This window comes from Thamnophis elegans, chromosome 7 (genome assembly GCF_009769535.1).
Source record: "Thamnophis elegans isolate rThaEle1 chromosome 7, rThaEle1.pri, whole genome shotgun sequence".
NCBI classification, from domain to species: domain Eukaryota; kingdom Metazoa; phylum Chordata; class Lepidosauria; order Squamata; family Colubridae; genus Thamnophis; species Thamnophis elegans.
Genome location: NC_045547.1, coordinates 38,336,467 through 38,408,555, shown reverse-complemented (window position 1 = coordinate 38,408,555; position 72,089 = coordinate 38,336,467). Strand labels below are relative to the sequence as shown.

The 72,089-nt window shown below is 36.4% G+C and overlaps 4 protein-coding genes across 8 annotated transcripts in view; 3 read left to right on the top strand and 1 right to left on the bottom strand.

The window, feature by feature from the left end:
- NUDT4 (nudix hydrolase 4) overlaps positions 1-16,746 on the top strand; it is a 24,972-nt gene extending 8,226 nt beyond the window's left edge. For 2 of the 3 annotated variants that reach the window (XM_032220822.1, XM_032220825.1), the window contains 4 exons: positions 3,555-3,665; positions 4,256-4,300; positions 7,689-7,776; positions 13,946-16,746. In XM_032220822.1, coding sequence (XP_032076713.1) covers positions 3,555-3,665; positions 4,256-4,300; positions 7,689-7,776; positions 13,946-14,148 — 447 coding nt within the window. In that variant the 3' untranslated portion in view covers positions 14,149-16,746. The remainder of the gene's footprint in view (positions 1-3,554; positions 3,666-4,255; positions 4,301-7,688; positions 7,777-13,945) is intronic. The other variant, XM_032220823.1, reaches the window with a different exon arrangement.
- A 6,609-nt stretch (positions 16,747-23,355) lies between these two features.
- On the bottom strand, positions 23,356-38,009 carry UBE2N (ubiquitin conjugating enzyme E2 N). The gene is made up of 4 exons (XM_032221480.1): positions 37,903-38,009; positions 25,747-25,993; positions 25,449-25,589; positions 23,356-24,568 (listed from the first exon to the last, which is right to left on the bottom strand). The coding sequence occupies exons 1-4, from the start codon at positions 37,930-37,932 to the stop codon at positions 24,528-24,530; spliced, it is 459 nt and encodes a 152-aa protein (XP_032077371.1). The 5' UTR covers positions 37,933-38,009; the 3' UTR covers positions 23,356-24,527.
- Positions 38,010-44,685: 6,676 nt separating this feature from the next.
- MRPL42 (mitochondrial ribosomal protein L42) lies at positions 44,686-52,508 on the top strand. Of its 3 annotated transcripts, none has more exons than XM_032222010.1 (6): positions 44,686-44,781; positions 47,047-47,163; positions 48,774-48,837; positions 49,271-49,355; positions 50,878-51,038; positions 52,278-52,508. In XM_032222010.1, the coding sequence occupies exons 2-6, from the start codon at positions 47,097-47,099 to the stop codon at positions 52,321-52,323; spliced, it is 423 nt and encodes a 140-aa protein (XP_032077901.1). In that variant the 5' UTR covers positions 44,686-44,781; positions 47,047-47,096; the 3' UTR covers positions 52,324-52,508. The 3 variants fall into 3 exon arrangements, with proteins under 3 accessions (XP_032077901.1, XP_032077900.1, XP_032077902.1); XM_032222009.1 differs by having other exon boundaries at positions 44,687-44,781; positions 48,759-48,837; XM_032222011.1 differs by having other exon boundaries at positions 44,688-44,781; positions 47,092-47,163.
- Positions 52,509-62,531: 10,023 nt separating this feature from the next.
- Positions 62,532-69,799, top strand: SOCS2 (suppressor of cytokine signaling 2). Its single transcript, XM_032221604.1, has 2 exons — positions 62,532-66,107; positions 67,833-69,799. The coding sequence occupies exons 1-2, from the start codon at positions 65,975-65,977 to the stop codon at positions 68,288-68,290; spliced, it is 591 nt and encodes a 196-aa protein (XP_032077495.1). The 5' UTR covers positions 62,532-65,974; the 3' UTR covers positions 68,291-69,799.
- Positions 69,800-72,089: the final 2,290 nt, after the last annotated feature.

The following is a 72,089-nucleotide window of genomic DNA, read 5'->3' as shown; positions in this document are numbered from 1 at the left end:
AATCTTAATACAAATAATTAATTTCACTCTTTACATTTTTTCCATTAAGCTAGGGGCAGTTACTGAAAGTGCCATGTTTTGATAGTTCATGGATTTGAATCTTATATAATAGTACAAACTTGTATTTTCAAGCTTCAGGCAAGCCAAACAATGAATCCTTCCTTGTATTAGTAATTGGGATCTCTGATCACAAGCTAAACAATATAAATGCTGAATGAAACATTTTCATTAAACTGGATTATTTCATCCGGAAAAATAATCAGATTCGTTATTGTTGGTGGTCACTCATATGAATACAAAACATGTTTTCCTTCATTTGGGAAAAAAAAAGTTGCATCTGATGAAAATGTTTTGGATACAACTATAAAAATTATGTTCGATGGGAGAAAAATAAACTTATGTGTGTAAAATGGAAGAAATAAGGCACTAAAAGTCTATGAACTATAAAGTGCCTGACTCTGATCACAGTATCTAAATGTGAGGAGTGCCCTTCATAAGCACTAAAATTTATAAACATGAAGAAAATATACTGTGAACAAAGTTTTTTCAACACATTAACCAATTTATTCTAAAAATCCTGCTCAGCTATCTTTCTAAAAGCTACTTCATTTTACTAAGAAGAATGTTTAATTTGTGCTGCTATTTGAGAAGAAATAGAAAATAAATCATACATTATTTTTAAAAAAATCCAGTACAAACCATGTACAGTACATGGCTGAATTCACTTACATTAGTTGATATTTGATATCTTTATATCCCATTTGTCTTATGCAAGATGTATCCAACAATAGTTTAAACATTTTGCATGGATATAATTTGTTGTTAAGGTGGTTAAATAATAGATGTGTAAGAGAATATAATGTAAGAATAGTAACTTGTGAGAAGAAGAAACTTACTATTTGGCAGAAAAGACAATATTAATGGTGCAAACCAATTTTCTACAGCCTAGTATCATGAAATTGTTGAAATTGCAATTCCTAGAATTCCCTGTAAATGTGGCTAGAGAATTTTGACATAGGTCCTGGTACATTAGGAAAGAGCCAAATTGACATAGGCAAGAGAGTACATTTGGAACAATAAATTTTCTGTGGTTTGATAGCCTATGTAAACGTAAATAATTGAATTCTTAGAGTTTATATTTCATCTTTATAGCTCTGTTAATTTTAAATTATGTGTTCTTTTGTCTAGATAAATGTTATTTTATGCTGCTTTGATCTTATAAATACAATCAGATTTTAAATTTAAAACATCAAGTTTAAAAACATTTTCTTGATTTAATAAATTGTTATCTATCATCTGCAAGTACAGTGAAGAAAATTTACTCTCTACCCTTCTTACAGCCGTGTGGATAGATTGCTAATACTTTCCTATACTGTGTAGCAGCCCCATGACCCTAATGTTAAAGAGAAGCTGGAACAGTTGATCTTGCTTTAATTGTATATAAAATACAAAATTAGAATCATGGAATTACAAGGAACATTCTAATCCAGCTTTCTGACCAAGGCAGAAATCTTCAACACATACACCCTTTTTTAAAAAAAATCTCCAATGATGGAGAACCCATTGCTCAGGAGGATTTCCTCTGATATTTGAAATTAACACATCTGGTTCCCTTAGTTCTTGAGAATTGGATGAGTGGGACTATCAGCTTTTGATTAACTAGTTTTGATGTCCCTGCACATTATACAATGTATGCTTGGAATGCTGTATTAACAATAGTTTTACTTCTTATGTTCTTAAGTGGAGTAAGGGGACAAGTGACACTGGTCAATGGTGCTCCATAGATTTTTCTCTGTAAGAACTGATCACTTCTTTGCTTTTCAGATAAGACAAAGTAGTGTGAATAATGAAAATATTGAAAAGCAGAAGTATAGAGTGAAGTAGCTCCCAAATACTAAGATATATCATTGTAACTCTTGCTTGAGTATAGGACTTCGTTTTGGAGAACATTATAGACAAAACAAAACATTTAAACATTTAGACTTTTAAAAAATCTGAATTCATAGTTTAGGAACTATGATACTGTTCCCTAATTTTTTAAGTGGGAATAATACCAAGAAATGTATCTGCGTAGTTATATTTAACGGATTAGGGTTGGAAACAAATATACAAGCTTATAGTGTGCCTATTGCAGTGCATTTATATGAAGTGCTACTTTTAAACATCCAAAGTTTACATAATTGCATAATCTCACAGTTAAGTCTAACATTGAGTAGTATCAAAATTTTATCTAGTAGTGAAAATAGGAATATGCTCTTCTTTATATTAAAAGCAAGAAAGGCATTCCATATTATACCTGTCAATTATGGTATCTCTTTAAAGAAACTACCCTTTTTTCTTGGCTCACACAGTGTAGCTACTTAAGCTTATAAAAATATGAATATGAGTTAAGGAGTGTTAACAGCATATTTCCGCCTATTCCAAGGCACTTCATCATACCCTGTTGGCACTTGCTTAACTCAAATTGTATCGGAGGGAAATGCTCTACCATGCAAGCCCAAGAAAAATGCATGTTATTTTTAAAGAAGTCTTCATTAGGTTGTACAGACCCATGTCCAAATTGAAGTATGTTTTAAAGCTTCATTACAAAACACAGCATATCCCTAATTGAATATTTGTACTGATTTTCTGTCTAGTTCCATAGGTTCAGAATGAACCAAAGAATTTTTTTAGGTGGTCAGTGACAAGAATGTTCATGACCATGATGATATTCAGTCCAAGAGGAATAGTCAAGTCCAGCCCATAGATTGAAGACCTGAGTCTAACAAGGTCATATGAAATATGAGATCAGAGTGTATAGTAAAGGAGTCTAGGCAAACTGGTTCAAAATATCATGTACTAAATTATAATCTGGTGTAATTTTAAATAACTTGGCTAATTTCCAGCATGATTGCTTTTGCTCTAGACAGCTGAGCTCTAATGTTCCTTCAAATTTCTAGCTCTCAAGGAAAAAACTATTTAAGAAACCTGGATTTATAATCAGACGTGTCTTTTTTTTTCCTACATATTTGTGGGCTTGCTTTAGGATCAGAAATAGGAATGGAAGAGCTGCAAGAGATTAAAAACTATCCAAGCTCCATTCTAGCATTTAAGTCTCAAAGCAGCAGAAGTTCATAGGTTGTCTCATTTTCTAATATCTTCTCAGAAAAATCTTCTAATTTGACTGTGAGAATGTTAGGCTTAATTCAAGTTGTTGGTCGTAACCATTAAAGCCTTCAGTTGTTGAAAATTATACCTGGCTACCAAAGGGACTGCCTATCTCATTATTAAAATACACTGTACTCTGTTTGAGGAGGCTATCATTGCAAGACCTACTTATTGCCAAGTGGGGAATTTCTTCATCATTGTTTCTAAAATTGCAATATAAAGAGTTATAATTAGTTTTTGCTAGGGTTTTTTTCCCCAAGAAGTATCGAAACATGTCTCTTTAGCTTGCCTTTTAAATTACTTTCTTTGTTTTATCATTTTCTGATAGTATTATTTGTTGCATGCTACCTTGGTCTCTTAATGAAAAGGTGACATAAATATATTAATTACAGTGATTTTATTCATAGGTGCTATTAGTAAGCAGTAGCCGGTACCCAGATCAGTGGATTGTTCCAGGTGGAGGAATGGAACCTGAAGAAGAACCAGGTGGTGCTGCTGTCAGAGAAGTCTATGAAGAGGTAAAATGATTTAGAGTTCCCAATTTGAAATAATTTGTGGCTCTTTTTTTCAGGATCTTTACTACTAATTCATTCCTTCTAGTATATAAGGTAGACAGGATTCATGCTTCACACACATAATGATCTAGAATCATTCTTACATTCCTTTTACAGCCCATAAGTGAGCTAAAATGAGTTACATGCTAGACTCATCTGAATGAAAATACTATACTGCTACTAGATGTATAATATCCCTTTATGATAGTGCCACTGGATTTTGCAAGATGTGGAAATCAAAATGTTCTTCTTAAGAATATGATTCTTATCAAGTATTTTCTTGATGAACAAAACTGGTTGCTATTTAAGTGTGCTACATTTCTCAAAGTTTCATCTGCCTTATTAGTTACATTTTCCTGCATGTAAGTCCTATGAAAATAATTAAATAGGAACCTTTGTTGGAAAGTTCTGTGTCTAAATTAAACCTAATTGCTAGAATTGCAAAATGGAGGTGGTTTTCCTCCCCACAATTATATCTAAAAATTATATTGTAAGAATATAAGGATTGACTATGAATATTTTTCTTTTTAAAAATGCTGTCTTATTTCTTGCAGGCTGGAGTAAAAGGAAAACTTGGCAGATTGTTGGGAATATTTGAGGTGAGCCTTTTAAAATTTTCTTGGGAATATATTCTAGAAAATTGGTGTGTAGTTGTACTTAGGGGCAAGAGAAAACACATCTAAAATTGGGTGAAGAATTGATAATGTAAGTTGTTGGACTTCTTAATTAGATTTGGCAATGGAACAATATTATAATACAAAAATGAGAATATATTTATTCTATGGGATATTACTTTTTCCCGTTTTCAATGGTGTTATTTTTGAAATTCATTCAGGCTGAAATCATTACTACCACCACTGAAAAGCAATGAGGATATTTAAAGGAAGCACTTCTCTAAACATTTGGATGAAGTACAGCAGTCCAAGGTTGTCTGTGCTTGTATGCATCCATGGCTACTTTGCTTTGCTGGCAGTCTCAGTGGCTATGTCTGATATCAATATACATGTCCACAAAAGAGACATCCATGGCTACTTTGCTTTGCTGGCAGTCTCAGTGGCTATGTCTGATATAGATATACATGTTCACAAAAGAGACAGCTTTCAAAGCAGAATAAAGTTGCTTTAAATCTTAATGAAAGGGATTTTCGCATTTGTGAAGAGCTTTGCTGTGAAAAGCTTATACAACAGAGATAATTAACTTTTGTCCAATTCTTGGACACAGCATGTGTTAAATCCCATAGACCACTGGCAAATTCAATAAAAGCCAGTAGACAAAGCAGAACCATATTTGTAGCATTTATATTTCTGTTACCAAGCATACAAGGAAAACTAATATTACTTCTAATATTGCAGATTCTAGACTTTTATAATATTTTATAAATTTTGCTTTTTTTCTAATTTGTTACCTTGTTTCTATAATGATTAACTATTAATTTCAATTTTATTGACTATATTTTGTTGTACATACCTTATGTACATTCTCATCACTATTTCCTTTGGGATTGGAGTGAGCGGTATTATGCAAAGGGGCAGAAATGGAGGAAGAAATAGTAAGCCAATTAAATTGAAGATCGGATATAAAAGAAAAGAACACAAAATAGTTAAATCCAGATTGCACTTATATCATTTACCTCTCTAGATGTTTTTATCTGTACAAATTATCTTTGTTTCTATTATATCCCTACAGTGTTTCATACACTTATTTTTTTGTTCTTTAAACATCTCAGTTCTCTTTCTGAAGATCTCATTAACTCCATACAACCATGACTTTCTTGGTCCCCTTCTTCTCAATTCCTTCACCCTTGGTTATAGATTTCTCTGGCCTTCTCAATCATTCCATCTGTATGATCAAACTACAGATAGTCCTCAACTTACAACAATCACTTTAGTGACCATTCAAATTTACAATGGCACTGAAAAATGTAACATGATGATTTTCAAATTACAACCTTTGCAGCGTCCCTATGGGGTGGATTTTGGGCTCAATTATGGTTGTAAGTCATACTTTTTCATTCTGGTCTCACACACTTTATATTCAGAGCATTGATTTTGCATCTTTTCATTTTTGACCCTATATTTTGCTTGTTACATTGTATACATGTTGCTTAAGTATTTCATTTCCACAATTTTCAACTTTTATGGTTTTTTTAGCTACACTCAAATTTTCACTTCCAGATTAGAAAGTGGACAAAGACATCCTGCTATATACACCAGTTTTGCTACTCCTTCTTTTGACAAATATTCATTCCTTGTTTCCAATCACTACATATCCATTACCTTTCCACCAGCATTTATGTTAAATGCTGTATTTATGTCCTCAGTCAATATACTTATAACATCACAAGCATTTTATTGATGTATAAAGTGTCAAGTTATCATCACACATCCATGTCTTACTCCCTGCTATGCCTATTTATTTTATTATATCCTCATATTCATATAGTTCTTGTTAACCTTTTCAAGAACAAATATATGAATGTACATCATACTCCCAATATAAAGTTTCAGTACTCTGGTCCAATTTTATTTATTCCCCCCTCTTTTACCCTTTCAGCCAGAATTCTTTGAGGCACACTTGACAAACTAATTTTACTTAGTTTTTTTATTCAGATTTGTTACTTTTCTTTTTGGAGGAATGCTATTCTTTCTTCATTATACAATTATCAGGCATAAGTGTATTTTTCACAACATAATAAACAAGTAACATAGTTATTCTATAAGCAAAAAGCAAACATATTTTATTTTTTATGTTACACTATATTTGCAACTTTACAATATTTAGACATTCTCATAGTGTTCAACATATTTTTCATAATCATTTTCTGAACATTAACATTTCTAGCATTTATTTCCATTCCATTATCACTACCGTGTGTGTGTTTATAATATTCATATTCATTTCAATATTTATTACTTTTTATCTTAACATTTCATCCCTCTTATTTTATCAATTTGTTTTCTCTATACAGGACACACATTTTCTCTTTCAATAGTTATTCTTTCACTTCAGCTTTTTTTTCATTTCTTTCCATATCTATTTTTTTCTTCAAATAAGTATATCACATTCAGACTTTTCCCTGAGCAAACATTGACTCCAAAAATCCTCATTCTCTTTCATTGTTGGACTTCTAAATGGCCCATTTACTTTTGTCTTCTTATCCACTCACTTAAGCCATCTAATTAAACTGCCCGCCACCCTATTATATTCACTTTATACATTATATAATTTCCTCAGAATGATACACAGAACTAATCATTGTTCTTCCATTATGACTGTTCACTGGGCCTTAACTTGTAATTATCACAAACCTGTGAATTTCTGCTTTTGTATACACATCAGATAATCTATGTAACATCTCATAATGACCTCATTCATGACAGCTATGCCATCACTTTCCAACATACACTCATCAATTATTTTCCATACAGACGGATCAGTATAATTCAGGCTTATTCTTCCTATTTCTTGTAGCCTCATAAAAATTCAACCTACCTATTTTTTTTTATTTGTTAATTCATGCTGTTTAACATTTTTTATGCTTGCAGTCACAATCTTCTATGGCTTTCATCAAAGGGGCCCATAAATACTGTAGTACATATAGATTAGGCCTGTCTTTAATCATACTGGTGCAACATGTAGCACTCATTACTAAAATTAAAAACATCACATAGTTTTGGCACATTTTGGTAATATACAACAAGTTCAATCCCACTTTGGTTGTACTCCAAGCATGCTCATACTGTTCTATGAAGGCTTCAATTCCTAATCATATCAAAACCTGCATCTACCAGCTAAAAGCTCCATATTGTACCTATCCTGATACAAATTCAGAATAATGTTGCTTTTTGAAATTAAGCTAATTCATGAATGTCAGTCACATTGAGTATTCTTTTACCATGGAGAAATAGGATGTAAGTAATGTTAATATGGCTCTGATATTGCAAATGTAAATTAAACATATTTCTGTTATCTTTTTTCATACTAAAGCAGAATCAAGACCGGAAGCATAGGACTTATGTTTATGTTCTCACAGTGACTGAAATCCTGGAAGACTGGGAAGATTCAGTAAATATAGGCAAGGCTTTTTCTACCTTATATATGCTAACTTTTTAAAATAAAAGGAGTGTTTGTAGAATGTTATATTTAGGAATGTTTTTTAAGAAATGCTCATTGAAGTTATGATATCATGTCATTTAAGTTATAAGCATAATTTGTGTGTATGTGTAGTATACAAGTATATTACTGATAGGGTGCAAATCAGCAACCTAAATCATACACAGCCCAAATGGTTAGTTTTTCATAGTATGTCTGTTTATAACTCCAATTGTTAAAGACCTTTATTCATTAAGATGCTAAGATATACATAAACATTTAATATATAGAGATGAAGATTTTGACAGCTTTCAAGCAATAACCTTGTTTCTCACAATTATAAACTTTTCTTAAATATATTAAAATTTTAAATTTCAAAATAATAATTATTTTAAAAGTATAGCTAAACAGTGTGAAAAATTTCTTTACATTTTTTGTAAAACTTGTTTACAAGTTATCTAGGTTTATAGACAAAGAATAAATTGACCAAATTTCCTGATGGTAGTAAGTTGTTTAAAGGCGGCATTATGTAGTATTCTGAAGGATTCCTCTAAATGTAGTGAATGGATCCCACATAGATACAATAGCAGAGTTAGAAGGGACCTTGGAGGTCTTCTAGTCCAACCCCCTGCCTAGGCAGGAAACCCTATACCATTCCAGACAAATGGCTATCCAACATCTTCTTAAAGACTTCCAGTATTGGGGCATTCACAACTTCTGGAGGCAAGCTGTTCCACTGATTGTTCTGTCAGGAAATTTCTCCTTAGTTCTAAGTTGCTTCTTTCCTTTATTGATTTACACCCATTGCTTCTTGTTCTACACTCAGGTGCTTTGGAGAATAGTTTGACTCCCTCTTCTTTGTGGCAACCCCTGAGATATTGTAACACTGCTATCATGTCTCCCCTAGTCCTTCTTTTCCTTAAACTAGACATACCCAGTTCCTGCAACCATTCTTCATATGCTTTACCCTCCAGTTCCCTATTCATCTTTGTTGCTCTTCTCTGCACTCTTTCTAGAGTCTCCACATCTTTTCTACATCGTGGCGACCAAAACTGAATGCAGTATTCCAAGTGTGGCCTTACCAGAGTATTATAAAGTGGCATTAACACTTCATGTGATTTTTATTCTATCCCTCTGTTTATGTAGCCTGTGTTGGCTTTTTTGGCAGCTGCTGCACACTGCTGGCTCATATTTAAATGGTTGTCCACTAGGACTCCAAGAGCCCTCTCACAGTTACTACTGTTGAGGAAGGTATCACCTATACTGTACCTGTGCATTTCGTTTTTCTTGCCTAAATGTAGAACCTTACTCTTTTCACCATTGAATTTCATTTTATTAGATAGTGCCCAATGTTCAAGTTTGTCAAAATCCTGCTGTATCTTAAGCCTATCTTCTGGAGTGTTGGCTATTCCTGCCAGCTTGGTGTCATCTGCAGATTTGATGAGTTCCCCATTTATTCCCTCATCAAATCATTGAAGAAGATATTGAAGAGTACTGGGCCTAAAACAGAGCCTTGGAGTACTCCACTGCATACTTTCCTCCATGTAGATGCAGTTCCATTGAGGACGACACGTTGAGTGCGGTTGGTCAGCCAGTTACGAATCCATCTGGTGGTGATCCTGTCCAACCCACATTCTTCTACTTCATCTAGTAATAGATTATGGTCTACCTCATCAAATGCCTTACTGAAGTCCAAGTAAACTATATCGACGGCATTCCTCTGGTCCACTAATTTTGCCACTTTGTCAAAGAATGCAATAAGATTAGTCTGGCATGATCTGTTTTTGACAAACCCATGTTGGCTTTTGGCTATTACTTTGTTTACTTCTAGGTGTTCCCTAATTTATTGCTTGATTATCTTTTCCAGAATCTTTCCTGGTATTAAGGTCAGGCTGATAGGTCTATAGTTTCCTGGATCTATTTTTTTTTCCTTTTTTGAAGATGGGAACCACATCAGCTCTTTTCCAGTCCTCTGGCAGTTCTCCGGTGCTCCAAGATCTCTGAAAGATACAGTACAGTGGTTCTGAGATCTCAACTGCCAGTTTCTTCAGAACCCTGGGGTGTAATCCATCTGGTACTGGTGATTTGAAAACTTGTCTAGGGTAGACAGGTGCTCACTTACCGTTTTCTTCCCTATTTCAATTTGTGTTCTTAATCTAATTTTTGTGGTGCTGTTTTTGATAGGTTGGAATGTTTTATCCCTTTGTGTAAAGACAGGTGCAAAACATGAGTTAAATAGTTCTGCTTTCTCCCTGTTGCTTGTCACCTTCTTGCTACTTTTTCCCAGCAATAGACCAATTGTTTCCTTAACCTTTTTCCTGTTTTTAACATGTTGGAAGAAGCTTTTTTTGTTATTTTTTACTTTTATGGCAAGCCTTTCTTCATTGTGTGCCTTAGCGTTCCTTACTTCTTTACAGGCGTGGGCTATTTGCTGATATTCTGCCTTAGTTATGCCCCCCCTCTTTCCACTTTTTATACTTAACTTTGTCTTTCAATTTGTCAGAGTCACAGTCCTTACTTGCATTCTTGACTATCTTAAGAATATGCCTCTTGTCTCTGCTGGCAGTAGCACCTGGCAGACACCTGACCTCTTTTAAAACCTCCATATCCTTTCCTAAATTTACATCCCTTACGATTGAATCACCAACCAGAAGGTGACTTCTCTTTTTACATATCTTGATCTTCTTGTGCGACTGATGTATGATACCTAGGTCCCCATTTTGCCTTTCCAAAGAAAGTTCTTCATTTTGGACCACGATCCCCGGCTTATTTGAGTCATCATTATCATAACTACCTTGACCTGTCTCTCTAGTGTTCCCATTAAGATCAGCAGGGCGCTATATCTGTTATGCTGGGTCACAGCAAAAGCTTTGTGTTTATGGTTCACAGCTCTCACCCTGCCAGATCCCATGGTTGTCCAGACTGCTCTTCTCCTGCAGGATCTTTGTGGTAGAGAGGGCTGATAGCATGGTATATCCATAGTGTGGAATGGCCGGATTGGGCACCTAATTTCTGCTTGGAGAGCACAGATTAGAGATTCTAGATAGGTAATCTGCCTATGTAGACAGTATTCAAACTTGAAAAGAGTACTGCGAAAGACAGGTGCAAAACAGCTATTACATTTAACTAAGCCGGTCATTTTGAAATAAAATAAAATCACAATCTCAAGCGCACTAATCCAGAATGTATTATTGCTATTTTGGTTTATAGATAAATGATTCTACCTAGTCGTCTTTGTCTCTCTGACTCCCCCCTTGTAGCCAGCAGCTCCAATCACCAGCCTCAGTAAAGTCCAAATGAAATGGAGTTAAAGGGCCCCTACCTTTGTCTCTCTGACTTCCATCTTATAGAAAACAGCTCCTATCACCAGCCTCAGAGAAGTTCAAATGAAATGGAGTTAAAGGGCCCCTACCTTTGTCTCTCTGACTCCCCCCCTTATAGAAAACAGCTCCTATCACCAGCCTCAGGGAAGTTCAAATGAAGTGGAGTTAAAGAGCCATTACCTTTGTCTCTTTGAATCTTCAGAAAAAATAGAACATTGAAAGAGGTTTAGAAAAACTCAATGAGAAAAGTTTGTATGTGTTTTGACAGAAAGTCAAAGAAAAAGACATGGAAACAAACTGATCAACTTTTCTTAGAATTTTGTAGATTATATCATTTTTTCATGCTTTTTCTTTTTATTGTTCATGATACATTTAACAGAGGTGTGTGTGTGTAAAAGTATATAGCAATGTAAAAGTATATATATATTTCTTCTAAAAGTTTCTTACCAGAATCTGGCCATATGGTTAAGGTTTTCTATATACTATAGGGATCCTTGAGAAAGACAAGCCACTTAGTGACCATTCAAAGTTACGTCCGACACCCCAATCTACTTACAACCTTGTTTCAAAGTTAAGGGCTTAAGTGCTGAAGTCCTCCCACATCATTTGCCCTTATGACGGATCATTGGTATGCTGTAGTGCTTTCCTATCTCTCTTGTGGAAGCAGCTACCATTTTCAGCACCTCAACAATTCCTTGTAGAAATAGCAGCTGCTTTCAGAGCTTTATGCCCTATCAGCTGGCCAGTAGGAGTCTGAACACCTTTTGCAAGTTTTTAGGAAGCCAATTTCTGTGTGCACAGGCTGTAGCTTCAGGATGAACGTCTCAAAACTTTTCCCTTGGTTTAACTCCTTCCCTCCCCCAGAAAGCCAGAGTTCTTCAATAGAAAAAAAAAACAAAAGCTTGGAGGGAGCACTTGTTGATCTTTCTTCCCCTCTCCCACCCCCACCCCAATTACATGCAAAACTAAACTCCCTGCCTCTGTTCTCCAATCTTTATCCCTTTTTAAAACCTTGTCTCAAGGATGAAGAGTAGAGGAACAGAAGCAAGCAAGAAAAAAATCTTTCTGCAACTTTTTCCCTTGAGCTGAAAAACCTGCAAAAGTTTAGCCAATTAGAAACTCGTGCAACAAAATAGAGGATGCGGACTTTGCAACCTTAAGCTATTCACCCGTAGAACCCAGCTAGGACTTAAAGGCTAGACTGTAGACTGTCTCTTACAAGCAGGCAAACTAAAGCTTGCAAAGGCCCAACATGCTCTATTTTATTGCAAAAACCTGTACTCAGCTACACTTTTGGAGATGAATTTTTCAGTGGCCAGCTGATGAGGTAGAAAGCTGCAAAAGCCTAGGGAACTGGTTCTTTTTTTGTCCCAGAAAGGCAGAGCACCTTGACAGGAGGAAGGGCAGGGACAGAATTAGAACAGGCAAATGTATCCACCATCGTTTCCCATCATTTCTCCTTGGTAAGACAGCTATGCAGCAGGCCAGCATATAAGGCACCCAAGCCTTGGGAAGTGGAGCATGGAGTATCTCAGGATGGTGGCGGCCTTGGGAGGCCTGAGGCAGGTGGGCCTGTACTTTACTAGGCCTCCCAGGATCTCCCCCACCCCTGAACTTCACTTAAAGATCCATGCATTTGTTTAACACTTAACAAAGGCACTGAGGAGAGACATAGCTGATTGTTAATTGAGGCACTTAATTTAACATTTGCCAAACTTCTGATCCAAATGGGCAGGCTTCATTATGTTGTAACTTGAGGACTATGCTGTTTCCTAGTCATTCGGCAAACAAGTCAGCCTTTCACTGTTTTAGATAATTTATTAAAGTACATTAGCTTTAATGTACTTTATTCCCTTGTAAAACTTGGGAATAAAAGGACAAAAGACAGAAATAGAAAAAAAAATCATTAAAAGAATAGATGTTTTCCCTCAATATTGGACCCAATTATCTGTTAAATCTAAATACAAGAAAATTAATTGTAGTAAACATTTATAAAACAAACTATTAAAATATAGAATCCAGTCATTTCATGACTATTAGCATTCAGTCATATCATGACTAGCAAACTAAATAGGATTGGCTGATCAATGGCTATGGATCTTGAAGTCTGAATCATATAGAATATATACCTGTTATGGAATATGGAAAGGGCTAGCTATCTCACAAGCAAGTTTGATAACTTTTTGAAGGCTTCTTCTTTTTAGCCATCATGTTCTGTGGAATACAGGTAGTCCTCAATTTACGACCACAATTGAGCCCAAAGTTTCTGTTGCTATGTAAGATATTTAAATGAATTTTGCCCCATTTTACGATCTTTGTAAAAGTTTAGTGAATTATTGCAGTTCTTAAGTTAGTAACACAGTTGTTAAGAATCTGGCTTCCCCATTGATTTCGCTTGTTAGGAATCGCAAAAGGTTCAATCACATAACCGTAGGACACTGCATTGGTCATAAATATGACTCAATTGTCAAGTGTATGAATTTTGATCTTGTGGCCATGGAGAGTTGCAACAATCTTTTAACTGTGAAAAACTGTCAAAACTTTTTTCAATGACATCATAACTTTGGTCACCAAATAATAAACTGTTGAAAGCCAAGGATTACCTGTATTAGACTATGTTACCTTGGTGTTGCCCGTATTTTAAGAATAGATCTGAAATTTCTGGAATGTTTTAAGTCATTTTTATATGCAACATTGTTAAATAATGAAATCAAGGAAGTTTGTTTACTTAATGAATTTCTATACCACCCATCTCACCTAAATGACTCATAGTATTAGTGAAGTTTCAAATAAGTTGAATCTTAAAATACTATCCTTCTATTCTCACAGGAAGGAAGAGAGAATGGTTTAAAGTTGAAGATGCAATCAAGGTCCTTCAGTGTCACAAACCTGTACATGCAGAGTATCTGGAAAAATTGAAACTTGGGTGTCCATCTACCAATGGAAATCCTGTAGTTTCTTCCCACCCTGATAATAGTTCTCTCTATGTTACTTCAGCACAAACCTCTGGGCTACCATCTACTATAAGATAAATTTTGAGTTGCTTTTTCATGTTCTTCCATCACAAATGGAGATGTATTAGTGATCCTGTGCTCTGTGTATTGTAATCAGAATCTTGAGTCCATGAATACTTTATGTTCAGTCTTACTTCTTTTCTCTTTTTAGCAATGTATTTTGGCAAATCAAAGCCATACAGGGATTTTTAAAGATGCCTTAAATGGTCCTTTTTCATTTTTAAATATAGTACCTAATTTAAAGAGTGAATTTGAAACTTGACATTTGACTTAATTCAGTTTCTTAAACTTTCTCAAATAATTATATTGTGTTATCCCATTCATTGTTGTTTCCCAAGGTCAAAATTAAATTAGTTGGAGGAGTTAAGGCAATGAAACCAACAAAGTGCCTTCAGTGTTAAGCTTCCTCCTTTAAAATGTTTCATAGAAAAATCAAGAGCATATCAATTTTTTTTAAAACATTATCAGTTCTTCATATTGCTCTTGTTAAAGATTTTGGCCAAATAGGCAGATATAACAAAATGCCAATATTTTTTTCACTTTTGCTACTTATTGCCAAAGTTAGAATTCACTTTCTTTGCAGTTCCAGCAGGTTTAATTAATTACTGGAGACCATTCCACCTTTTTTCAGTCGTTTTATAGATTATGTGAATCATATTTGGAAGATAACTGTTTGGAGGGCTAAATGGGGGCAAGGTCATATCAAAACATTGAAATGTTTTCATATCTGCCACTAAAACATGCATGTTTTGTCTCTAAACAGCAACATGTTGTAATTTCACCATTTTTTAAAAAAGCATCTACACCAAATTTCAATTTTTCTGTAAAGACAGAGTTTTGGTTCTGTTTGTAAAAAATTCTCTTTTCTCATTCTTTCTATGTGACATAAATTCACTGTAAATAATTCAACAGATGTAAAGTGTAAAGTGGAAAGTAAATGTAATGTAAATACTATTGTTCAGCCATTCAGGTTACCACCTATGACTTTCATGTCTTAATAGTGACATAACAAGCAGGAATTTCAATAGCTCAATTTCTTTAATATATCTTCAGATTTTTCTGTTTTTTTATTACACAGCTGTTAAAGGGACAACAGTTATGCCTAAAACAGGTGGGGACTATATACTATGTAATGCTGCTATGAAATAACCACTTACTGTTGCAATTTTTTTTAAAGTGTCATAATTTTTCCTCTAGAAAGGTGGAAATAATAATGTGCCATATGGATGAATTTAAATAAGGAACATCTGTAAAATATAAGAACAGTTGTGAGCTTTCATTTAAGAAGAACCTAATATTAGTAATAGAGGATTGATATGAAGTTCTACCATAGGTAAGAACCTTGAAATTTTAGTAGCTTAGATGATGGTGGGAATCATAGGGCACAATCAGTTTCAAAGAGCTCTATGTAAAGTCAAAACGAGAATGCAGACTTAATACAAAAACCTTGTATTAACTGGAATGGGAAAGTGATTAGTTATAAGTAATGTACAATCCTAAATTGGCTGTTCAGGCCCACGTTTCTATTTATTATTCAATAGTTTATTGATGATATGGTTGTAAAAGTGAAAAAACGCCTCACATTATCATAGTGATGAACAGAACAGTAAGTCAAATCTGTAGTTCTTAACAGCTTCATCTCAACATTTTTGGAATATAATCTAAGCTAATAGAAATCGCACATTAGTAATGCATGGTTATTTTGCTTTTCATCATTATATGCTATGTAAAAATGTACAGTTTATGCTAACTAAATCAAAAGTGAGTGCTTATAAATACTTCAGGCTGCCGTGCCACAGTTACACTGATGTACAGATCTCTTTAGCCTATGCAATTTAAAATAATTACATCTTCCTCAGATTTCTGATATCTCTCTTGAAACATGATACACAGGATAAGAAATATCCATCGTTCAATTTCTTGAATTTACAAGTTCATTGAATAAAGTTCAACATTCTTTAATTCTATAATTTACAGGCTGTGCAGTGCTTTGAAATTGGTTTAGGAAAAATATATGGCTGCCAAACAAGTGTTCAGCTTGTGTTACAAAGCACCTCTTCTAAACTGAGTCCAAAGAAACCCTTAGCTGTACTGTACTAATTTGCAGGTATAGGCATGGCAATAGGTTTGTCAGATGTAACAGGAAAGACCTCTTTCAAGATAAAACCTTTTATAATTAATAAAAACAGCATAGTTTTCTGTAAATTGTCAAAGTATTGAAATATTCTTGTGGAATGAGGATATAGATCAAAACTTGCTCTTTAGTGACATGCATTTGGTCTCTCGGAAGAATGGAAATTGATTTGGATCTTCATGTACAAAAGTTTGTTATAGAGAATAAGTAGTTGGGAACATATCTTATAAGCAGTGTAAGAGGCAACAAGAAACAAAAAAATAAAACCTCATGTTTACTGCAAGCTACCAAAGCTATTAAAATGTTTGAAACAATTGTTCAATGTGCTCCTGAAAGTGCACATACACAAAGAGAAAACACAATTCAAGTTGTAAACGTTTTGAGCTGAGCATGGCTTTCTTTTAAAGACTGATGTAAGAATTTTGACTTTTTATATCTGAAAGAAACCTCAAATAAAAAATAAACACTTCCCGAAGACAGTGCCATGAGTCTGTTCTCATTTACATCAACTAGTTGTTCCTACCATTATAGAAGTATATACATAACAGAATGCATATATGGCTGAAAATTCTGGAGGAAATAAAGCAGCTCCGATGCTGATGGCTGAAACTTGCAAACATATCAAAAATCATCGCCAAAAATAATCAAAAGTAAAAATTATGACAATCTCCACAAGAGATTGGTGCAGAGATCATGGCCTCAAGAAGTTAGCTTGGAGATTTTTACATACCATGTATATGCAAGCTAATAATATACAAGGTACTTGGAATATACTTGAAGTATACCCTAGGAACCAGAAAGCTACATTATTTGGCTTCACACTATCATTAGCTACACAATAAGCATACTGCCACACAGAAACAAGCCTACTCTCATAGATATCACCATTCACTTGAGAGCCTGCAACATCAACAACACTAGAATCATAAGCCTTTAATGGATTTTTGTAGGATAGCTATATGGACTAGTCCTTTCAGCTTGTCAGTCATTACTTAGCTTTCATTAGCTACTGTTTGTCCAGTTTTGTAGAGTACTGTAAAGAATTTTTAGGAATAATATAAAACACTGCTCATGTCAGCTGCACATACCAATGTCAATCACTTAGACTTCTTGTGAAGAACTGTCCTACTCACCAGATTATGAACTCAGGTGGACCACCCAATTAAATAGGAAGGTCCCCAGGTGAAGAAAAAAAATATGTTAACAATTATGCTTATAAGCAAAATTCAATATGACAACTGGAGCAGTAGTAAAGAAGCTTTCACTGAAATATTCTTTTGCCTTCAAGAATTCCTAGCCAAGATGATTTGTAGAAATACTTCTCGGCTCATGTTGCTTCTGAATATTCAAGTTTTCTTCATGCATTGAGAACAAAAATTGTTTTGAGCATTAAAAAGCAAAGTTATCCCTACAATTTATCATGCACTGCAGCATAGCATGAAGAAACATTGTGATATAAACTTCCTTGTTCTACTTTTTGGGCTCAAGATTAAGGATTGACAACTCTAAATAGTTTTCTTTATGAAACAGTAAAATAAGGTAAGAAAATGGTATTGATATTAAGCCATGGACTCCCCTTTGTCATATTCATATTCAACAAGAATATAAAGCTATTTGAGAACTCAAGTAACTCTTCATTTTACAAATAAACCTAATGGAGTTTATGCAACACACAAATCCCCTAAACATGCTTTGTTCAGTCCTCTTCTTATATGATGGCCTTATAAAGATGACATCCGAAGGTAACAGACTTTCCACAGAACATTCTGAACCTTAATCCTTTTTCAAACTGAAAGCAAATATGGTAAGAGGGATAACAATCTGAATTTACACAAGAGGGTCTTCACAACTTTAAATGCTTCAGAATCCAGTAGAAAATCCAATCATGGTACCACAAGTTACAACCCTTTGTTATCATTTAAATTGATTTATGTACAAACTTTAGTTTCAAATACAACAAAACTGGTCTGAGTAATAATGACAAATCACACATGTTTCAGCATCAAATCAAATTGTGGCTTCCAACAAATCAAGTGTATTTTATGTTGCCAACCATAAAATAGTCATTAAATATGAATCCCAGTGAATTACTACTATAAACAGGTCATGATTCTTCAACTGATTAAAAAGGTAATTGATATTTCTTTCACATACATATATGTGAAGGGAAAACCCAGCCTTCTTGGGAGTAAGCCTTACCAGATAATATTTTCACTTCCTGCTAGATGAGTATAAAGGTTTTAACAGGGAAAGGCAAGGGGAAAAGGTAAACGTAAGCCGATAACAGAAAGCAACACAAAAAGAAGTGTTATATAAAAACTACTAAACTTTTACCAACTGTTCATAGAAAGGCCTGACCTTAAAACAGCTGATTTCCCTGATGAACTAAGCCATTTCTTCCAACAGAAATGCCAAGTAGAAAGCATAGGAGCCAGCTTCTATCAAGGAAACCTGCTGCTTAAACTTGGGGCTAGGCTGGCATTCTAATTTGCCTATTTGGGAGGGCACAAGAAAAGGGCATATGGTGAATTGCTAATGCCAACATGGCTTCTCTCTTTAATTGGAGAGTGTACTTTTGACAGAAGCATCAGAGGGAGTTACAGTCATTTTAAAGCCCTGCTCTTGACAGCTTAAAAGAGGTTGGTGTGAATAAATTAATCCCTCTTCCTTTGGCATGTCCAACATTTGTCAAATTTCCAACTGTTTGCTACATTTTTGAATATTTGTGCAAAAGAAACAAAAATCAATGTGATAATGCCAGCCTTATTTTTCAGAGGGGGATTCTCCAATGAAAAGTTCACTGTACAATGAATCATCACTCTTCCTTTTATTTCAATGTCATAACATTACAGGCAAAAATGTCAAACAGATCCTATCAGGCATTTTAAAATAATGATAAAATGATAGGAATGCACATTATGCATATAAACCATGATTTAACTAAATCAGACCATTTATAATAACCACAATGCACTAGAAATAAGCTTTTAAAAACATCCAATCCTCATTTTCCTTAGGGCATAATTACACTTTATAGTCAAAATATTGTTTATTTGTCAGCTAAAAACTTTATTCATGCAAAGCATTATGTGTGTGTGTGTGTGTGTGTGTTGTGTTGTGCTGTGCTGTGTCTCCAGGGAGTTCCATTTCTCAAGTATTGCAAGTATGGGAATGGCTTAGTAGAGATGATAATTTTAATTTAATCTTATAATTCATAACTCTGTTTATTGGATTGAATGGAAATATTGTTTGTTTTTGGAATCACAATATGGAACACACCCAATTCAGTGAAGGGCTCAATCTTTTTGCTTAAAATTCACTGTCTTAAAATAAACATTAAGTTTTTCAAATTTGTAGAGCCTATTTGTAGATGATGGAATCATCAAATCCTTCTCATCAGGCATAACACCAACAGAGAACTCAGTTCAGATGTATCCAGATTTGAACTACTTATAAATAAATAATTGAACTTTGCATATCTACTAGGACTGTTTAGAGTAAGTTAATTCCATAAATTTGGATAGACAAAAGAGGAAAAACAAAGTACAATTTGATAACAGATATTACCTTATTCATTTAATAAACGTAAAGAGATAAATTGCAAATACCTCCAACTACAGTATATTTCTGGACTTTTTGATTTTTTGTAAGAGAAGGAATGGCAGAACCTGGACACAGAGTGAAAATTATCTTCTTTCCCCTTTTATATGTATTATTTATTATTATTATAAACTTATTCATTAAATATGAAACTCAACTGAACATTTAAAAATGCATTATAAATATCATTGACTGGCTCTGGTGGTTGATACAGGTTGCTGCCAGCAATCCTAGGTATCATTACTATTATATTATTATACACGTTATTCATTAAACATGAAACTCAGCCAACTGAACATTCAAAAATGCATCACAAATGCCATTGACTGGTGCTAATGGTTGATATGGGTTGCTGCCAGCATCCTAGGTATCAACCAAGTACCTTCTTAAAATATAAGATGTTCCGAACAGCGCCATTTTTGCAGTTCTGGTGTTACTGAAGGAAGCTGCAATTTGTTGATGTATTTTATACAATTTTAAAATATTATTATCATCATAAATATTATTACTATTACTATTGCTATTGCTACTATTATTATTTATTAAAGATTTAATCTTCAATTTACAGTCTGGGACTGGTAAAAATAGTTCAAGTCCTAACCAAGAACCTAAGAGCTGTTAAAATAATGTGTGAGTATATAGGCAGTTTGAGTAAGGTGTTTTTTTGCAGTCAGAATATACAGGCGTGAAAAGATCAACATTTCCATGCATCTAGGCAACCCATTGGATATTGATCGACAGCTCCTATTACTATTGGTACAACAGTTGTTTTCTTTCTTCACAATCACTCAACTTCAATTTGCAGATCACGGTATTTCATTATTTTTTCTAATTGTTTCTGTTTTGCTGGCAAACTCCTGGCAAAGCTTGTAGTATATGATTTTGGCAACTCAATCATGACATTGTAGATAAACAGATTTGTCAGATTTTGCTGCAGCCACTGATAAGATAATCCATGGTTTCATCTCTCTTGTTGCATAAGTAGCATATGCTGTTTTTACTGACATGTTTAATTTTTGCTTTCATGGAATTGGTCTACAGGGCTTGTTCTTGGGAAGCCAAAATGAAGCCTTGTTTCTTTAGCACCACTGATCTCAACCATCTCCATATTAGCTTTGTATCTACTTTTCCTTCAATGGCCTTCAGGTATTGACTGTCCATAGACTTCTTTTTCCAGTTAGAAATTTGATGCTCAATTGTTTCTTTTCAATATTCTGCTTTCAATCTAGCGATTTTCAAGAGGTTTTCCTTGTTCACCTCCTTCAACAGAGGTTCTTTTCCTTTTTTATGTAGTCATCTAAGCCATGTTTTTCCTCTTCCAGTTTGTTTCACCTGTAAGAGTCCTCTGCAACCCTGAGATCTGGGCAAGTGCAATCGAACAATATCACTTTTTGGGTACATAGCATGGTACGTTGTCATTATTTTTCTTGTCTTTTGAACCAAGTTATCAAGTTCTACTGAGTGCAATCAATTATTACAATTGCTATTAATGGTGTTGTTACTGTTATTTCTCTATGTCATATAATATATGAGTATGTGCATAATTTTGTATTTATTTTATTATGTTTATGTACAGTAGTGTATATTGGTGGAGACCCTTTGAGAGTTGTATGCAATGAAATTTCATTTTAATGTATGTTGATTAGTGTACATTCAAAGTGACAATAAAGTTATTCTAAGTCTAAGTTCTTATTGTTCTCTCTGTTGCTTTGCAAGTACACTGAATGCTTCTATATTGAAGACAAATTCCTTGTGTGTCTAACCACACTTGGCCAAATAAAGTATTCAAAAAGGGGGATCAGCCTACAATTCCTACTTAGCCACAAGCAACTTAAATCCACCCACCCCCTTGAGTGCTGTTGACCCTTATTTAACTCTAACTAGGTGGTGACCATTAGTTGAGACGATTCCTGTGCAAAGGGTTTTTAGCAATAAATCAATTCAACTGAACCTTCGTGTATAGTCTTTTATGCCTGGCAATTTTTGATGATATAAAATGAGATTCAGATTTAAAATAAAATAATCTATGCTTTTTGAAACCTCACTTGTCAACATTTAGAGGTAGAATTCACAAGAGGCTTTTGGGGGGGAAATTTATTTTGTCCCTATAGAATGTTTGAGTTCAATATATAACATACGAGTCATAAAATTTGAAGCAGCTCTTATCCTCTATTTTAAAAAGATGTCTGTATATACATTTCTACATAGTTTTTTGGTGGCAATGTATATATCTCTGCATAATATTCAGAATACACACACACACACACAAACACACACACAAAATAATATTCACTTACCTGAATACAGATATAGCATTTCATTACAAGCAAGAAAAGGGAGGGGAGCATAATGTAAAGTATTTTAAGTTCCATTTACTTCAACAGAATATACTTAAGCCAGTTTGCCTATGCATTTAGAGAAGAATTTAGTGGCACGTTCTACAAGCAAATGCCTGATATCAGTCTATAAACATTTCAAATAAAACCCATAATTAAGTCTGGCTGGATTATGCAATACATTTGAAAATTAAGGATGTGATTAACCATTTTTCACAATTAATTTAAGGTCAAAATGCTTCTGGGATTTTAAAGACAAATTTTATTTATAGCATTTTATTTTTCCAATAAATATAGTTTAGTGGTTATATCTTAGAATGTAAGTAATGTAATAACCAAACATTCAGCCATTAAGAATGCTTTAAATAAATGAAGAGCAGTGTAAATCCACAGCAGAAGTATTTTGAATATCAGAAAAATGCCAAAGGGGATGTCAAAATACACAATACAAAGACATATGTTATGTGAATATCCAACTAAACAAAAGTATTATATATTATTTATCATCCAACCACAAGTTAAAGCAAAATGTATTTGATAGTAGGCACTGTCAAAATCAGACATGCATTTCACTAATAGTTTTAGAATTACACTATACTACAAATATGTATGGCTTATGTTTATCAACAAAATATGGAAGAATTTACATCTGTAAAGATTGTAAGATTATATATATATAATATATATATATAACTTTAAGATGGCTTTAATGCCAGCTTTTAGAGAAACCGTTTTAAGATAATCTCTTTTGCTAAAATATATGAACTTTTTATTATGCTATAATGCAATCAACTCGGGGGACAATACCATCACTAAAAACATTTGTCTGTTGAAAATGTGAGTTTAATAGATATTTATCTTACATAAGAGCACAATACATACACCATATTCTATATAGAAATCCCAGATGATACTAGCACAGGTATGATGGGAAAATTATGGATCTCAATACTGTCCCCTGAACTACAAGACAGATATTGTCCCTGGCAACTGGCATTACATTGGCCACATTGAAAGCACAAAGATGAGAAGATAGTCAAGGCAAAGACATAGGGTAAGAAAAGGAAGTTTCCATGAAATGTGGAAGTGAGAAATGTGGTCAAAATATGCCCCTGTGGAAGTTTTTTTGCATCATAACATGATGGCTTTTTAAAAAAAAAATTCTATATTTCAAATTAAGAAATGGAGCAAAACCACAGTAATGTAAGGATTGCAGATAAAACCAGATTTAACAAAGCTAGCTGTAAAGATCTCAATTCACCATAATGTAGGATTTAATTCTATGCACAGGATCATTTTTTAAAGATGCAAATTATCTTTAAATGTATAGTCTGATACTCGATAATACTTAACACAAGACAGACAAGTTACATACACACCCAAAATTGCTGTTTGTTTTGCTAGCTTCCTGCTTTAGTGGTACTTTACACTGCATGTACATAACATCAATGATGCATCTAACCTATTTAAGTCTCTGATAAGCTACTACATTATCAAAGGCTTTTAAAAAACACAAAAACAAAAATATTATGAACACTAGTAAGGCATTAATACAAGTTGGGGAAAAATCCAAAATTATACTACAGCTTTTAGGTTGATGAAATCAGACAGTTTCAATCCAGCTTTGTTTTTTTAAAAAAAGCGATTGTCACAATTGAAAAGGGGAAAAAGAACACATCAAAACAAACTGTACAAAGGCAAAATAGAATAACAAAATATTTTACTAAAACATAAGATTTACAGAAGATTTTCCAGACAAGCCATACAAAATGGTCACAAGCTTTTTCTTGAAAGGAAGATTTTTACACTTGACAGCAGAATCACAATATTATTAGTGAATGGATGTTTAATGTTCCCATTTTTTTTCAAACAACCAAGCTTGTCCAGCTACAGCTAAGTTAGACTTGGCTAGAATATAACTGGTTAGCTGCTTTAACCAATGCAATTAGCATCACCATAAAAAAGGGAGGAAGAGCCCACACAATTAGAACAGAAAACCCCTGCAGCTAACCCTGACTACTTTCATTCACAGTGCTTACACTTAACTCATGATGGGAAAAAATCATTAAAAGCAGAGATGTGCTACTGCTTTTAAACAATTTCACAAACAATCCTGATGATACTTTTAGCCTCTGCTCATGCGGAACAGGAGTGAATTAGGACAAGACACAGATTTGCTAATGTGCATTTAAATCACCAAAGAACTGATGTCTGGGTTTTTATTCTGTAAAGTTTTCTAAGACTCTGTCCATTACGTGAAAACAAAAAAAAAGGAAGAGGTCTTGGTAGAACAGGAAAAAGTGATGCACACTAATTTAGAGCACATTTTAAATATTATTCATGGCATATAGCCTAGTCCATGCTCTGGCTGTAAAAAGAAAGGAAAAAAGATTATTAGTCAAAAAAGTAAGAGACACTGAAATTTAAATATATTCCCTTTGCTCCACTTATTTGATTTTTCTGAAAATCTGTTACAGTATTCTATCTATATTTGTGCCATGGGTTTCCTTTTTTATGACTTGATAGTGGCTTTTCCATATTGACATTAAGCATAGCAATAGTAATAGCAATAGCAGTTAGACTTATATACCGCTTCATAGGGCTTTCAGCCCTCTCTAAGCGGTTTACAGAGTCAGCATATTGCCCCCAACAACAATCCGGGTCCTCATTTTACCCACCTCGGAAGGATGGAAGGCTGAGTCAACCCTGAGCCGGTGAGATTTGAACAGCCAAACTGCAGAACTGCAGTCAGCTGAAGTAGCCTGCAGTGCTGCATTTAACCACTGCGCCACCTCGGCTCATGTGATAACTACTATCTGTTATGCAGTATTTATCATAATTAGTAGTGATCAGTGTGTCTCATTTGTGAACAAAAGCATACCATTTGGAAGAATAATTTATCTAATGTTTTTTTTCTGGTATACACAATATGCTTATTCAAGTAACCTTAACAAACTAGCTGGAAAGTAAACTTCAGCAATGGAGGGTACGGTAGGTAGAAATTATGCTTAATCAGATATTAGTCCTTCATTTAAAAAAGTTAACTGCTTGCATGCATATCTATAATCTAAAAATGTTTATAAAGCAAAAGCAAAAGAAAAGCAATGTGAAACACAGGCTAGGGCCATATTTTCTTCAAATCACCCACATCAGAAAGAGAAAGGGGGATGGTGGTGGTAGGTAGGTAGGTAGATAGGTAGGTAGGTATCTTGAAGAGAGGTACTAGGCCTAGAATGAAGATACAACACCTGTTTCTATGGCTTGGACTTCATTGGTCTTCCACTGCTCAGCTACATCATTTGCTAGTGGATCATCTGGGTTGGGTGCACTTAACAAAGCCTGGATTGATAGCAGAACTGTACGGATCTGCAAAGCTGGAGACCATTTATCTGAGGAAGCAAGTGAGAGGGTACTCAACAGCATTTCTAATAAAAACACTCTTTCTCCCACACCTCCCAACTTGGGAAATCACTGAAATAATTTCTGAATATCTTCACAATCTGCTAAAAGAAGCTATCATTGTAATAATGATTCCAAAATGCTTACCTTTCAAAATATCTAAACATATTCTTCCCAATTTGTCTACATTAGGATGATAAATTTTGGTCATGAAACGTACTTTCGGAGCTGCCATTGGATATTCTTCTGGAAGGAATAGTTCAAGTTTAAATGTCCCACCCTCAAAGGGGGAATCCTGTGGCCCTGCAATGACCACATGAAAATAACGTGCATTGCTTTCATCTGGTTCTGCCTTTATGCCAGGAACAGGTTCTGCCAGCAAACGCTGGGTTTCCTGAAAGAAGAAAAAACAGCAACACAGCAGTTGTTGGTAAGAGTTCATGCCTTGAAATGACACATGATTCAAGGATAAATGCTGCCATTTCCTTATCTCTTCCCTCTTCCACTGTAAATGCAGGGTAGTTTGTTGGAATAACTACTAAAATCTTGGCTCAGCTCAACTATCAAAACTTTTCTTAATGCTGTTTTCTTTCTTTGGGTCCAACTTTTTTGAAAAATTGAACAACAAACAAAAATTGAACAACCTTTTTTTCTATATTTGAGGTCTTCTGCTGCTGTAAACACCTGCTCAAATTGTCCTTGATCAACATTCTATATAAGACCCATGTAACCTTGCAGCTCTTGCTCTGGGTTCATCTGGGGGCATGAGGCCAGTGACTCACTGAAACCTGAAAGTCTTGGAACTAATAACATGATTGCTTGCACATTATCCAGTTGTTGTTATTTTGGAAATGAGTTTTCTACCACACTAGATGAAATTGAAAAACACTAGGTAGTGCTATCCTGCTTTTACTCGCCTGATTAACAGAAGAAATAATCAGAACCACCTTCTAATACAGTACTAACAATACTATTTTAACATGCATGGCTAAATATAAAAACTGCTTCATAAAAAAAACCTTTAGTTTGTTTGACAAATCAGGCACCAGTACGTCCTCAAATTTCTTATGTACTTCCAGATCTATTTGAAAAAAGATCTATTTGAAAAAAAAATACTGAGTTGAAAATTTGTTTAAATTTATAAAATTTCCATTTGCTGATATCTGTAAGTTTTCAGATATACTTTGAGAAAGCATAGAAACTGATTTTGCTAAACAAAATAAATAAAACAAGCTATTTATTTGTTTAATGGTGTCTATACAGATGATAGATAGATAGATAGATAGATGGATGGATGGATGGATGGATGGATGGATGGATAGATAGATAGATAGATAGATAGATAGATAGATAGATAGATAGATAGATAGATAGATAGATAAACTCTACATGACAATAAAGATTTAGTAGTGTTATGAAGCATAATGCCACCTCATTTACAGTATTGTATTTTTCCATGCTTGTGTCTGAAAGAACTACATCTCTTCCCTGAGATTCACAAATAATTTCTTGGTTTGCAAAGTAAAATATTCTTTTATTAAAGAAAAACGTTTACGTTTTAATTTCTCTGCTTCAATTTCATTAGAGAAAACTGATCTGTATCTAACAGTGAAAAAGTGTTTATTTTAAACCAAATGGATATTTTATCTTAAGATACCTGAATCCAGTTTTGTTTTTTTACTATCAGAGGAAAGAGATCTACAGCCTCTTTGACCATTGCAACTAGTTGAATACAGCACTTGTACTTGCTACACAATTTATACACTTACATACTGTTAATATACTAAGTATATGCAACACATTTCAACCTCTTAAAGAAATACATTAAGATTAATAGGTATATGGCATAATTCAGATTCGGAGCCACAAAGACAGAATACAAAATAGATGTATTTGTCAATGCCTCCTTAAAGAAACTGCATCTCCTCCTGAGTGCACAGAGTAATTGTGTGATTCCATGGAAATAACACATTTAAATTATAGAGCTATTCACATAGTATTACAAGATGTTCTGAGGCAGATATACCACCCTAACTAAAATGTGTATTTTCCTGAGTTGCATGAATGTTATAATGCCCTAAGAAAAGATACATTTATAAGGACATTCTGATGATGCATGGGCATCCATGACCATTCTGAGGCCACATCACATCATTAAGATTAAAATACCTTAAATGCTCCAATGCACTACACTCTTTTTCACAGGAATTCCTACTAAGATGGTTTGTCTTTCCTTTTCTTCCCTTCCTTTTCCTTAACTCATGCACAAGTTTCTGAGTTCACCCATTAAGGGGGAGTTTCTTTGGTTTCTTTAACTATGGCTCATTTACCAAGCCATTTCTGACTAGATTCTTATAACATGCTGTATCAGAGTAAGCAAACCTTATTTGGTTTAGTACAGTGTCTGAATCAAGACATTGTGTCCTTTTCTTTTACTGAGTGCCATCCAAAACTAAGATAAATCCTTTTCTTTACCTAAGAAGATTGGTCATTCTACAAGTATCTTATTATTCTCATAGTATTTTCTCAAGTTCAGTCCTATGTGGTTCAGAATACAAGCTGTTTATTTTTTATTATTATTTAATATATTTCTATGTCCATCAAATCCAGAGATTTGGACAGTTAACATCAAGTTTAAAAAGAGCTAAACACTAAAAAACACTCTTTTTTAATATTTTTTTAAAAAAATTAAAACAAATACAGCATCCTTCTTTACACGCTATAGAAAGTGTATCAGTTGGTTACCAAAAAAACTCATGCATCTCTTCCACAGTCAACAAACATAATTCATATTAACTTATATTTATACATGTCACCATCATTATATCTCCATTTTCATTTGACTATAATTGTTTAAGCGTCCTTCATCATAAAATATACCAAAATCATAACATTTCCCCCCTAATAATCAAAACTTTAATTGTATCTAACTTAGTTCTTCTATTATTATTATTATTATTATTATTATTATTATTATTATTATTGTATAATCCAAAGGGATTGCTAATTTTCCTTACATGGGTACCATTCAATATTCATATCCAATTATACTCATCATAACACTACACATTCTATACATTAGTAACATTATCAGTTATTTATTTAAGCTATATCTATTATCAATAAATTTCACTAAGTTTAACTAGTTTTAAATTATATTCTTCCATCTATCAACCTGCATCTTTCCAATAACAAAACAGTCTCATATCTTTTGCCATTTGTGGTGCCAATCTTCTAATTATCTTCTTGATCAGCTTTGTATAGACTTCTCTTAGCAACTCCTTGCTTGTAAGATCTCTCATATAATCTTGATGCCCTCTTTCTGTTTCTTTATTCAGTTTATCTTTAGTTTTTTTCTTCCTCTGTATCTTGCCCTCTGGAATAGATTTCCTCCCCATTTAATTCTTCTTTCAGTATTCCATTCTTTCCATTTTCAGGAACAAACCAATTACCATAAATATCAGCAGGTTTAATCTCTTTATATTCATTTTCCACTTTGATTTTTTGAGTTTCAATCACCCCGTTTTGCATTTGATAAACATCCTCAATTTTTTCATCATATTTTATTGTTATGTGTTTTAAGTATTCCAGTTTTTTCTCTATTCTTTCATATATATTTGATAATTTCTGTATTTCTGAAAGTATCTTTTGCAAATTTGAGACTTCTATTTTCTTTTGAAGTTGTGAAATTCTAACAAACACAGCTGCTCTAGCTTGGAAGGTTAATAAAATTAAAGCATAAATTCACAAAAAATGTTGCTTCCACTTTTTCTGATTAGAAATATACTTGAAAGGGACATCTGTGTGCTTCCCTTCTTATCACTCTCTGTAGCCAAGCAGTAAAACCTTGTGATGCCAAGTCAAAACAATCCGTGAAGAAGAAAAAAAGTGTTCCGTTTTCAATACACAAAGCTCCGATCTACAAAACCTCCCAGCCTCCAAGCAGCGGTAACATTGTTAAAGTTTCCTTTTGTATCTTTTTTGTATTTCAAGTTAGAAAAAAGAGTCCAATCTTAAAATGAATTAGAAAAATACCCACAGCAATGAAAGAGGAAGACTTTAGTCTATAAGTTACAGAGAACAATAAAGAAAAAGTAGAAGAAAACTTAATCCACCCATTTCAAAAGGCTTGCATAAATTCCATCCATGATGATAGCATTTAAAAAGTAAGATAGCCACTGTCCAAAACCATTCCAAATTTAATTCCGCCACTTGATTTTTCTATTCTTCAACTTAAATTTTTAAGTTTTTACAGGCAGTCGCTTTTTAAAACAATAAAAGTTCTACCACCAGAAACACTTTCTCTTTCCGTATCCTTCCGTTTTGGAGCCGCCCCGACTTTGTCAGTCATGGCTGGATTTTTTTCGCCGACTTGAAGAACTTCTCTTGCTTCTTTCAGGGATCTTGCGATATCCCTGAGATCAGCAAGACGTATTCTTCCTGTACATCGTCTCTTCAGGATGGTTTAGGTCCATTTGGACCACCCAGCGGCAAAAGTATTGGCTGCGGTCTCAGAGCATTGAGATCGCACGACCATATCGTCGCAACGTTGGCTCCTCCCCAACACTCTCTCTTTTTATGACCCCATAATCCCTTAATTTAGGGTAGAATCAGGGCAAATAATCAAAACAAGAATAATTTAAAAACCCATACTCCAATAAATGCCAATATCTTACAGAATAGACTTATTCAACACCTGGCCAAAATGGTCAAGGAATACAAATCTTGGGGGGGGGGGGGGAATGTATAATATAGGAGCTGCCAAGGAAAATGCATATCTCCTGGGTCCCAAGAGATGGCACTGTTTCATGGAGCATATAAACATCTATAGATTTTATGTGACAGCAGAAACAACCAAAGATAAGGGGATAAGCTGGTCCTTTGCCTAAAAGGGCTTTTATCACTAGAATCCTAAATTGTACCCAGGAGCCTAGTGGAAGTCAGTGCATCTTACAAAGGAATGAAGTTACATGAGTGCACCATGATGTGCCTCTAACTGCCTACACTACTGCATTCTGGAACAGTGATAGCTTCTAAATAGCATTCAAAGACACACCCATGAACAGAACACTGCAAGAATTCAAATGGAAGGTCACCAAGGCACAAGTGACCATGGATATTAATCCAAACGTATTTATTTTATATGCCAGCCATCTCATGTAAAATAACTCTGGGCAGCCCAATTGGTGCACAAAATGGATTTGTGCAATGGACCTCCTCACCACTGTTCTGCAAGTGGAAAAGTCCAAAAGGACCCCAGGTTGTGCACTGGTTTCTCTAGGGAGCGTTATCTCATTCAGTACTAAAGACGGAATGTCCTCAAATAAGGGGATAGGAGTCGACAACCCAGATCCTGTTTTTCCTCATCCGGATCCCCATATCCTAGATATTGTGAGAACCTTGAGCAGTTGATTGGCCCAGGATAGCAATGTATAGTTGTATAACCAGCATATTGATAATACCTAATACCATGCTGACCAATGATATTAAGCAGTGGCTTGATGTAGGTATAAAATAGGAGTGGGGATAGGGTCTAGAACTAGATTTTTCTCCCCACTAACTGAAACTACCCCAGGAGGAGAACTGCCACAATAACATGCTGCCCACTAAAACTAGTCCAGAAGATATAATTGAGGGTATCAAACTACTGAGAGATCCAGGAAGACCTGGATAAATGTATTTTTCCACTCCAGTCTTTTGAAAAATTACCAACAAATGTGATCAAACCTAACTCGTTATCCAGGTCTGAATCTTTATCGAAAAGCAAGATTAACTTGCTTTCACCAATTTAAAATTAGCCACCTTCACCTTGCAACTCAGCTATCGTCTCAGCACTTTCGCTATAATAGGAAGATTACAGACAGAATGAAAATTGTCCAGGACCATTAGACCAGCAATGGTTCATTGAGGGAAAGGATTCTTTAGGAGTTGGCAGGACCCCTTCCTCCCTCAGAAATGGGTTCACCATTATCTGGATTTAATTATATATTGTCTCCCAGACAACCTTAATCAACTGTAAGGAACCTGCATATACGACATGGCCTGGTCTATTTTCTCAAGACAAGTGATAACCAAGCCAGATTGTGCCTTAGTCAACTTCATACAACTTGATATCCAGAGTTCAACTCAGAGCCTTCACGTGGCCTTATAGATGTTCCCTTAGCACCATTTTACACAGATCAGGTCATTTTGAAAAGGCTGCCAGCCTTGTAGATGCAGTAAGAATGAAAAAATATTTTTTCTTGCATTCTTATTCCAAGGTAATCCCTAATAAAGGCTTTTACCATTATTATACTATATTTATTTAATATCCGAATCTATGGACATTAACTATCTATGTTAGAACTCCATGGACAAAAATACCTTTTAACTGCCTAATATAATCCTTTAGTCTTTCTCACCACCATTTGTCACTTGATCTCTTCTTTCCATGCCTCTTTGTAATTTTTAAAGAACTATTATTAGATCTCAGTCAGGAGTCAAGAACTTGATTATCAAATACTGTCATACATGGTAGTCACAGCTGCAGATCTTATTTCCTGATCAATCATTAGTTCTTTTTACATCTCCTTTAATTCTGTCTGATTCTTAGTTCTGCATATCTTTAGAGTCACTGAAGCATTTCCAGTTACTGGAGTTCCTCCTAATACATTCAGAAAAATATCTGAAAATAATATTTTCTATTTATTGAAATATGTGTCAATATTATCAATCAATTATCTTATTCTGATTGTAGCATAGTGATGTTTGAGGCATCTTAAAACTTATTTTGTCATATCTATATTATTTATTTCATACACATTATTTAACAAATAATCTGATCAGAGATTTAAAATAAAAGTTAAGAAGCTACCTACAGATTAGGAAATGTTTATTATCTCCAAATGTTAGTGAAGTTCCCATTCTCTCTTAATATTGGCCATCCTAGTTAAGCTTGTTAGAAACTGGATGAATAATATGTGGAAGGCATAATATAGCCTATCAATTTAAAATATAATATCAGATAAAACAATTGTTAATGAATCCAAAGATTCTAGATATATATTTATAAAAATACTATATCTATTATAAAAAAGGATAAAGACACCTGAAGACCACTTCTTTAAAACTTCCAATTTAACATACCGAATCATATTTATAGAACCGATTTTTCAAAAGCACTTTTGTTACTTTATTGATGCAGGCATTAAATTGCTGCCAGTGGTACAGAACAAATTTACAAACTGCTACTGGTCCAGAAATGATTGTACTGCAGTGCACTGTCACAGTGAGAATATAGCAGTAAAAATCAGAAAAAAAGTTTGTCATTATAAATATGCAAGAGTTCTGGAAAATTTTAACAGCACATTATCTGACAGTCATACAATATTAAGTGGCCATCAAGCCCATCCTAAAATCCCAATTAAATAAGTCCCATCAGTTATATAGATTATATTTGAACATACTGAATATAGGGCAAATCCAACACTTCTTTGTATAATTAGTTCCAAACAACTGCATTTTTTCTTGTAATATTTAATGGGAATTTGCTATCCTGTAGTTTACATTCATTATTCTTTGTCATAGCCACCCCAATTTTCTATTACAAAATATATATTTTTTTCAACCTCTTTTCACAAAACTTTGTTCTAGTCCTTCGATTATTCCTCCTGTTGTCCTCTGAATCTGTTCTACTTTTTCTGAAACTTTTTTAGAGCACGGCAAACCATGCAGTACATAGTACAAGTACTTCTCAATTTACAACCACAATTGAGCCCAAAATTTATGTTAAGTGAGAAATGCATTAAGGGAGTTTTGCCCCATTTCACGACTTTTCTTTCCAGACTTGTTAAATGAATCACTGCAGTTGTTAAGTGAATCTGGTTTCCCCATTGACCTTCTCAGGTGGTCACAAAAAGGAATCAAGTGACTCTGGGACCCTGAAACTGTCATAAATGTGAATCAGTTGTGAAGCATCTTAATGTAAATCACGTGACCATGGGGATGCTACAACAGTCATAAGTGTGAAAAATGGTCATAAGGCACTTTTTTCATTGTAACTTTGGTCACTAAATGAACTGTTGTAAGTCGACTCAAAGCAGATCCAACCAAAACAGAATAAAGAGAACTATTATCCCTGTAATTTGAAGGACATAATTCTGTTGATTCAACCTAAAACTGCATTTGCCTTTTTCTGTAGACATATCAAAACGCCCACAATATTATTTGTAATTAATAATTATTCCAAGGTTATTGATTATTGTTTCCTAAATGAAAGCACCACAATTACCTCTTCTGAATTTTGTCAATTTTGTGAAAGCAAGATATGTCATTTTAAAGCATTCCAATTATCTACTAAAGGGGAAAAAAGATATCTGGCAAGACTAGTCCCTTGGAAATATTATTGTAACTTCTGGTCATTATTACCGCTTAGTTTTCAAGATGTTTACAAACCAACTTCTTTAACCTTTGCTCTTGAATTGTCCAGACCAACACATAAAACTAATATATTTGTTGGCTGGATCATTTTTACAACAAAGACACAGTATTCCATCATATCTTTCTCCTTATTCTCAATGTAGGGCATGAAAGATTTTGACACTACTTTTAGTTTTGGGAATGTGACGCCAGAAAGAGAATTGAGATAGAAGCACTTGAGAAAAGTAGCAACAAATATGAGCCAGTTTAAAGAACATATAAATACTGATGGAGCCCATGGTACATTCATATTTTCCCTTTTCTTTCTTTTGCTAGGGTGAGCTAGATGCTTGTTTCTACAGTAAAAAAATGCCTTTTTTTTTACATCTCCTAGGGAGCATTACTGCCTAGGGGAATTGAAGTAGTGCATTTTTGGTGGACTGACACAATTCCTTCTGGGCAAGATTGTTCTGATTTTTGAAAACTAGTCAGCTGCAATCCTTAATACATCTGCAGATCATGATGATAAGATAGGAATTATAGCCAAAATGGGACATTTGAAGAAATACACATGGCGATCTAAAACTCTAAAGCCAAGGTGGCGCAGTGGTTAAATGCAGCACTGCAGGCTACTGCTAGATCAGCAGTTCAGCGGTTCAAATCTCACCGGCTCAGGGTTGACTCAGCCTTCCATCCTTCCGAGGTGGGTAAAATGAGGACCCAGATTGTTGGGGGCAATATGCTGACTCTCTGTAAACCGCTTAGAGAGGGCTGAAAGCCCTATGAAGCGGTATATAAGTCTACTGCTATTGCTATTGCTCTGGATCTATCTATTCTGTTTAGTTAAATTGTGACTATTAATCTGGTATCCAATTTGTGCTGATGCCTCTTTAACTAACCCTCAAATTTGAGTGAAAGGAAGATACTTTCCTAACCCCAATAAAACACTAAATTCATGTCATGAAAATTGGTCTAGACCACAGGTGTCAAACTCATGGCGTCACATTGCTATCACATGACATTTTGTGACATTTTCCCCATTTGGGGAGCTGGGGTGGGCATGGCCTGAGCATGATGCATCTGGCCCACGGACTGCCAGTTTGACACCCCTGTTCTAGGCACAGAGATTATGATGATGATGCTTGACTAGATATCACACATTTTTTTTCTTGGTAGAGAGCAATGTGTAAAGTTATGGCACTAAGGAATGTTACTTCATGCAGGGAGTTCCAAGCTGACTCACATAAAAGTTCAATCAGGGCTCAGGTTATGACTTGAAATACTAGCTGAAAGCCCCACAACAGATACTTCTGGATAGCTGTTAATCTTAACAGGGATCCCTCTCACTTAGGAATCTCTTGATGATGCCAAGAAAGGTTCAAGGCTTCCTGGCAACAGGACTAAAGGGAAGGCAGATACTTATGCAAGATCCCAATTTATAGAAAGGTCAGGATCTGGCGAATGGAGACTGATATTGGTGATATTATTTTTAACCTGTCTGCATATAGCTTGCAATATGAACAACTAGTATACACAAATAGAAGTTCTTTAGAATGCTAGGGTGGATTAGATGGTTTTGCTATTGTACTGCAGGTTAACAAAATGTTCACTCAATTTCCATACATTTGGCTACTAACCAACTAGGTTCTAGGTAGGTGAATTCTCTTGGATGATCCCATTGCTAAAATGTGAAAGTTTTACAGAGTCTGAGTAGCAGGGATTTATGAACCAAATGAGTGTTATTCATATCAACACCATTCTCAGATATTACAACAGACTTAGGAGCCTAGTGGAACAAGGATTATATCATAGAGCCAGGTGGTGCTAAAGGAAATATCTTTGTCTATTCTCTAAGAAAAGAATGTAATAAATCATTCTTATATTTGGTAGCTGTTGCTCAGAGGTCCATTCCTTTTGTGAGGAGACATTTTTCTCCTCCAGCTGTTTCCAAGATTTATCTACGATAGTACATAATTATCTGCAGGTTTGCATAATCAATGGCTAATAACTAAATGTAATTTTGAAATGCCAATGTAGTGATTCCAAATAACACCTGTATATGAATAGTTTGATTAAGTAAGACAAATCTACCAAAAAGTAAACCCAACCCTTTCAACCCTGATGCTTCTCAGTTTGGATTAGAACTATTATGTTGTTTCATTATTGTGATAATAGAGATATTTACCTGCTTGATCATTTCAAAGGCTTTTTTATTTCAACATTCCATTTCCAAAATGATCAACAAGAAAGCTACAGGAAAGACATTAGAGCAAATAGATTTGGCTTGGTGTTGCTCCTTTAGTAATATTGAAGATTATGAATTAGTTTTATAAGTTACCAGTTAAAAGAAATTTACTGTTGATAAACAGTTGCAGTTTTAACTGGTGTTTTACTGCAATGAAGAGAATTTCATCACTAAAGCTGATCCTTCCCAGAAAAGCCATTCTAAAATACAAACCAATTAATTGTATGTATCATGTTGGAGAAAGCCATAACACTGCAATGTGTTAAAGATTTTAGTATAAGTTATCAAAGTACATTATCATTTGTATGTGTGTATTATGTGTGTGCATAGTTCCTATAACCACCAGTAAAATTATACTATTAAATTTCTAATTATATTTATCAAACAGCTGTGAAGAGGAAGGAAAAGTGAACAACTTCCACCAGCCAAGGGTGGAAGTAACTTCTCATACATCATCTGCCTTGCTTCCTTCAGCATAATTGGGTCTCTGGGGAATCCATTCTGGCCCTATCCACCAGTAGAAATGCATCTTTCAGCAAAATCATCTACACCCCTCTTAGCTAGAGAACTTGTAAGTGCTCTGTTAACACTGGAACAGATTTAGATAAATATTCAAAACAAAACAAAATGCTACAAATGACAAAATACATATAGAAGACTGACAATTTGTAAGTGGATTTATTTTAAATCAAGTGCTTAACAGTTAATTCACCTTCATTCCATGATTTTAAAACTATACATTAAATTCTGCAGAAAGTGAATTATGCCACACATAGAGGCATCAAGAATCTGCCATAAGATGCATGCATTCAAATGAAAATATTTTAGCTTCTATCCAAATCTGGATTTACTCAAACAAAAACACAGGAGGTGGGGAAAGGAGCTGCAAGGCAATTTGGCAAGCGGTGAAAGGACAATTCCTTAAGGAGGTACTCATGAGTCATCGTTAAACTGACCATCTCCTTCCTCCTCGTGGGAAGGGAGAGCACGCTCACTTCTCCCCGGATTAGCTGTTTGTCGGAAAGAAAAGAGCAGAATTATTTCGGCGGCGAATATAGAGGCTGCACATCAGAGCTCTGGGGCTTATTCAGCTGAGCCGTTTCCACCCGCCTGCCGGCCCGGCCCCAGGTCAAACATCTCTAGCCTGTTGCCCCATCAAAACGCCTCCCTCTTCGGCCGCAGAGTAAACCAAGGAGCGGGAAGGGCGAGGCGGGACTGAGGGGCGGGTGGACCGCGCGGTGAAGGTCCGGAAGAGGTGGCGGCCGGAGAGGGAGGGGGCTCGTACACGCCTCCCCGCCTGAAATTTCCATTCATTCACGGCAGCCTGGGGTGCCGAGGCCTCGCCCGCGGCGCTCCTTGCATCCGTCACGCACCCACCAGCCGTCGCTCCTTTGCACATCTACGCGCACGCTAGCAAGAGAGCGCGCGCCTCGAATGGCGGTAGCCGCTCCTGCCGCCGGTCCCTCGCCCCCCTCCCCCTGCAGCAGCAGTAGCAGCAGAGTGACACCCCTGCCTGTCTCTCTCACCGGAAACGCCGCGCCCCCGAAGCATTTGCTCCAGGCTCTCCCGGCCACGAGCGACTGCGGGGCCTGCCTCCAGCTGCCCGCAGGGGAAGGAAAGGGAGAAGAGGGAACAGACAAGAGGAGAAGTAAAGCGGGTACCTTAATGATCCTGCGGGGCAACCCGGCCATCTTGTCTTATCAGGATATAGTCTCCACTGGACCTCGACTCCGCTCGGGGCTTGCGCGCTACCGGAAGGAGCCCGTGAATCACTTCCCGTAACGTCACCGCAGCACCTCCGGGGGCAAGCTGGGAAGTGTAGTGTCGATTGCTAGCAAGAGAGGATGAATGAACCGATGGTTTCCTCAGCGGGAGGACTCTAGAAGGTGCGCCTCTTAATCTCCCTTAAAGATGAGAACCATCGAGGCGTCTCTCTTTGCCCGAGAAAGGCCTGTTGCCTGAGGCAAAGCAGCAAAATTCTCATCCCAATGAGGGTGGTTTTTTTTTGCCTGAGATAAAACCATGATTGTTTAACCGTTATTTGCTGAATCAATTAAAGTTGGCTGGCAATAATAATAGTAGTAGTAGTGATGATGATGATGATGATGATGATGATGATGATGATAACAACAACAACGAATTGAAGATAAACAGCAAGAAAAAATCACAAAGTACCGGGACTTGCAAATTGAAGTTGAGCGACTGTGGAAAAAGAAATTGTTTGTTGTCCTGATTGTAATTGGAGCCCTTGGAGTAATACCCAAAGGTCTACCTTGCTATTTGGAAATTCTAAATTTACCTGACTTGAACATAAGGTCCTTGGTTAGGACTCAAGCTGTTGAGCTACCAACCAGCCCCAAAGGCTGTGAATCTCACCAACGATTAACCAAATAATAATAATAATAATAATAATAATAATAATAACAACAATAATAATTCTTTATTGTCAGTGCACAACATATGTACAATGAGATTGGTTGAGCTCCCTCAGTACATCTCCCCAACATAATACAGCGCAGTGAAGACAAAAAAGAAAAAAAGAAAATATCCCTAAACCAATAAATCATATTAACAAACACTCAGTCCCATTACACCAGTGTGAACATGTTATACGTTGCACCGGCCCTGCAAGTCCATCGTAACTTGATGTTCTTTCACATTCAGGAGTCTGACAGCCCAAAAGAATACACAAAAGAATAAAAAACTAAACAAAGTTTAGCATTGCCAATTTCCTTTAGGTGGAACAGTACGTAATCATCAAAAAAGTAAACATGTTAATATGGCTCGTGGGGGAAATATTAAATGTGGTTTTTTAAAATTAGTTAATACAGTGTTAAGCAGTGTATTTTAAGTTTTATTTCCTCTAGCTCTACCAACAAGATAAGGCATTGTTCTCCCTCAGTATACAATATCCTTAAGCACCTAGGATTATTAGAGTTGGGCAAAAGGAAGACATGGTCTTTTTATCCTCCTGCCCTCCATTCAGCAAGCACAGGCTTAAAATCAAATATTGTCAGACCTTTTGAGTATCTCTTCCGGATCAGCTTTTCAACCATGAGGCAGTGCTTCCCTAATGAATGCTAATGGTTAACAAGGTTGATGATTTTAATTTGTAGATTCGTGCTGTGGAGTCAACTTTCCCTATTGCCTGAAATTAATAAGATCTTAATTAGTTACAGACTTTTGGTTCTAATAAAAGAGAATATTTGTAGCTCAGAGTTGAACTATGGAGTTCCTTGGTTGTCTAAGTTTGGTTGTTTTCTTGCAGACACTTCATTATCCAACTAGGTAACATCAATACAAGAAGGGAGTAAGGCTTCCCTGTTTACATACAAGACTTTTGCCAATAATTGGCTCCAGCACATCCCTGCAATTAAAAAGAACTGATGTTGACAAAAGTAATTTCATACACATGTAGGTCTAAATACTTTATTTTCACTATAATTTTCCCCAATTTTGTTGGGGACGCCAAGAAATAAGTGTGTTCCGCCCACCCACCCATTTGTCCAATTCTCCATGTCCTTTCTTTCTTCATATATCTGATAACCTTATGTACTTCTCCGTGGTCATGTAGATAAGTTAGAGACCATCAATTTAATGTAATACCTGTGCATAAAGGCAGATCATATCAAACATATGTTCAGTTATCAGTGCTGTATCTCTCTTGCTGTAAAAGTCAGTACAGTATTGCCATTCCACTACATCCTAAACTTGCATCCTGAGGCAGCTGTCTCATACCTATTGGTTATTTAATATTGTTTTCATATTGCATTTGCACTGAAAGCAAATTCTTTCATGCCTTCATATTTCAATTGCAACTCTATTTTCGGTGTCTCTTCTGAATCCAAGACTGGAATGATAGTTATCTGATCACGGGACCTTCTTAGAAATCAAGTCCTTCACAAATAACTTCCTAGTTTCCTACTCCCCCCGTGACTGTAAAATGCTGGTATTATTATGAAGGGCTCCTCCAGGAAGGTTGCTTTATGATACTAATATTTAATGCTACAATTCCATATTAAACATAGTTGAATTCAAATAAATTTATATTGAGAAAATGTAAAACATCTTTTATCTGCTGATCTGTGTTTCTCTTTTGCTATAGATCCTGTCTTAAAATTACAAATCACTCTTTCTGACTCCAGGATGCTCTCTTTAAAATGTCTCTTACACTAGTGAGGTTTTAAAAATATTCTAGAAAAGGGCTGCCAAACTCCCGCACAATGGGCCAGATGCATCACACACTGGCCACAGCCACACCCGGTTTAGCAAAGGAGGAAAAAGGTCCTGATATGTCATGTGATCCAGCCATGATAACACGAGTTTGACACCCCTGTTTTACAAGAGGACAGCCCAAAGGACTTCCAATGGCCATATTAACATATCCATTAAGTTACCAGCAGCTTAAATTGAAAATTATTACATTTTCTCTACACAGTTCAGTGTTAAACTATTTTATGTACAGAATTTTTTTTAATGTCAATAGTCATGTGGACTGAGAATTCTGATATCTAATTCAACTCCAAGATGGGGAAGACTGAGGTACGGTCATATACCTGCTGAAGGACATGCAAACAATGCCTTGCCTCAGCAGGAAGCAGCATATGGTTGATTTTATGTGGGCTTGGAAACTAATTGGGGTCAGGCCTGATTAGTATATGGATCATTCAGGAAAAACCGGACTAGGGAGAAAGAACTCTCAGAAGAAAGCAGTAAATCATTTCTGTACTATTGCCAAGAAAATGACATAGCCATGTCCATGAAGCCACCAGAAGTGCAACTTTACTTAAAAGCAATGTTACCTTTAAAGAAAGTAATATGCAATTCAGCAACCACATTATGAAACCATCACCTAAGTAATATCCAAGGGGGAAAAACAACCAATCTCTCTAGCAATACTGGGAAAAGTAGTGCCTCCATTCTACAGTACCATATTTCCATTACATTGGTCACAATGCTGCAACTCTCTGCCTGAATGTCTCAGCTCTGCCTTGTATTAAGTAGACAGAAAGGATTGCCAGCAACAATAAATGGAAGATGTCAAAATCTGAAAGATGGTGGGTGTAAAGTTGGGACCTTTACCCAATTCTTTTTAGAAGCCTATTTGAACATAATACTTCATTTATCATCTTATAGATTTTGATCCTTCTATGGCATGGGTGTCAAACTCAAGGCCTGCGGGCCAGATCTGGTCCACAGGGTACTTAAATATGGCCTCTGGTGCCGGCTTGAAAATAGCAAAGGACCAGCCTGCTGTTCCTCTGGCAACATAAAGGGGATGTGTGCCAGGCCCCTGGCCCCTGTTTTGGCCAGCAAAGTGCTGCTGGAAGCCGTCCAGGCCGAAAACAGCACGGGAGGGTGCATCCATCCTATCTCCCCCGCGCACCTGGCCGACAGAGGAGAACTACAATGCTGATCCAGCCCTCGAAGAAATCCAGTTTGACACCCCTACATTGACATCACTATAAACTCTTCTTAATCTCTTAGCTTGTTAATAAGTTATTTTATGATTATTGCTTGATTTTGTCACAAGGTATTGAAAAAAGAAATGATAATGCAAGATCTTTTGAAGAATACAGGTAGTCCTTGCACACAACCAATTGTTTAGTGATCATTCAGTTACAACACTGAAAAAAAGTGATTTATGATCATTTGTCACTACCACTGCAGCATCTCCATGGTCAGGAGATGAACATTTGGGCACTCTGCAACTGGTGTTTATGAAAGTTGCACTGTCCCAGGGTCATGTGATCACCATTTGTAACCTTCCTAGCTGACTTCCTACAATCAAAGTCAATTGAGGAAGTCAGAGTCACCTAATAACCACATGATTCACATAGGAACTGCAGTGATTTGCTTGACAACTGGCAAAAATGTTATAGGGCAAAACTACTTAATAACTACCTTATTCAGCAATAGAAACTTTGGGCTCAATTGTGGTTGTAAGTTGAGGACTACTTGTATTTTGAAGACAGTTGAAGGCAACAGGCAACTTTATGCTGATAGATACAAAATGCACTCACAATTATGGTATAAATTTATCTTTATTGTATTCTTACCAAGGGAGAGGATATCCTCATCTGCAAAGTATTTAAAACATCTTAAAATGTTTATAAATCTAGCATACAATTCTATATACCTGATAGTTCAAAAGTAATTTTTACTTAATTCATAATAAATTCCAGGGTTGGTGAATATGGGTTTGTAATAAAGTTAGTGAAGTGTAAGCTTTTAAGAAGTACAGACCACTTCCATTGATTTAATGTTATGATTTATCAAATTCAGATACTTAGAAAGCATACCTTGCCTACTCTGTGTGTTGAATAGACCTAACTATTTTTGCAAATCAGTTAAAGAACAGATGCTCTGTCAATAATTAAATGCAGTTAAGTTTGTAATTTTTTTTCTAGAAAAAAGGTTCTGTTTATTTTCTACTGCGTGAACATAGAACTCAATATCCTTGAATGTCACCAATAACAATTACCCTACATCAACATTCATGGGCCGCTCTCACAGAGAGATAGCCAGTGAAGTCAGACTGAAAGGTAGGAGGGCTTTATAGAACTCAATATCCTTGAATGTCACCAATAACAATTACCCTACATCAACATTCATGGGCCGCTCTCACAGAGAGATAGCCAGTGAAGTCAGACTGAAAGGGACTATTTAACAGAATAACAGAGTTGGAAGGAATCTTGAAGGTCTTCTGGTTCAACCCCTTGCTCAGGCAGGAAACTATACTATTTCAGACAAATGGTTGTCTAATTTCTTCTTTAAAACCTCTACTGTTGAGTCATTCACAACTTCTGTAGGCAAGTTGTTCCACTGATGAATTGTTGTCACTGTCAAGAAATTTGCTTCTCTCCTTGATTAGTTTCCATCCATTGCTTCTTGTCCTGCCTTCAGATACTTTGGAGAATAGCTTGACTCTCTCTTCTTTCTGGTACTATTTCTGCATCCCTACCTACATCCTATTACCCTCCTTTTATTGTTTCAGCCTACCATGGATTATTTTGGTTTGTTCTAAATTCTAAAACAGGTTGTCTTCATATCTTTCCACACTGTGTTAAAGGTTTTTTTTGTCTGTGTTTTCATATTATAGTAGCATTGGTTGCTCTTTTATTCTGGGCTTCTGTTAGGAAGATACAATAATGATACTGCAGAAAGGTATGCTGAGCAAGACTTTTTGGAAGCTTGTCCACAATACTGGACGTGCCATTTCCCAAATTATTTATACTCTCATCTCCTCCCACCTAGTATTGCCTCTTTCTTTTCCTCTTACACCACAGTTTCTGAATGTTAGCCTTCCATTATTATATCTGACAGCACTGGAATATTAAGTCTATATTTTGCAAATAAATCTGAAACCAGCCAACCATTTTGATCACTGAATATTTTTTAAGGAACAAAATATTAGTGGATCTGAATTTGGAGGACTTTTTCATTGTGGGTCATAGGCTGTTCACCTCTGGTCCAATAGATCACAAAACTGACTTAAATTAAATGAACTATGTCACCTATATTGATTCAGTTTCTAAGTTTTCCCAAAGTAATTTGGAGATGCTAAGAATAGATCTTGCAGAGGCCTAACATTTACAATATATATTGTTTTTCCCCAAATGTAGAAACACAAGTCAAGAAATTGATTTACACTCTACCTACTAGGGTAGGAGGGCTTTAAGCCCATCAAAAATATTTTTGTTAGAGTCTCCAGTCAAAACCAGTTATAGAATTATCTATTTGGAAGTAAGGCAGTTATATCTGAACACAAGCATGTGTTATTGCTTTGTACTATTACTGACAAGCTCACACTTATAAAATTTGTTTCTAGGACCCAGTTATTAAGTGTTTCCACCCTCCCCCCATTTCAGCAGGAGAATTTGAGTGGAAAATATCCACTTATTTGCTGATTCCACACATATAATCAACCTGGTTCAGTAAATCATAGTTGATCTAGTTTTACAATTACCTCAATTTACCCATTACAATTTTAATCTATCTTACTCTAACAATCCAACTTATATTGTTAATGTATATGCCTATGTGTTACCTATACCAAAAACTGTATTCAGTAAACTGTTGACTTTATCAGGAATTAGTCTCTTATGTGACTATAACTATGATTTTCTATTATTATTATTGTCAAATAAGTAGAAATCAGACACTTCAGCGGTATACTAGAACTACTCAAAAAGTTATTGGCAGAGCACACATTACTTTCTGAAGTCGTCCAGAGTTTCAGGTAGGAATCATTCCCAGTCCTATCCGATCTCACGCGAGATTGAACTGTTCTATTTTCACGCACCATGCCATTTAAATCAGAAAGGAAGAAGGAAAGTTTGCGCTGATAAACTATGAAAACGAAACTAATCGGGAAAACTCCCGTGCTAAGGTCTATCATTACACACTCGGACGCTACCAATTGGACTGTCTTCTCATCCGAACTACATTTCCCAATGTCCTTTGGTGGATCTTGAGGGGTTCCCGGAAGTTGTTCCTAGAATTCGTCTTTATCATAGAGATCCGGTGTCCTCTATTTGGTAAGCGTTTCTGCGTTATTTCTTTTCCCTAGATTAGACTTTTGGCTGTCTGGCCACGTCCTATTGTCCTTTCGCACCCTCATATAGAAATTTTAGCTTATGCCGTTTAAAAAGTAGTTGGGCACTTCTGGTATCCGGTATTCTTCACGTGTTAGACTACAGCTTCCACTCTTCTCCTAGTAGTTGAATCTCCCTTTCTATGGCACTCGTAGTCTAACACAGTTTACAGAGTCGTTGGGAGTCGAGCGGCATACAAATTAAATTATTAATTAGCACCAAATTTGGTGACTAAATTGGGTTATTTTTTTTACCCCAAATGATTGGTAAATACTGACTAGAATCAGGTAAAATCAGTAAAATGAGAGCAAGACAGGTCGTTATTTCTGCCTTTTGTTGTGTAAGCCAATTTATAAAGTTTTAAGACTAATTGCATAGGATTTACAATATGTAGGTTATTATCGTAGACTTAACTGAATTTAAATATCATTTTTAAGTGTAATACCATTACAACCCTATAATTCATATTATACCTGTTTGTGAATTTAATGGTTTAATTCTAAACCAGTTCATAGTATTGTCATTTCAAAGCTCAAGACACAACTAGGTTAGAGCCTGCCTGTATAAATTTACTCAAGTCCTGAAAGAGATAAACCTTCTGCTTTCCAGATAGTGCTCACTTATAAGATTTAGTTGTGACCACCTGTTAGCAAGATTTGGAATGACTTCTGCCTTGAAAACTTTGCCTGAGAATTTCAAATGATACTAGGCTCCAAGTTAAATGGATGGCAATAAGAGTCAGAATTTTTACTTTTCCCACACATATTGTATGGAACTACCTTCCTAAAATGCTTGCCTAATTATACTTCTTTCGCTTTTCAGTGTTGGCTTAAACTCCTTCTTTTTTAAATGTTTATTTTAAAATACTAAAGTAGCATTTTAACTTTTATTTGTTCATAGTTATATTAATATTTATTTAAATCACTTTAAAAGCCATATTTGAGTAAAGATGCAGAAAACCAGTTGTGTAGCTGGAGTGTTAACAGAGAGAGCCAGGTTCTCCTCCTCCCCTAGGCATGGCAACCAGCTGAATGACTTTGGGCCAGTCATCTCCTGTCAGCCTAATTAACAATGACAAACTGGCTGAAAAACAAAACCTCATGTCACACCATACATTGATAAGAACTATGCAAGCGCAATGTAAATCAAGTGCATCCTGCAAATAACTGGGACAAATACTAAGAACAACAAGGATGAATGTGCTGGAATTGAGGGGGTGGATGGGTGGAAATCAGTTGAAAAGCAATCAAGTTGTATTAATTCTGCTTAGATTTGGGGCTGGGGACAGACTAGAAACTTGAGTACTCATTTAAAGCCACACCATGGCAGCAATAGCTGTTGCAGTCAAGTAATATTTTGATAAGGAACAAAAATTTTATTAATATCTTCTGCCTATTATTTTCTTTTTCTTTTTAAGTTTTCTTCTATAGTTTGGTCTAGTAGTTAAGATACTGACCTCGAAAGGGGAGAGTGTGCCCCACTTTGGCCATGAAAGCCGATTTGGTGACTTTAGCCTAGTCATTCTTTCTCAGCCCAGGTGGAACCACATAATGTCATTGTTATGAGGAAAATAGGAGGAGGAAGGAGTACTGTATTAGGTATGTTCACCGCCTTGAGTTATTTATAAACATGTTGTTGTTAGTTGAGAAGTCATGTCCAATCCATCGCAACTCCATGGACAACATTCCTCCAGGCCTTCCTGTCCTCTACCATTCTCTGGAGTCCATTTAACTCACACCTGCTGCTTCGGTGACTCCATCCAGCCAAAATTAAGGGGGAAACAGTTCTTGCATGCTTTATATAACTTTTGGTTATTTATCCTTATTTTTGCAATATCCTAATTCTACCTTGGAAATGTGCGGCTTTCAAGCAGTGCTTCTCAGTCATGACAATTTCCAGGTATGTGGACTTCAGACCCAAAATTCCACAATCAATATGGCTGTTGATGGTATTTCTGGAAACTGAAGTCCACATACCTAGAATTTTTTTAGGTCGGTTTAGAGGAATATGGCTAATGAAATAGTCAATAATGACTGTGAATATGAAATAGTTCCCATCTATGGAATTAAAATAATGAATTCTCAGGCAATGATTAGACTTTGTATTGTTAATTGCTCCCTAGTAATGCATTGAACACTGTTGAATACTGGAGTAATTAACTTGTTATTGACTTAACATATTTAAGCTAATGAGCTGACTTTTAAACAGGAATGAAACCTGAATTGATTTCTCCAAATTCCACTCTTTGACTAGCTACCATGGCCACAGCCTCAAGGAAGTCTGTCTTGCATTTGGCAACTTTCATCAGGAAGCATTTGCTAACTGGTAAGCATTGTGCATTCTCTGTGTTACTAGCTAATTGGATATTAGAATACTGCTTCTTTGTGGCCAGGAGAGTAATGACCTTACATTAGAAATCAACAGTCCATTTCAGTCTTTCTGAAAAAATGAACATTATGTCAGACATTGGCCATCTGAAAATCCTCCATGTGGTGGCCTTCTTTTGCTCAAGAGACAAGGATGTTGTCACTATAAAACTATGTTACTTAGCTTGGGTAGGAACCAGTGGTAGTTGCAGGCGGTATGCCCCGGTACAGGCGTACCGATGCCTTCCGGGAGCACCGGGTACCGTCCTGGTACAATGCTTCGGAGGGCCCACCCGCCCGCCCTCTTTACCTGTATTTGAGCTCTTTGGTGCTTCTGCGCACGGTGTGTATGGCGCCTGCGCAACACTCCACCGAGCAGCTGGAGTGTCGCGGAGGCATCGCAAGAGGTAAGGCTGCATGTGTGTGCTGTGCACGCATGTGCTGTGCGCATTCATGTGGTGGACACCAGGCCCCATTGCACCATACCGATAAGAACAGAAAGAACCACTGGTAGGAACAGAAAGAATTGACTTCAATGTAAAATTGATTAAGCCCTTTTCTATTCAGTAATAGTATTCAGTTTATGCAAGAAGAAACAGTTCTATTTTTATGATCTTTGCTTAGTTGTCAATGTCTTTACAGGTAGTCCTTGCCTTATGACCATTCATTTAACAACTGTTTGAAGTTATGACAGTACTAAAATAAGTGACTTACAATCATCACAATCTCCCTTTGCTCACATGATCAACATTTGGGCATTTGGCAACTGGAACATATTTATGAGGCTTTCAGTGTCCCATGGTTACATCATTACCATTTGCAACTTTCCCATGGGATTTCCACAAGTAAAATCAATAGAAAGCCAAGTTTGTTTAACAAGTTCATGATTCCCTTTATGACCATGGACTAAAAAGGTAAAATAGTGTATGATTCATTTAACAACCACTTTGCTTAGCAACAGAATTTCCAGTGTTAGTTGTGATTGTAAATTCACTACCTATATTCATGGATAAGGAAATATAATGTTATTTTGAGTGATAAGAAATATAAATTCCCAGGACTACATCGGTTAAGAGGAACAAATAATGCAGCTTCAGTGGCAACTGTGCGGATAGCAGATGAGCAGAAAAAGAACCTTGTTGGTCTTCCTTTTGTTCAAAATACAGAACTCAATACTAGTGAGTGCTATCAAATGGCATACACTTGGATTCCCAATGTAGTCTTGCCTTAAATGTCCATGAACATTTATGTCCCTCCCCCACCTCACCCTTTTCTATATGTTCTAAATCAGGCCTCCTCTGCTTGATGTCCCCAGTTCCCATTATTCTATGGTACCAAAGCTAAGGATTATGAGAATTCCAATCCAAAATATTAGAGAATACCAAGTTGGATAAAACTGCCCTATAGAAGTCCTTTTTCTTTCAAAGTTGCAGTTTGATTTACAAGTTTTGAGCAATGAAACAATTGGATTGTTGTTAAAACCCCTAAATTTATCATCAACCCTAGAGTAGCACTATAAAAGAGACTCACAGTGTGTTCTGTTATACTATTTAGCTCCTGTATTTGCAGATGCAGCCATATTTCATGCCTGTTCCAAATCTACATATACACCACTTCCTGATGACTATAATTGGCAAGTATTAACTATTCTACAAGTTATCACTATTAATTTACAAAGACTGTTAGATGCTAACATTTGTACAGAATGGGCTGGTAATTGAGTTTCATACAGTGTGCCATCACGATATACCCAGTACATGGCAACTCCCTTGTCTTTGTGGGTTGAAGACAAATGCAAAAACTGGTGTGTGCCTTTGTTTTAAACTAACCTGCCTGATACATTGATTAGGTTTAACTAATTAATAATATATATTATTCTTGAATATATTTTGGCAATTTTTAATCTTGTTAGTGACTTTTAGTTAAATATTTTACAGCTTGTGGTTGTCATTCAAAATAATTATTGTTTAATATATTTTCCATAAATTTTAATTAAACATTATCTCCAATGCCATCTTCTCAAATTTTAAAATGGCAGGAATGTTGACATCTGCTTTATTTTCTAGCAAAGTTGAACTTGCTATGACATCAGATGGAAAGACAATTGTTTTTTATCACCCTTCAGTGGACATTCCATATGAACACACAAAAGTAAGTTACTGAAAATTGCATCTTCCTGAAAATAGTTACTACGCCTAGGTCCATAATGGCGAACCTATGGCAAGCGTGCCACAGGTGGCACGCGGAGCCATATTTGCCGGCACAGTAGCCCTCAGCTCCGGCACATATGTGCTTGCCAGCCACTTATTTTCAGCCTTCCTGAGGGCCGGGAGAGGCAGTTTTCACCCTCCCCAGACTTCAGGAAAGCCTCCGGAGCCTGGAGAAAGTGAAAAACCTCCAGAACTTTCAGTTGGCCTTTTGGGCTGTTTTTCGCCCCACCCAGGCTCCAGAGGCTTTCCTGAAGCCTGAGGAGCAGGAAAAGGGCCTCCCCCAGGCTCCAAGAGGCCCTCTGGAAGGCAGAAACGGATCATTCCCAAACTTCTGGATGGCCTGTTGGACCCATTTTTGCTCTCCCCAGGCTCCGGAGGCTTTCCTGAAGCCTGGGGAGGACAGAAAATGGGCCCAGTGGGCCAACCGGAAGTTTAGAAAATATCCGTTTGGATCCTGGAGCCTGGGGAGAGCGAAAACACCCCTCCCCCACATGTGGGGGGGTCACATGTGCATGCGCAGGTGAGGGGGCATATGCGCAATAGCGTGCACACATACATTTTGGCACGCCTTTAGAAAAAGGTTAGCCATCACTAGCCTAGGTACTCTTCTACATATATATGTTGATGGGTATTATACCATAATATAAATGTGATTTACAAGATAAATCATAAAAGGTAAATGCAGGAAGCAGCAAAATTACATTAATGGATTACCTCAGATATTTTGAGCTACCTTCAAATAGATGACATAAATACATTCAGGTCACATAATGGGAAAATGGTGTCCTGGTAATCTCAGTACTATTTAGAAGAAGTACAATATTGACTTTAACCTTAAATATTGTTCAGGATCATTTTAAAAGGTGTAAATGCATTCATTGATTATGGATTATGGAGTACAGTTGTAGATGCTCCTTCTCTAAAGTTTGGAGTCAAGTGATTTTAGTATTGATTGGAATATCATTTAGACAATATTTTTATTTCACATACAATTATCTTATGAATTCAGTGCCAAAAATATGTAATTATTAAATAGATTAAAGGGATTAAACAAGGAAGATAAGCACGTCTTCCAGATTTAAAAGCAGCATATCGCTGGATATATGTGATTATGGAGGAAAACTGTGAGAAAGTCAGCACTGTCTTTATGCTTTGCAGGTAAACCTCCTGGAGAAATATGGCTGCCCATTGATGGAAACAGGATGCTAGGCTAACTACACACTAAGAAAAGTCTTGCAGAAAGCCTTTGTAGTAAGATCTTATTATAAATGCTTTTTACAAAACTTTAATTGGTGTATATTGGTGTTAATAGTTTTGCTGTCTTGTGTTCCTAGACTCCGTTAACTGTACTATAGTCAAATAGTGCCAGCTCATCTGGATGTGTAGTGTTAATAAATGGAATCTCTTTGGAGAAATAGATTTTTAGTTATATTTCTTAATTTGGATAACATATACTTTGACAGCCCATTCCACAACTAGACCCTGTAACCTATAAAGAAGAAACACATGAACAAGTCCTGAAATCTAAATTAGAAGACGAGAAAGACTACAAGAAGGAGCCCACAATTGAGACACTTAGTAAAATGTTTTACACAACCAAACATCGCTGGTATCCTGTTGGACAGTAAGTATTTCTGAAGGTATCCATTGTAGAATTAAAATAGAATGGAATTATCCTGTTTCCCCAAAAATAAGACCTCCACGGATAATAAGTCCAATTGGGCTTTTGAGCACATGTGCTAAAAGAAGCCCTCCCCCAAAAAATAAGCCCTCCCCAAAAATATTGCAACCCAGCAGCAGCCATGAGGTGACCACGCTCGTCTCCTCCTGCACCTCAAAAATAATAAGACCTCCCCAAATATAAGGCCAAGCGCTTATTTCAGGGGTCAAAAGAAAATAAGACCCTGTCTGGGCCAATAAATACCCGTTAATGAAATTGCTTCCCAGTGGAAGTGGTGAAAAAGTATCATGTGACTGGGGCCTGTACTTCTTTGGGAAGTTGATATGCCTGTAGCCCAGTTGATGTACACATAATTTGCATTCTAAATGTCTTGGTGTCAATCATATGCTCTTAAAGCAATATGCAGCTTTGGATGAGACACGGTTTGAGGAAGTTTCAGGTGTGTCATGGATTTCTATTATGTGCAAGAAAGATCAAGAAGGTATTGAATAGGATGTATCCATATTGTACTTTTATGCTTTTTATGCAAGGTTCCTATCAGGCCCTCAGAATTAAAAAAGACACATGGTGATTCATTAAGCAGATTTCTTTATTATTCACTACCTCTGTACAGAATCTTGCCAAACTAAAGCACTGTGCTATACAAGCCTATACTCTGGGAACTGTTAGGGAATGGCTCTCTTCATACTCTTTCACACAAACTGTCTGAATTGAGTTGTCTCTTAACTCTTCTGGAATGCATAGTCTCCCTTGAAGGACCCTGAACTGTTACAATACACCACAATTCCCTTTGAATTTGGTACCACAGGTTTTTTCTAGGAAAATCTTGTTCCTTTTTCCTCCAGACATTTCAGTGAAAGTGGGAATAGTATTGGGTATGCTTTGGCCCCTCTGAATGTTCCAAGCAGGGTTCATATTTTTTAAAAAATTGGAATCCTTCTACAGCTGGGAATTACTTTTGCTCTTGAACCAAAACAATAGATTTGTTACATGATTAAAGAAACTGCACAAAAAATGGTTTAATTATTAGATAAACAGAACATGTCTACATTCTTCCTTTATAAAATTAACATTTTCAAACATAACTGTTAATAACACTTCTAATCTCTTAAAAAACAAGTATTTAAATTATTTGGTGTCTGAGACACTCTTAATATATCTTCTTCTTTTTTTTTCATTTAGGTATCACAGTAGACGCAGGAAAACCAATACTCCCAAAGACCGATGAAATTACATTTGTCTTTATCATCATGGAAAACTTCCTTTAGATTCATTCATTCATTCATTTCTAACTAAATTTCTCTAGATAATTTGTAGAATCTAGGGATTCTGATTTATATGCAAAATAGAAGTTTCATTCCCAAATATTGCTAGCTGAGATGAATTGGTATGTGAACCACCAGAGGGCACTATTGTACAAGAATTCAGATTTACTATACTTTTTTTGGGGGGGGGAGAAATCTGTGGGTGTGGGCATGTCAGGGAATATGTTAATAATATGCAGCCAAAACAGAATAAAAACTAAATAATAAACTTTATGAAAAGTACCCCGAGGACCTTTGCTTCTTGTTACCTCCATTGAAAATTAATTTTGTATCCCTATAAAAATAATGAGCAGAGTTTCTATTCCAGAAACGTCTGTAAGATTGTCAGAATCAAAGTGACAAAAAAACAAATGTACAGTATAAATGTAGCCTGCTATGGGCCACACATAGGATTTGGTTCTCACACTGTAAAAACTAATGCAAATTAAAAGAATAGAAAGAAAGTAGAAGTGCAGAAAAGAAAGAAAAGAAAATAGAAAAATAAGGATAAAAAAATAAATAATTTATTAACTTATTATCTCTTAAAATACAAATGATCTCTTTCCATATCCCATCCCTTATCTATATACAAATCCATAAAACACCTCAAAAGTCCTTTTTTGACAGTATTAATATAAGAATCCTTTTTTTTCCCAAAGAAATATCTTCAATATGTCCAATGTTAGAATATTTTGTTCCATTCTGTAATTTTAGTCAAGTTCAGTCAAGTTCATGTCTTCTTGTCTTTGCATTATAATCTTTGAGTTTCATTGTGTCCAGTTTTTAAAATCTCATTCTATTTTTTTAATCAGACATTTTTCCACAGGAAGAGTTCTTTATAATTTCAAAATATTATTTCAAATTCATCTAGACCCTTAGTCCATTTGTAACTTTCTAAAATCAAATTTTAATTACCTTTTCCCTGCTTATTCCAAAAAATCTTTTGTAAATTCTCAAATTAGTAGTTAAAACTTTCTTTTGCTAAGGGTTGAAGGGAAACTCATTGCATGCTGTCAAAATTATCAATAGAAAGATTTCTAATAGTTGAAAACTTATTTGAGCCTTATCGTAGCTTATTCCATGATTAACCAAACTATGGCTAAATGAGAGGCAAACCCAACCTGAAAGCCAGATGAAGGACTGAAAAATACTTTATTAGAAGCACAGGAAACAATGTTATTAGCATTGTAGTTTTTAATAAGATAAGAATCAGATAAATACCGGTATATTTTGGGAAAATATTCCACAAGGGTCAACACTGGAAGGGAAAAAAAGAAAGCATTATATTGCTTTTATATGGAACTGGCCTGCAAATTCTTATGGTGATTATAAAACTATGGAAGCTTGAGATCAGCTATGCAGATTTATTTTGGAGGAATTAGGATGTTCAGCTCATGTTTATTTCTAAGCCCAACGTAGTGTCAGCATACTATGAAAATGTGAAATGCCCCAAGTGCTCCCCCTTAAATGTATAGATAATTCTCGACTTATGATCACAATCGAGCCCAAAATTTCCTTTGCTAAACAAGACATTTATTAAGTGAATTTTGGCCCATTTTACAATCTTTCTTACCACAATTGTTAAGTGAATCACTGCAGTTGATAAATTAGTAACCTGGTTGTTGAGTAAATCTGGCTTCCTCATTGACTTTGTTTGTCAAAAGATCACATAACCCTGGGACATTGCAACCAACATAAATATGAGCCAGTTGCCAAACATCCAAATTTTGATCACATGACCACAGGGATGCTGCAATAGTCATAAATGTGAAAAAGGGTCTTAAGTCACTTTTTTCAGAGCAGTTGTAATTTTGAACGGTCACTAAACTGTTGTAAGTACGGAAAAGTGCAAGAGAGTTGTTCATCCTTCAAATAACTCATGAACTCGTGGCCTTGCAAGCATTTCTCATGCTCAGAAGGAGGAAGTGCCAGAAATCTGGTGGCAGGAAAAAACACAAAACTATTTCTGAGAAAGAAATGGCCTTACTTTCAAACACACTTTTCAGGATCTCAAGAGTATGTGGAATACTTATCAAGACATCTGCTCCATTAAATTTGGTGCAGCTTGCTTTGGGGTAGACATTTATTTGTCATATGAAAGAAGGCTTTGCACAACTGTGGATCCCACTTCCACTTTCAACTACCCTTCCTATGTCCTGGCTTTGAGTGCGCATGTGATGCTATACCAGAGCCGAACAAGCTTCATGGATGAAAAGGGAAAGAAAAGGGGAAAACCCCAAGGAAGTCCAGTTGCCTTCTGAAAAGCACTTTTGGGACAGCCATGATCTGGATAACAGAGACTCTCCATAGACATTTACTATACCAGGAATATCCAAAGGGTACAAGGAGCATTCTGATTAAAATGTCCCAGTTAGCAGTAATTTTACCTATAACCTGAGTTCAAAGTTGACTTTTCCTGAGCAGTTTTAATATTTCTAAACTAAAAATTGGTTTGCGGCCAACCATTTTTACTTTCCAGTCAAGCTCATGAAGCTGATTTGGGGCTCGGATATTCTTGGAAGTAAAGGTGATGACAGAGATTGGGGCTGAGCTTTGCAGTATGTCAGATTCACTTTTTTAGAAAAATTAAAAATATAGAAAGTAGATGTGTATCCTTCAGTGGTGGGATTCAAATAATTTAACAACCGGTTCTCTGCCCTAATGACCATCTGGGTAGGTGGGGCTCGGTGGTCATGTGACTGGGTGGGCGTGGCCAACTCAAGGTCACTCAGGTCGATGGGCGCTTCACCTTAGCTGTTACAATGTAATAAGGGTTAACAAGAGAGGCAGTTTCTGTAAGCAGGGCAATAAAGATGAGGCTAGAAACAACACCAGAATGTTTCCTTCCTGCCTTCCTTATAGGATTAACCCTGTAAAGTGGAAAAAACAAAATGAGATTTCTTCCAACAACCGGTTGTCCGAACTGCTTAGAAAGTTACCAACCGGTTCTCCTGAATAGGTGCGAACTGGCTGAATCCCACCACTGGTATCCTTGTAGCCCTGATAGTCATGTTGTAAATTCCGGAATTAACTCCTAAATCATGGTTCACAAACCACATACGGTGGTGCTTAAAAGCTTGTAAACCCCTTTGAATTTTCAATATTTCTGTATAAATATTACCTAACACATGATCTGTTCTTCACAGGAGTCACAATTACAGTAAACAAATGCATCAACATCATCATAATAGTTCATTTCTGAGAACAGGTCACATTTAGATCATATTCAAAAAGGCTCACAAACTTTTAAACATTACTGTAGCGTGCTAAGCCAAAACAAAATTGCCTACATGATCACACAGAATCATGTGAAAAGGGGCTCTGGTTATAAGCGTGACTGAGCAAGAAGAGAATGAGAAAAGAGTAAAGTACCTCTCAATCCAGCATCTGTTTTTCATTAAGCAAAAATATAGGGAGACGGTTATGTAATTTCTTACTTGACTGTCTCAAACTCCTAATTTGATAGCATGAAGTCTCAAAATAGCTTATATACTAAGCAACTTGTCAAAACACAAAAGATCATTACATAATCACTATAAGATTATCCTTGCATAACACCTGTGCCAACAGGGAAAAGAGAGCAAAGCCACAAAAACAAAATGCTAAAGTCCTGGATGTGGAACATTCATCACCCACAAGAAATACACTTTGCCAACCTCTTTCAGTCCAAAAGCTATTTGCACCCTCTTATACTAAACACAGGCACATGCTTTCGAAAAATCTGGTTTTGTCAGCTAGGGGGGGGAAAAACCTATGGAAAAAAAAACCTAGCTCTTTAGTACAGGTTTTCCTGGAAAACAAGAGAAACCTAAATCCATGCAGCTGGAGTTATTAAAAACATACTTCAATGGCAGAGAGTGCAACTGAGGTTCCAAGAGCAATCCCTGCTGAGAGGTGAGAAAGAATCCCCCTCCAGAATTCTGAAGAATCGCTGCTATTCAATGGTTGGGTTTTCTCATTGTGCTAAACCAGAATGTATTACATGAGCATAGTCATTGCTTAAGTATACATATAATCATTAGCAGCATATGTGAAACTTCCTGCAGTCCCTGCTGCAGACTGTATCTAACAGCCAGCTTTACTCCCCTTACCCCTATTTGAATTGATGTGCAGTAAGTGATAAACTCTGCAGCAGATTGGTCAAAATAACTTTTAAACTCCTATGTATGTATCTGGGAGTCAATTGCACTGATTCACCCACCTTTCCCTTTTAAGAAATCAAATATAAAATTGGATTCTGTCTTTTAGTAGGGGAAATAATATAGCCATCAAAGGAATTTTTTTTAGAATGCACCAAAATACTAGTTTTTCTCCCATTAAATTATTACAAAGATAAATGAAACAAACAGTGGCCTTTCTTCATACATCAGAGTGCATACAAATAATGTAAAAGGCTTAGCAAATCTCCTTGTCAGTCCCATTTTCTGAAGCATATCTACAATTGTTTGCCATAATTTGCAAGAAGCTTAAACCTGATTTTCCTGTTTCTCAATTCAGAGAAAAGACTGTTTATTCTAAGAGGAGGACAAGATGTAAATAAAATGAAATCACTTCTATGCTGTAATTAGCAGCTAGGAAGAATTGGACATAGTAATGCAGTTCTTGATACAATTATACATGATTTGTGTGTCTGTATGGATTGTCTAGCCATAGATAAAAATCAATCAACAGAAACTCAGACCACTACATCCACAAGTACTATAGGCGGGTGTTATAATTCATCTGAACATACTATAGATTGTGCTACATTTACCCTGAAAAACTAATAATAAATTCTAATAAGTAAATAAATAAAAATAAATAAAAATAAATAAAAATAAATAAAAATAAATAAAAATAAATAAAAATAAATAAAAATAAATAAAAATAAATAAAAATAAATAAAAATAAATAAAAATAAATAAAAATAAATAAAAATAAATAAAAATAAAATAAATAAAATAAATAAAATAAATAAAATAAATAAATAAATAAAAATAAATAAATATAAATAAATATAAATAAATATAAATAAATAAATAAATAAATAAATATTACACAGGATGTGTTGGTTGTTCTTAGGCATGAAGTGCCAACTGCTACTGTAGGCTGGTGTACCATAAACTACAATTTACATATTAGATTACTGAAATGTGTCCAGTGAAGGGCTGCTTTTCAAAATGATTTGTGAACAATAGTTGAAGACCCATGTATGCATTTGTTTGAAATATAATTGAGCACTTTTATCCAATTGTGCTTTAGCATTTACAACTGCACAAGTACTTCATTATAGCTGAATTGGTAAACAGTACATAGCTAATCTTGACTGAGTTACCCCGCAAAAAAAAGTGAGCAAAATCAAATCTACTTAGTACAGTATTTGAACTGGCAACTGTTAGGTCATCTCAGAGCTCTAGGCTAGATTAAGAAGGCAAAAACAAACAAACAAACAAACAAACAAACAAACAAGCAAGCAAAGCAAAAACACCCTGGCAAACATTTTCCATATTACCACCAAGATTACATGGTTATGTGCATGTCTCAGCTAGAGAAAATTTATTTTATTTTCTCATTGCGAAGTACAGCTCTTCCCCCATGCCTTTCACATTAGTATCATTGATTAGTCTGATAAGATCAGAACTGCAAAGTCCTAATGCAAAATAAAGGGAGAAAAAAGATCAGCAAAACCCAACATTTTCCAAAGTTTCTTGAAGTTTCCATTTGCTAAATATTTCAGCTACTTACATGATTTATATTCCCTTCTAGATGGAAAAGTCCCTGAAACAACCAAAACAACAACCCCTCTTAAGTCTATCTATGTTTTTTTTTTAGCTGCTACTACTGTAATCTATTTCTAAAATCAGTGAATTCACAAGGTGAGCAGGAGTTTTCCTTCCTTCTAACTTACCCAATTTCACTGTAATATTTTAAATTAGCACAAAAACTAATTCAAGACTGCATGGGTGCCATTATGTAAAACTTGGATCTCAAGAACTATGTTGGCTCATATGGGGAGGGAGTGGCATGCAATACACATCCTGAATTCTCAGAATTGCTCAATTTTTGTCTGAATTCTTAGAATTACTACTTTAAAAAAAAGAACTTTCCATCTAGTTGTCAGATATGCATAAAACCCTTATGGAAATATATACTAAAGTGAATATAAAAATAACTCATTAATTTCCCCCAATATCAGAGCTTAGATTTTAATTTGGGATGTTTCAATTGATTTTTCCATATTGTAAATGTTCCATATGTAAATAAATAAAGATATTTAAGATCCACAACATTTGCACAACTGTTAGCCGAAGTTTCTTTGAACTTCATAACAAAATATGCAAATTAAATTTCTAGTATCACTCCAAGAATTCTCATAATTTACAGGTAGTCTTTCTCTTCCTGAAGTAACTTTAATTGGACCTGCAAGTACCAATCACCTGTTTGAGAAAACTGAAGGGAATCTCAACCCTGGTTTTGAGAAAACCGTAAATCTGACAATTTATAGTTGTGTTATTTATGGGTATGATTAGCAAAATAATGTCATCCCACACTTCCTTTTTAGAAGGCATTGAACCAGCTTCAACAAGCACTGCATAAACTGTTCCAGTACCCATGTTTCCTCCATCTCAGCACAGTTAAAGATTTTAGTGCTAACACAGATGTTGTTTGTAGATAGTCCTAGCTTAAATTCCATGCACTGTTGTTTAACAGGATTTAGATAAGGTAATTGGAATATATTCATTAAATTACAAGATGGACTTATGATCAAAGTAGGAAATATAAAAGGCATATTTGCTTTCAACATTCATATTTTTTAAGTAAATAACAGCTGTTAGAATAACAACCGAATAAGAACCAAGAGTTTGATATTTTCCTCCCCTGCTTTATTCCTGGTAAAAATTATTCATCTGGAGTTCTGTTTTAAAAAATGAAGAGTGGATTCCCCTGAGTATGTTTCCTTCCACTCCTGCCAATGTCACCTGCCGGCAGGAAAATATCTATCAACCACTCTCTTTAATGTGAGATGGGATGGAGCTAGATTGCAAGGTCTGAACTGAATCAGGCTTATATTAAGATATGTGTATATAAAATTGTTGACTACATATTTAGCATAATGCTCATTAAAGCTTGTAGATACCACTTAGTTTAGGAAAATTCAAGTAAATAGAGGAATTGCTATTCTTTTAGAACTGAATGCAAAGAATTTGATGCCAGTGATATTAACTCATACCAATGGAACAGAAGGTCTTTATTGTGTTGAAGAGTTTATAACAATACAGGAAGACAGGAGATCAAATTCAGAAGGTTTGAGAAAGACATTAATACTGCAAAAAACTGGATCACATTTATGCACCTGACACAATTTCAGTATATCAAAGCATCAAGAACTGGATTTTCCAGTAGTTATTTATGTTGGAGTAACACTGTTTTTCTCTATCTTTAAACACTTGTGAAGGAGAAAACATAACACAAATTCTATTGCCATTATGTCCTTTAAATATTGCTTAACCCTGTAATTGGTCTAATGTAATTTTGTGGCAAAATGATCCACCCAACATTATGATGCATTATAATTCTATAATTAAATACGAGGAATTGCAACTCTCTTAAAACTTTTGAGTAAAATATGGCTTGCCATCTTAAAACAATCCTTTGGGAATCCTTTTGTAACACTATAACGACATTTGCTCTGTAATTGACTTAATATGGCCAGGGTGTAGGCTGGTGACTGGGGCATTCTTGACATACCGGTATTATCTGGGACTCCTTTGGCTGGTATTTCCTGATGTCCTCTGCCACTTGTGGGTGGGATCTTTGTCCTTCCTGGCTCATGTATGTGGCCAGAGGGGAGATTACCTGGATCCAAGTATCAACCCTGAAGTGATTATGGCTGAGGCCATCTTGGAAACTTTAGGGCTGCCATACAACAAGGGGAGGGGGGAATAGTTAGAGGGAGTTTGTAGCCAAAACAATAAAACTTTCCTGTGGGAACCCAAGGACATTTCCACAGGTAGCTGGTCAGAGGAGTAGTGAAGTAACCAAGCAACCAGCCAGCTCCTAGATTGGACAGTGTGATCAGTGATTTGGGCGAAAGGGGAAAACTTTTACTTTTAATTAGGTGAAAGCTGTACGAACTTTTAGAGTCGGCTTTCACCAGTTGTGCCAATATGTTCTACCCAATAAAACTTTTCTTTGAGGAGTTCTAATTTCTATGGGTGCATTCCTTGGAACGCTAATACCAAGAAGTAGTCAATACCTTAGATAAAGGTAAAGGTTCCCCTCGCACATATGGGCTAGTTGTTCCCGACTCTAGGGGACGGTGCTCATCTCAGTTTCACAGCCAAAGAGCCAGTGCTGTCTGAAGACTTCTCCATGGTCATGTGGCCAGCATAACTATGTAAATGCCGAAGGCACACAGAACTCTCTTACCTTTCCACCAAAGGTGGTTCCTATTTTTCTACTTGCATTTTTACATGCTTTCAAACTGCTAGGTTGGCAGAAGCTGGAACAAGTAATGGGAACTCACTCTGTTGCATGGCACTAGGGATTCGAACTGCCGAACTGCCAACCTTTCTGATCAACAAGCTCAGCGTCTTAGCCACTGAGCCACCATATCAATACCTTACAGTACAGAAAAAGAATAATGTCAGCACTTAAAAGAGGGTGAGATGTGCCTCCTCCTTAGGTGGTCTTCTTTGGATACAGAGTTATTAACTAACTACTGCTGTTTCCAATATTCCCTTTTTAGAAATGATAGAGGTAGGGAACCAAGAATGAAGCACCCTAGAGGAAATGGATTTTATGAAGTATTTCAGTCATGTTTCAGGCTTGGTCATGGGACAGAGAGGCACTAGACTCTATATTACCTTTGTCAGGATCTGGACTTCTCACTGGCCTTCAAGTATAAGTTTGACCTGGACAGGGAGAAAGATCAGGGCTTTGAAGTTCTTGCTATATCTCATCCTCGTGCTATTGTCACTACCCATTTTGACTACCATAATGTGCTGTACTTCAAATGTATTTAAGGACCACTCAAAAGTTGCAAATAATCCAGCATGCAACAGCCTGTGTGCTCACTCATTCCTGGCATTGGGATTGGGAGCACAGAATAGCCGTGCACTGGCTTCCAGTAACTGTCCAGGTACAATTTAAAGTGCTGCTTTTAATCTATAAAGTCCTCTATGGCTTAGCACCAGGTTACTTTCAGAATCACATTCTCTAACTAGAATTGGCCCACTAATTTGAATGGGGGTGGTGGTGTAGAAATAACTTGTGTTCCCTTTTAGATGAGAGTGACTAAAGCCAGGAAGTGAGTGCTGCTTCTCAGTGGCATTTTTGGCTCTTTGAGGCTTTCCAGTTGAAATTAAGACCAGTTCCCACCATTGCTCCTTCTGTAGTTTAAAACAGAACTGTTGTGTAGAACATTTCTTACTGATAACCATTTATTTTAGTTTTTCCAGGGTTTTATTTTAATTATGGCGTTTTGATTTTATGTGTGTGTAAAATCTGTGAATAAGAGCATGTTGGTGTAGTGATTAAGGCATCAAGCTACAAACCATGAACTCTGATTGGGCCTAAAGCTTGATTTAGAGTTGCCTGCAACTGTGAGTGCATGCTGTCACATATCTATGGAGTGAAGGGGTTCGTGAATAGGTGCAGGATGCAGATGGCTGCAGATGGATTGATGCATAGATGTCCCAAATTCCAACTGTGAATTGTGCGTGCGGATTGATTCAACTTTGTTTTGTGCTTTGCTGTTTGAGCGACCCCACTAACTAGAACAAACATTCACAAACGTATAAATGAAACTGCTATGCAACTGTCTCCAAATGACACATGCAATGACGGAAAAATCTAATCCAGGGTTTAGGCACAAAGCCAGGTGAATCACTATAGAACACTCACTTTCTCTCAGCTCTAGAAAGAAAGCAATGATAAACTTTTGAAAACCTTGCGAAGAAAACTGAAGGGAATTGTCCAGGCAGTCTCCGAAGATCGGATACAATTGAATGGAAGAAAAAAAATATTTCAAGCATTTGAAGTCCTTAATTGGACTGCAACTGGATATAAATGCAATAAATAATAAACATCTGCAACAGGTAGCTAAAAATATTTATTTCAGCAAAGTCAAAGAAAGGATTCTAAGAAATAAATATGTAAGAGCAAACATAAATCTGCATCCTAAATATTTACTAAGATGCTCACATGTACAAATACTCAATAAAGACAAGTTAATCTTACCAAATATTACTATTTTTTTCAGGATAACAGAAGGAATAATTAAAAGCCAAACAATCTCACACTAGAGAATTTAAATACAATCACTTCTAACAGGTATATAGAAATTCAAATTCACAACAAATTTTCAGAATAGTTCAAAGAATTACTGTGAAATATTTTAAAAGTACAGTTTAGTTATTTAGAAAATATACAGCTTGCCCTCTTAGTAACCATTCTTACATCAAAGGATAAAAATAAATTATAAATATAATTGAAAACATTAGTAAAATTATTGGAGACAAAAAGATAAATATAACAGTCAGTAAAACTAAATGTTAACCACAAAAAGTGTATCTAAATAAACAAGTATTTGATGTTCATTTACAAGAGCCACAGCCCCGGATCTGGTAAGCCTCAATTGGCAATTGCCTCCAAGAACCATGAATTAATGACAACCACACAACTGTTGATGTGTGCCAGATCATAAAAACTAGTATGCTGTTTACACAAAGTGAGATTCCTGTAAGTATCTGCAGTGCAACTTACAAAGGTCCTTAAATGTTCAATACTAATCATACACTATAATCACCCCTACTGAAGACTGTGATTTTTCTTTTAAAAAACCAGAAAATTACTCCCAATTTTGCCCCCAAATAAAATGTTATATAGTGCAGCTTCCATATGATTAGTGGTACATTGCTTCTTATAGATCTAAATCCAAAAATCATACTAATGCTAATTAAAGCCATTGTGGACATCAGTTTATTATCATAGTCTAAGACAAAAAGATTAATGTATAATAATGAGCTAAAATAAGTTATGTGTAAATGTATAGATATGCCCTAGTCCTGGTATTGCCAATATGAAATCAGTGTGCTTAAGTGCTGTACCCACCAGGCTCTCTGCCCCATCAGATCTTTTTTATATATACTTAGGAAAAAATCTTCATTTTTAAAAAGAATTGTCATGTTCTGGCTTCATATTTATTTTTAAACATGCCTCTGGTTCTAAATGGCAAAAGAAGCATTCTTAGAAAATGATGGGTCAGTGAAACTACTACTGAAAAAAAAAACCTTTCAGGTGCTCTGTTTCCAACTATTTTAGCTTAGCCTATTACACAAACTAATGTGGTCAATTTATCTTTCAGTATGTCATGCAAACCCATAACTGAATAAACCATTATCAGGTTAACCGTGGCTAAGAGTATTTTGTAAATACTCTTTTACTCTGTTTAGAGTAGAGGTTTGTTATTGTTTCCTATAACGCCCTTAAATCATTTTCAGAACAAAATTGTTTTGGTCAGAAATATTAGGCAACACAATATTAATCAATCTTTGGTCATCATCACCCAAGCCTATTATTTTGAGTTATATAGTTGATCCATGAGGATTTACTTGCACTGAGTAATCCAACACACAGGGGACATTTAAAATGCTGCCCATTTCAATCCCTTATCATAATAACAATATGTATTAACCCCATTCCTTCTTCTATGGTCACGAATAGCCAGGATCTCCAGTCAGCATCGAATTCAATCCTGAAAAAGCCCATTGCACAGCTACACCTCAGCCTAAATGTTGGGTTACTGGAAATATTCATGGACAGGTTAAATTTTCGGTTCCACCAACCTTCAAGGCTATTTCAGGCCTGATATTTTGTTTTGAAGCAATGCATGGTCACATAGTACTAATTTTAGGCGGTCCGGAAGCGGCTGAGGATGTAGGCAGTAAACCGTTCCCAGGCACTGACGGGGGGAGAGGGGGGGCAGCACCGTAAGTCAAGAGCCTAGTCCGCCCTTCGCGGAGAGGTCCCTTTGCCCCTCTTGTGCCCACCCCAGAAGCGGCACCACACGCCCTTCTCACGTTCTCTGTCCCGGAGGAATAAGCCTCACGGATCCCGAGCGAGCCTCCCTCAGCAGTCCTGTAAAGCAGCAGCAGCAGGAGCCATCCGTGCACCCAACAGCGTCGCTCCGTAAAAGAAGCTCGGCGGCGGAGGCTGCTTTCCATGTTTTCCGGAGACGGAGACGCCCGGGGTCAGGACGATCGGCGCTTGTTTGTACCCACGGCTCGGCTCCCCCCCCCGCCCCCCGGGCGAAGAAAGAGGTGGGGGGGGGAGGCAGCGAGGAAGGAAAGAAGGAGCGGCTGCAACACAGCAGCTCCATTTCAAGCGGAGGCGCGGGAGCCGGCGGTCACGTGACGCGATTCCTGGAAAGTTCTTGGAAAGCGGCCTTTGCCTTTTTAATCGTTCCGCCAGGAACAACGCAAAGCAAAATAACCGCCGTGAGGGGGGGAAAAAAACACGGCCGGACATTCGGGCGAGGCACCCCGAAGCTTCCTCGAGATCGTTTGCAATGTGTCCGCCCGGGGGGGGTGTTAAGGGAGGGGGGGCGCTCCACATACTATCAGCACGAGAAACCTGCCTCTCTCTTCCCCCCTCCCCCCTCCGCACCGAGCAGTAGCTGCCTCAGCCTATCTTGAAACGGCGCGGGAGGAAAGACGGGGGCAACGCTCGCCTCGCCATTATTAATCCCAGTCATGACATGCAACCGCGTCACCCCACTTTCGGAGTTGTTTCGGGATCGGCGCGCACCAGGCAGCGAATCTCGCCCGCCGGCCGCGGCTCCTCGCTCCTGTTTACTTGGCGTCCACGCGTCACATGAATATTTCCTGCCCGGGGTTGTAGGAGAAACTCTTGCAGGGGATAACCTGAGCTGGCCGGCCCGGCGGCCACTCGCCCGGCCTCTCTCGCAGCTGATGCCGCGGGGCTCTTTCTCTTTTTCCCTCTCCTTTTGAAACAAAAGCCCTGGCGAGCCTCCCAACGGCCTCTCCGTTTAAAAAGCGCCGCGCTACAGAGACCAAGCATCCCGCCCTTCTGGATTTTGCCGCGTTTGCTTGGCGAGGCCGGAGGTAAGAGTTTGGCCGCGCGCACACGACTCTTCGCCCCACCGATTATTTCCTAGACAGCAGCCAGACTCTGTGCAAAGGAGAGGAGGAGAAAGGCGTGCGCCTTGGAAGCAGCCGGTCAGCCATCCTCGAAATCCCCGGCCAGGTGGCAGCTGGGTGAGGCGCTTTCCCGGCGGGTGCCGCTGCCCCTGGTGTGCAATGGGGAAGTCAGGACAATAGGAAAGAGGCAGAGAAAAGCGGACGCCCCTCGCCCATCCCAGCAGCGAACGGATCGCCTCTCCGAGGGATGCTCCTCCGTAAGTGAAGATTCGGAGCGGCGGATTTCGACGGAAGCTCTCGCTCGGCCCTGGTTCTCCTCAGAGCTGCAGGTCCCTGAGGGCGGCGGTCAGATGGGCTGGGGCAGCCGCCGGGAGCTGTGGTAAGGGCCCGCCGCTCCTTGCTTTCCCCCTCATGCCCGTGGTCTCCGCCCCAAATGACCCTGCGCTCGGCCGAATCCTCGGATGGCACCGACAGGGCTGGGCCCCAGTGGGAAGCTGGAGGAGCTTCGGCGGAACCTGCTGAAGGGGAGCGCCTGGACTCTGCCATGAGGGAGCTGAGATGCGCGGGTAAGGCAAGCGTGCGGGACGGGGACAGTGGGCACCCGGGGTTAGATTGAGCCGTGGTGGTGGTGGTGGGGATAGCTTGTCCCGTCCCTGCATGCAGGGTTCGTAGGAACTGGGGTGATTCTCTTGTGAAGCATCCCCAGCGCTGATGTGAGGTGAAAAAAAGACTCCCGCCATTAAGCCCTTGAGAAGTGGAGCCTCAAAAACCGGCTCCCCGCAGAATCTGTAGGGACGAGGCTGCAGACACCACTCGAAAGGATCGCCCTACGAGGGTGGAAAGATGACGGGTTGAGCCCAAATTATTCCGCAAACCTAATGTGTTTACCTCCCTGGAAACCTCTACAGGGTTAAGTTAGGTACTTTTCTACAGGTTGTTCCATGATGCAACTTTTAAGTCCGTCGTTCCTTTTTTTGCGTTTGGAAACTGAGGTGGGTTTTCAACTTTTCTTTAATGGTCATTCCGAGTTAAAGTAACTCTCAGGAAGCAGGCAGAGAATCCTCTATGATGGGATACAATAACAGCTTAAGGTTTTGGGAATAAGAAGAAAGGAACAAGTCCTGCCGTTTCTCAGACCTGAATGTTGGAGCATTGTTCTGCAACTTCATCTTGGATTTCCACATTTTAGATTAGCCAACACAATTAGGTGTTCATTATCGGAGACATTGTATAATCCTGAACTTGTTCTCCCACTAGTAGTAAGACCTCAGAATTAAGAGACTAGTAAAATGCTGGGCAGAACTAGGAATAAATCTAGAGTTACACAAGACTTCTAGGAAAACATCTCTGTGTTAATAAAAACAGTTCAATTTGTTTAGAATAGTGAGCAGAAATTTTTTATTCTTTGTAAAATCTTTTCACTTTATTCACCCTAGACTTTTAATTTTAATTTTAATATTACACTTTTTAAAAGAGATGTCACTATTTCACTACACTTTTCCTATTTGGTCTTGAATTTAGTTCTGAGAATAAATTGGATACACTGCAAAGATTATTACTTTTAACTATTACTACTGTATTATAGATAGCAAAAATGATTCCAATCCTGCCAGAAGATCCTAGGAATTGTATTTTAATGCATGTGAGGACAGCCATCTTGGACAGGCTACTTCAGTTATTACATGAAATGTTTTTTCTCTCTTATTTTTTAGGGTTAAGAGAAAGTGTTGATTTTAGATTCTTTGGGATCTAAAATTTGTCTTGTTCTAATATTTAACATATCTGCACTGTATTTGATGACTGAAGTGTTATGGGGTTGGGGTTTGTTTGTTTTTTTTATTGTTTGTTTAGCAGAACTGTTAATAAAAATAAGTCTACTGAAAAATGGGCAGTCTTAAATCCTGTTGATACTGTATTTGTATAACACTTTTGCAATACAACTCTAAGTATATTGGTTCAGAAATCAACCCTATGAAGTGTAATGGTATTTATTGTTAAATATGTCAGATTCTGTTTGCAAGGTATCTTTTCTGGCCTTGTGGGGCTCATATTCATGTTTCACAATGCAGAATAAAAATGAGAAACTGCATTAGCTATTCAAGGACACCTAGGAAATAGTATTAGAATGTTAAGTGATTTGAATCATTGAGGTTTCAGGCATTGATTATGTTGATTTTTATCAAAATTCTCCAGTGCAGATAGTTATTGACACGACTGTCCTTTGCTTCCAGTAGTATTCTGTCTAAAATATGCTGAAGATTCTTAACAAATTTTGCTTTCTCTTCTATTAGGATGGTATTGGGGAAACATGAGTGTGGCAGAAGCAAAGGAAAGATTACAAGATACATCTGAAGGGACTTTCTTGATCAGAGACAGCTCTCACTCAGAGTATTTACTTACTATTTCAGTTAAAACCTCAGTAGGTCCTACCAACTTACGAATAGAATTTCAAGGTGGTAAATTCCGTCTGGATTCTGTTATCTGCATCCGATCAAAGCTCCAGCAATTTGACAGTGTGGTTCATCTAATTGAATATTATGTCCTTATGTGCAAGGACAGAAGAATGGTCTCCGAAATACCTTCCAATGGAACAGTCCATCTTCATTTAAATAAACCTCTCTATCATTCAACACTGTCTCTACAGCATCAGTGTAGAATTGCAATAAACAGACATACAAGTAAAATCCAGGAACTTCCATTACCAACAAGATTGAAGGAATTCTTAAAGGAATATCGATATCGGGTATAAGAATCTACTCAGACTCATTTTAAGAAAACAGGTCCTAAATACAATTTGTGAGAAATCAAAATCTTCAGCTGCATGAACGTATTGTATAGGTCATTGTGAAAATGGTATGTTATTGTGTGTGTTTGTAGATTTGAGTAGAGGACTTGGATTTAGCTTTCCACTATTAAAACTTTGGTGCTCAGTAAAGTCCCTGATGCTATTAGAATTACAAGCTAAGGGAAAATGGGTTTCAGTGGGAACAAGTGCCTACAAGACAATGGTTCATTGCTCTTTAATACCTATGCACTCACTTTGTTCTAAAAATAAATGAGGCAGTTTGGTAAGGTTCTCTTACAGAAAGTCATCTTATAAAATATTACTAAATCCCAATCCAAATGATGTGGCTGTCCTTCAAAATAACTTCTGAATAATGTGGACCAGTCAGTGATACCATGGATACCTTAAAATAATCTATGGTCCTCATTCTGAGAGCGTATTACATTCATCAGTATTTTGAAAGATTAAGAAAGATTTGCCAATTCCTAGTGACCATTTACAGTTGAATGCTCCCCTCATATCAGAAGGGCTAAGAGGAGGGTAGGCATCTGGATTTCAGCAGCAAATGACTAATAACTCTGCAATTAGGTCACTGTAAACCTTTTATGAAGTTACAAAGGGAACATACATTTTGGGCAATAAATTTCCAGCTAGCATAAAAGATTGGCTGGAAAGACTCACTGTCTGAGATTATATCAGTCTAAGGCTCCTGATTATGTATTTTGCACATTCTTAATTATAATTTACATATTAATAAATAGTAAGCATTTATTTCCTTTTATTCCTAATAATATAGCACTCGAGTGTTTTCTTATTAAAAACTTATCTAGCAGTTCTTCCTGATTATGAATGCATGAAACTTTTTTTTAGGGGGGGGGAGGTGCCTTCAAGTCCATGTGACTCTTTGCAAGTATCTAGTCAAGTCTTGCAGTTTTCTTGGCAAAGTTTTTGGAAAATGGCTTGCAATTGCTTTCTTTCTAAGGCTGAGAGAAAGAGAGAGAAAGACTGACCGAAGATCACCAGTTGGCTTGGAACTAGAACTTATGATTTTCTGATTTCGAGCCTGATGCCTTAACTACTACATCATACTGGTGTTCTTACAAAAGCTATAGAGCAATTTTATCCATTTTACTCAGATTGTAAGCTTAGCATTATAGCAAAGTTTTATTTGAACAGTCAAAATGGGATTAAATTTCTAGGTAAGATATAAGGCAGTCAATCACACATGAACTCTAGTCACTCTGGGGAGCTACAACAATCTCCTTCATACACTTAGCTTCCAAAGCTTCACAAGCTCCACCCAAGCTTTCAGTATAGTCTCCACAAAGCCTCCCTAAATGGTAACTTTAATCTGAAAGAAAGGGAAGTATGATATACATGGGAGTAACCATGTCAGGCCAGAAACAACGGGTGAGACAGGTGGAATCAATCATTCCTAATTTAAGGCAAGGTAAATTAAAATATTATTCCAAAGTATGGCTGAAAAAACAAAGGTCATATTATTCCTCTTATAGGGACTCAGTGAATACATTACATTGAGGTAATGTACCACTATTTGTGTTAGCACAGACTCTTTTTCTAGATCCATAACATCAGTAACACATCTCCCTTGAATGAAGCTTTATAAATATCTAGACCAGTGGTAGTCAACCTGGTCCCTACCACCCACTAATGGGCGTTCCAGCTTTCATGGTGGGCAGTAGGGGTTTGCTGTAACTCTGCTTTATAAATTTTATAAAGCAAAGTTACTTCCCTACTTTATAAATCACCATTACTGTGCAACTGGTGGGCGGTTACAAAATTTTACTACTAACAGAGATACAAAAGTGAGGGGTAGGTATAAAAAGGTTGACTACCCCTGATTTAGACTGCAGTCTTTCAGTTGTTTCCATCCAAAACAATAGCAAATATGATTAACTTCTACAATGTAGAATTTTATTAGTTCTTATTTCCTTGAAATGCAAGTAATTTTGCCTTTAAAAAAAACCTATTCAAGCCTGTAACTGTCTGATTTCAGACTGTACTCAGTAAATCAAATTGTAGTGCCCTTATACTCATAATGCGTTTCTGTGTTCAAACGGACTTTTCAGAATTATACTAGCAATATTTTTCTATGTCATTTCCAGAAAAGAAAAAAAATATGGCACCAAGTATATTCAAACAGACATTTTAGCAGTTAAGTTTGATAAGTTTAGTGATAGCCAATAAAGTAGCTCTAAAATTCCTCTCATACATATTGCTTCAACACTTTTAATACTGTTTAAACTAATAATGTCAACTACATTTTATGCTTAATCCCATATAAATATGCATCATGCAAAAAAGGGTTTCATTTGCTTTGTCCCGAAGGACTTTAATTTTAATAATATGGGTAAGGAAGAAAAATATCCACTTTCTTTACTTTAAATACCACTACATAAGTCCTCAACAGTTGGTGGATGCAGTTATAGAGACTTTTTTAAGTTTAATTTTAAAGTTGGTCTTTATTCTGTTTATTCAAATAAGGGGGGAAAACCCATCTGGGGATGCAAAGGGCCAGGTGCACATTAGGAGCTAAATTTAGACAGAGATACACTGATATTCATGTCTAGAAACTGAGGCCATGCTCACATGATTTCTTGCAAAACTATCTTGTGTAGATATATTTGTTGCTGTGGGAACAACAAAAAATGGAGGTATGCAACATTATTGATGAAATGTTTCTTTTACATTACTTTATTCTCATTGCTGTTTTGTATTTTCAGAATAAATATGCTAAAATTATTCCACATGTTGCTGCACATTATATTTTGCTTGTAGGTCGATGTGGTTGGAGAATTAAGATGTCATTACAATGAATGTGGGACCAATTTTTCACCCTTTTTTTTCTCACGAAGACTTAAAAGAATCCAAATAAAACAAATTAGTCCATTTTGAGAACAAAAGACAGGCAGAAATTGAGAGATGAAGTAAGCTATAGCAGACGTATCGTCTCTGAACCACCCATCAATTTTGATTTGGTTCAGTAAACTGCAGTGGAATTCTGGGAACGGCAAATGGGATGCTAGCATATTGCAACTGGCCTCAGATTGCCCACTGATATAACAATGTATATTTCATTGTTGCAAAGTCTCCTGTTCCTAATCTTTTGAACCGCATGTTGAATTAGAAGTGGAAGAATATACCACCTCCTATTCTTCCTTGATTTCTATAATGCTAGGATGAGATATTTTCTAGTCTTATTTTGATAATAGTGACTCAAAGGTACTGTGATAACTCCAGCATGTGAAGCTGACTGTCATGCCATGCTAATCAAGTGATTGCTTTTTGTGTACTATAATGTGTAACCCTGCTCAATATGTAGATTACATTGTTGTGGCTGATTAAATAGTGTTTTAAAATATCCTGGCTTAGTATTTGTATGAACTATCTAAGATTATTTCCAAACTAGCTTGGTGTCATCCCAGCTTATGTTGAAAACTAACTTTATTTTACTACCATTGAGAAAATCTATTGAAAGGTGTCGAATAAATTAGATATTTTTCTAAAAAGTCAATGAGCTTCACGTTTTTGTCACCTTAGGCCTGAAATTGTGAATGGAAGTCAACTGCAATTTAAACTTAGCTCTAGCAGAATATGCTAGTATGCATAGTTTTTGTAAGTTATGCACCAATATAATTTAGCTTATGTTATAATCGAAAGAATACAGGAACTCAGAAAACATGCTTAATACTGTAATTCTTTTATCAAATCAAAGGCATCTGAAACATTAAAAATGATGACT

Bases quoted from the DNA above. Each gene is read 5' to 3' on its own strand.
- UBE2N (XM_032221480.1), bottom strand. From the start codon at position 37,932: ATGGCCGGGTTGCCCCGCAGGATCATTAAG. The intron at 25,994-37,902 runs GTACCCGCTTTA...TTCTTCTTTCAG, and splicing joins TGCCCCGCAGGATCATTAAG to GAAACCCAGCGTTTGCTGGC. The intron at 24,569-25,448 runs GTGTTGTATCTT...TTCTTTTTACAG, and splicing joins AGTCCAAGCCATAGAAACAG to CCAGAGCATGGACTAGGCTA.
- MRPL42 (XM_032222009.1), top strand. From the start codon at position 47,097: ATGGCCACAGCCTCAAGGAAGTCTGTCTTGCATTTGGCAACTTTCATC. The intron at 48,838-49,270 runs GCAAGTATTAAC...TTTATTTTCTAG, and splicing joins CTTCCTGATGACTATAATTG to CAAAGTTGAACTTGCTATGA. The intron at 51,039-52,277 runs GTAAGTATTTCT...TTTTTCATTTAG, and splicing joins CGCTGGTATCCTGTTGGACA to GTATCACAGTAGACGCAGGA.
- SOCS2 (XM_032221604.1), top strand. From the start codon at position 65,975: ATGACCCTGCGCTCGGCCGAATCCTCGGATGGCACCGACAGGGCTGGG. The intron at 66,108-67,832 runs GTAAGGCAAGCG...CTCTTCTATTAG, and splicing joins GAGGGAGCTGAGATGCGCGG to GATGGTATTGGGGAAACATG.